At 39.1% G+C, this 72089-nt stretch overlaps 1 pseudogene; it reads right to left on the bottom strand.

The window, feature by feature from the left end:
• Positions 1-40849: 40849 nt before the first annotated feature.
• LOC143388663 (polypeptide N-acetylgalactosaminyltransferase 1-like) lies at positions 40850-42583 on the bottom strand (annotated as a pseudogene).
• Positions 42584-72089: the final 29506 nt, after the last annotated feature.

Below are 72089 nucleotides of genomic sequence, written 5' to 3'. Positions count from 1 at the left end.
CAAAGCTTCTCCTTATCAGGTTGAACAAACTTTCTGCTATTCCTAGTGTGCTAAGACTTTTTTCATAAATAAACATTGAATTTTGTAAAATACTTTCTATACACCTATCATGATTTTATCCTTTTTTCCTATTTATATGAATTATAATGATTGATTTTTTATTTGTCTCACTACCCTTGAATTCCTGGATTATAGCTCACTTCGTCATGAGGAGTTATTCTTTGAATATATTGATGGATACTATTTGCTGATGTTTTAAATTTCACTTTATTTTGTGATAATTGTGAATTCTAATGCAAGAAATAATACACAGAGATCCTATGTACCCTTTTCTCAGTTCCTCCCAAGGATTACATCTGGCAAAAATATGTCACAACCAGGATATTGACACTGATATAATCAAGTTAGAAAACAGTTCTGTCACCACTAGGACCCTTTCAGATGGCTTTCATAGCCACACATACTTCCTGCCTGGTCCTAAGTCCTTTTTAACCGTGGTTAAATCAAATCTGTTTTCCAGTTCCAAAAAAGCTCGTCATGTCAAGAATATTACATGATGGCATCATAACTGCATGTAACCAAAGTGTGATTGCTTCTTCACTCAGCAAAATTCTCTGGATATTCATGGAAGCTGTCACATAAGTTGCTTTTAATTGCTGGGTAATATTCTATGATGTAGGTGTGCCATTGTTTATTTAATCAGTCACTCTTGGAAGGACATATGGAGTGTTTCCAGTTTGGGGTTACAATAAAGAAAGCTGCTATGAACATTCATAAACAAATTGTTGTGTGAAGTTTTGCTTTAAAATTTTTGGTATAGCTTGGCATGGTGGTACACACCTGTAATCCCAGCAACTCAGGAGGTAGAGGCAGGAGGATTGCAAGTTTGAGGCCAGCCTCAGCAACTTGATGAGGTCTTAAGCAACTTAGTGAGGCCCTGTGTCTAAGTAAAAAAAAAAAAATACTGGGGATTTGGCTCAGTGGTAAAGTGCCCCTGGGTTAATTCCCTTGTACTGATAAATAAATAAGTAAATAAGCAAATTGGTATAAATGCCTAAGAGTACACATGCTGGGTCATATGGTAGTTGCATGTTCAATTTTATAAGAAACTTCGACAACTATTTTTTGCAGAGTGTACCATTTTATATCTCCAACAGAAAGCAATGTATGATTGTTCTAGTTTTTCTGCATTTGGTATTTTTTTTTTTATTTTAGCTATTGGATGGCTATGTAGTGATATGTCATTGTGGTTTGAATTTGCATTAATTTGCATTAATGATGTTGACTAACTTTTCATGTGCTTATTTGCTTATTTGCCATCTGAATATCCTCTTTGGTGAAATGTCTCATTGCGTCTTTTGCCCATTTTCTAATTGGCTTGTTTGTTTTGTTTTATCTTGTCTTGCTTTGTTTTGTTTTACTGTTGAGTCTTAAGAGTTCTTTGTATCTTCTAGATATGAGTCCTATGTCAATTCATTGTGTGTAAATATTTTTTCTCAGTCTGTAGTTTGTCTTTTCATCCATTTTTAATTGCAGAGTGTAACTATTTAATTTGATGAAGTCCAATTTATCCATCTCTTTACTTTCATGGACAATGCTTTTGAAAAAAGCTGTCATGTATTAATATTTTTAGTACTGAGGAATGAACTCAGCAGCTCTCCACCACTGAGCTACATCCCCAGAGCTTTTTATTTTTTATTTTTTTTTCTTTTGAGATAAGAGTCTCACTAAATCACCCAGGTTGGCCTTGAACTTGTGATCTTCCTGCCTCAGCCTCCCCAAGAGCTGGGCCTTTAAATCCCAGCTGTGTTCAGTTTATGTTTTATGTTTAATTCTGTTATTTGTTTTCAGTTAATTTCTTTGTAAGGTCTTGGTCAAGATTTTTTTTTTCCCTGATAAATGTCCAATTGCCTCAGCCTCATTTGTTGAATTCTCTTTCCTCCATTGAGTTCCTTCTGCATCTTTGTCAAAAATGTGTTAAGCAGTCAGGTGCAGTGGTGAACACCTGTAATCCCAGTGGCTTGAGAGGCTGAGGTAGGAGGAGCACAAGTTAGAGGCCAGCCTCAGCAATTTAGAAAAGCCCTAAGCAACTTAGCAAGAACATGTCTCAAAATTTAAAAGTGCTAGGATATAGCTCAATGGTTAAGTGTCCCTAGTTTCAATCCCTGTACACGCCCCCCCAAAATGAGTAGGGCATATTTATGTGTATCTGTTTGTGAGTTCTATATTCTGTTCCACTGACCTATCCATCACTCTCTCTGTCAGTAAAACAGACTTAATTACAGTAGCTCTATAATAAGACTTAAAATCAAGTAGAATGATTACTCCCACTGTGTTCTTCTTTTTCAAAATTGTCTTAGCTATTTTAATTCCCTTGCTTTTTCATATAAATTCTGGAATAATCTTGTCTATATCTATAAAAAAGCTTGTTGGAATTTTGGTAATGATAGTATTAAAACTGTATATCAATTTGAGAAAATTGACATATTTTTTATGTAGAGCCTTGCAACCCATGAGCACCTGCATGTGCCTCTCCATTTATTTCAATCTTCTTTGATTTCATTAGCATTTTGTGATTTTCAGTATACAAGTCCTGAATGTGTTTTGTTATATTGAAACCTAATATTTTTTGAGGGGGGTAGCAGGCATTGAACCCAGGGGCACTTGACCACTGAGCCACATTTCCAGCCCTTCTAATTTTTATTTAAAGTCAGGGTGTCACTAAGTTGCTTAGGGCATTGTTAAGTTGCTGAGGCTGGCATTGAACACAAGATTCTCTTGCCTCAGCCTCCTGAGCCACTGGGATTACAAGTGTGGTGACACCTGACTGAAACCTAATTTTTGTTATTGTTAGAGAGATTAGAAATGGCATCACATTTTTAATTTTTATGTTCACACATTCATTGGTAGCATATAGAAATATAATTGATTTTTATGTTTGTCTTGTATCCTGTGACTTTGCTGAACTTATTTTTCCGTCATTCTAGGAGAGTTTTTGTAAAGTCCTTCATATTTTCTATGTAAACAATTATGTCTTCTATAAATAAGAACCAATTTACAGCCAAATGAGGTGGTGCATGCCTATAACACCAGTGACTGGGAGGCTGATGCAGGAGGATGGCAAGTTTGAGTCCAGATTTGGCAATTTGGAGACACCATGTCTCAAAATAAAAAATAAAAAGGTCTGGGGATGTAGCTCCATGGTTAAGTGCCCCAAATTCAATCCCCAGTATCAAAAAAGGGAGGGGGGATTGACTGTTTCCTGTCCAGTGTCCAATGCTTGTGCCCTTTCTTTTCTGTCCCTTGCTTTGCTTTCTTTATTATATTAAATCTTCCAGGATTATTTCAAAGAAAAACAGTGACACCAGACATCCTTGTTTTGTTCCCCAATCTAAGGTGAAAAGTATCGAGTCTTTCATCAGTAAGTAGAAGTATAATATCAGCAATAGGAATTTGTAGATGGTCTTTCTCAAACTGAAGAAGTTTACCCACAAGCTAATTTTTTTTGTGTTGTTATTATAAAAGGACATTGCATTTTTTTGAATAATTTTTCTGTATCAATTGATTAGTTTGTGGGATTTTTCCTTGTTGGTCTGTTAATATGGAGGGTAACACTCACTCATTTCTGATCATTAAGCTAGCCTTGAAGTCCTAGAATAGGCCCCTCTTGGGGCTGAAGTTGTGGCTCAGTGGTAGAGCGCTTGCCTATCATGTGTGAGGCACTGGGTTTGATCCTCAGAACCACATAAAAATAAATAAAGATACTGTGTCCATATGCAACTAAAAATATTTTTAGAAAGAAATAGACCCCTCTTGGATGTGATATATAATTTTTTTTTCAAATAAATATTTTTTTATTTTATTATTTTTTTTAAATACACAACAACAGTGTAATGCATTACAATTCTTATTACACAGAGTGCAGTTTTTCATATCTCTGTATATAAAGTCTATTCACACCAATTTATGCCATTATGTATTGTCTTTTTTTGCATTACAATTCTTAATACACATATTTACCAGGATTTTTCATATCTCCGTTTGTATATAAGATATGTTGACACCCAATTCAAGTCTTCGTACATGTACTTTGTATAATGATGACCATCACATTCCACCATCCTTGCTAATACCTTTCCATCTCCCTTTCCCTCCCACCCCTCTTGAAAATAAATATTCTTTATTTTTAACAAATCAATATTGTTAAGCACCAAAACTGTATATGGTTACACTGCATGTAGTATATGATTTTTTAATATATTACTGAAGTTTAATTCTTGATAATTTTTCTATTTTCATTTATCTATAGTTTTTTGTTGTTGTTGTTGTTTTTTTGGAGATGAGGTCTTGCTAAGTTTTCCATGCTAACCTTGAACTTGCAATCCTCCTGACTCAGCCTCCTGAGTTGCTAGTGCTCCTGGTGTGTACTGCAACACCCAATTTGCAGTTTTCTTTTTGTGTACTGTCTTTAATTTGGTCTTCCATTTTCTGGAAGAGATAATATGGTATTTTTGTTAATTTTTTTTAAAGTCTTGGTAGAATTGTCCAGTGAAAACAACTGGGCCTAGAGATTTATTTTTCAGGTAGGTTTAAATTTCAAATTCGATTTGTTTGATAGATATAGGGCTATCCAAATTGTTTCATATTGGATGAGTTGTAATCTTTTGTGGTTTTCGAGGAATTGATCCATTTCTTCTGAATTGTGAATTTTATGTATGTAGAGTTATTCACAGTATTCCCTTATTTTTCTTTTGATGCCTTTAGGGTCTGTTATCAATATCCCCTTTTGTGTTCCTGATATTGGTAATTGTTGTCCTCTCTCTCTCCCTCTCTCTCTCTCTCTCTCTCTCTCTCTCTCTCTCTCTCTCTCTCTCTCTGTCTTGCTAGAGATTAGTCAATTTGATTGACTTTTCAAAGAACCAGCTCTTTCCTTTCATTGATTTTCTACCCATGAAGTCCTGGAATACACTTCACTTGGTCATGATGAATCATTCTTTTAATATGTTCTCCAATTCCATTTCCTAATGTTTTGTTCTTTGATTTTGCATTCATGTTTTTAAGACAGATTGGTCTGAAAGAGTTCCTTTCTTGAAATGCCCTGGTCTGGTTTTAGTATCGAGATTTGTCTGGTTATTTGATTGGCCTCTGAAAAAGAACTAAGAAATATTCTTTTTTTGTTGTTCTATTTCTGGAAGGTATGTGTAATATTAACGTTACAAACACACAGTTTTATGCACTTAGATGTGTTCAGAGGCAAATAGTTTCTTCTCTGTGTATGGATCTAGGTGGGGCAGGAAAACCTATTTTTTTTATTTGCTACCATCTGCCTGACACCATGCTAAGAATTTTACATTGATTATCTCATTGTTTCCTTATAAAAAATCTCATTGGATGATTATTTTGAATAACAATAATAATAATAAGACAGCTTTTATATTAGAAAATTGAGATCCATTGGCTTGCCCAAGACCACACCAATGTGAAAGTCAAAAGTAAACTCATTTATTGCCCTCCTACCATGTACCAAGCACCACACTCTGAGATCATCATCTGCCATAGCACTGACTCCTTCCAGCAGCTCACCGAGATCACAATCATGTCTTTTTCGTTGTTGAGATGAGGAAGCGGAGGTTCAGAGAGGCTGAGGAACTTGTCCAGAACTAAACAGCTAAGATGTGATTCAAGCTAGTCTCCAGAGTGCTATATTGCTATTCTTCAATTGAAAAGTATGTTCTTTGTGTGCTGTAGCCAGAGTGTTTCCTTCATAGCAGGCAGTTCATTCTTGTTCATTAATGACTGCTGCTGTTGTTAACCGCTCAGAAAAGAGAAGAGTGACATGATCAGAAAAGTGACTGGCCCCAGACTTGAAGAAAGCACAGATTCAAAGTGGAATGCCCAGCACAAGGACACATGCCTGTAATCCAGCAACCTGGGAGGCTGAGACAGGAGGATTCCAAGTTTGAGGTGAACTTCAGCCACTTAGTAAGACACTGTCTCAAAATTTAAAAAAAAAATGAAATAGGAGGACTGAGGGTGTGGCTCAGTGAAAAAAAACTCGCCAAGCCTGTGCAAGGCCCTCAGTTCAATTCCCAGCACCAAATTTTTTTTAAAAAAATTAAAGCTGAAAACAAACTTAGGAATAGATTGCTGAGCAGGTGGAAGAAAAGAGCTCAGGAAGAGGGCTCTAAGTGTTGAGGCTGGGAGACTGGCATGTGGCTCTCCAGATACCACACAGAGGCCACCAGATGAACTGAGGGCTCAAGTAGTTCAGTGGCAGGGATGGACTTTGGTTGGCCCTGGTGCCTGCTCCCTTGTCATGGGAAAGAGCTTACTGGGCTAGACCTGGCCAGACTGGATTTCCTCTGCCTCTGTGTAGACCAAACCTGAATCTCTAGTGATAAAAGTCATGGGAAAGGACAGATTGATAGGGTTAGGGAAGAGAGGTGTCCTGAGGCCCTAGCCTCTGACCAGAGGCACAGAGGGGGCCTTGACTGGGGCTAATATGGCAGAGCTTGGGAGATGTCCTTACAGATCAGCGGGTCCAATTATTCCATTGTGTAGGGGCAAACCAAGGCTCGGAGAAAGGTGGCTGAAGTGACGGGCTTGCCCAAGAATACAAAATCTTGAAGGGCCATGTGAGGGAGAGCACAAGCCTCAGTTGAGCTGTGTCGAGTGGAGGGCACCCAGGGGATGTTTGTGCCTGTGAGATGGCATCCTTCCTTCTTTAAGGCCTAACCCTTCTATAGAAATCCCTCTTATGCACTGTGCTGAGGATAAGTGTGGCCCTGAGGCCTGCCTTGTGTATTAGCTGATTTTTGTATGCCTTTAGGAGCAAGTGACTTGAGTACTCTGACCTTCAGATTATTCATTTGTACCTCATGATATAGCCACCTCATAGTACTGAGGTTCAGATTAAATGAGTTAATATACCCACAGGAAACACTTAGGACAGTGTCTTGCATGTAAAAAATACTGTGTCAATGTTATTGTTATTATTGGAAGCCTTTGGGTTGGATTGAACAGATAGATGCTCAGAAGTCATCTGCTCGGGCCAGGCATGGTGGTGCATTCCTGCAACCCCAGCAGTTTGGGAGGCTGAGGCAGGAGGATTGTGAGTTCAAAGTCAGCCTCAGCAACTTAGTGAAACCCTGTCTTTAAATAAAAAGGGCTGGGATGTTGCTCAGTGATTAAGTGTCCCTGGTGTAATCACTGGTACCAAAAAATAAGAAAGAAAGAAAGAAAGAAAGAAAGAAAGAAAGAAAGAAAGAAAGAAAGAAAGAAAGAAAGAAAGAAAGAAAGAAATAGGTGCCTTCCCTGATTGCACTCTAGATGGTGTGGCAGTGGCTGTGCGAGTTTTGGGCAACTCTCTTCCCTCTCTGAGTTCCAGCAGCTTCTTCTGCAATATGTGTAACATGAGACTAATAAGACTCCCTCCTTTTGCTCAGGGCTGTTGGAGGCATTCAACACAACCACAGGGACAAATCACCTGGCTCACAGAAGGTCAGTAGTAAAGGGTGGCAGACATTCTAAGTGCTGTTGAAACCCAAGGAGAGAAAGAGAAGCCCTCTCTATGGTTTCTATCTCCCAGGGCCTGTTCCTCACATACCTAAAGCTGGTTTTACCTTCTTCCTCACCAGAGCTGGGCAAGAGCTCTAGTCCTCCAAGTTTCAGGCCCTGCTGTCTCTGTTCCTGTCCCCAAGCCAGCTTGGGGACTTAACTTCTACTTTCAACGTAACAGTAGGGGCTATGAAAGAATTTTTTTTGGTACCAGCAATTGAACCCAGAAACACTGGACCACTGAGTCATATCCCCAGTCATATTGTGTATTTTATTTAGATACAGGGTCTCACTGAGTTCCTTACCGCCTTGCTATTGCTAAGGCTATTTTGGAGCTCACGATTCTCCTGCCTCAGCCTCCTAAACCACTGGGATTACAGGCAGCATACACCACGGCGCCTGGCTTGTGAAAGCAATTCTGAGGCGGCACTGAGGCAGGGAGGGAGCCAGATGCAGTCCCAGCTTCCCACAGATGGCCTTAAGTGGAGACACAGAGCCTGCCTGCAGCTCTCCCTCCAACCTTGCTGGATCCATGTGCCTCAAAGCCTCCCCTCCATCTGACCCTAGTCTTGGGCTCAGTGGTGGAGCAACAGTTGGAATGAGAATCAGAGACACCCAAGCTTCTGAGTAGAGTCACCTGAAGCCCCTCCACTCCATGTCCCCACACAGGTTAGTTTAGGGGAGGGAGAATATAGCTCTACGAGGAGCAAGGAAGGAAGCCAAGATTGTGTAGCAATGATTCCCATTCTACAGAACAGGAAGCTGAGGCTCAGACATGTTGAATGCAGAGTTGAGATCACAATTAATCTTAGTGAGGCCCTAAGCAACTCAATGAGACCCTATGTCTAAATAAAATATAAAAGAAAGGGGGTGGCTGAGGAAAAAAAAGGAGCTGATGTTGTGGCTTAGTGGTTAAGTGCCTTTGGGTTCATTCCCTGGTAACCCCCCTCCCCCCCAAAAAAAATCACAATCCCCATCTGTTTTTTTTTTTCCCTACCAGGGATTGAACCCAGGGGCACTTAAGCACTGGGCCATATGCCTAGCCCTTTTTATTTTTTTCTTTTGAGATATGGTCTCACTAAGTTGCTTAGGGTCTCACTAAGTTGCTGAGGCTGGCTTTGAACAGGCAATCCTCCTGCCCCCAGCCTCCTGAGCCACTGGGATGACAGGTGTGCACACCCATAATGCAGGTTATTTAAATGTTATCTTTTCTAGAACTGGAGTATGCTAGAACACGAAAAACAATCCTTGTTTAAGGGATATTTAAGTCTTCTTCCATTTTGTCAATGAGTAACAGTGGGGCCCAGGGTGGAAAAAGAACTCTTCCAAGATTCAAAAAGAGCTAGTGGCTGCTGTGAGACTTAAATCCAGACTCTTGATTCCTTGCCCCAGGCTCTTCCCAGCCCCCAGATTCAGGAGAGGCTCTAGGATCAAAGGCTGAAACTGGGGTGAGTGGTCTCCAGCACAGTATGGGATGCTCTTAGTTCCTGCCCAATCAGAATTCTTATCTTCACACTATTTTTTAGCTCTGAGAGGGATCACCTCTCTTGTTGGTACTCTGAGGAAGGCCTTTCCATGGGAATGAGCCCTAAACAGATTCATAAACCTGAGTTGAAGGGTGAGTGTCCTCAGCTGAGCCTCTTCTCTGTGGGCCTCTGCTTCTGTAACCTTAAACTGTCGTGTGTGGTGTGGAAAGTGAAGTAGGAGCAGTTGAGTGTGAGCATTCGACTTCCCTCGAGAGCTGGTAAAATTACTAATGCCCAGACCTTATCCAAAATTGCTGAAGTCAGAATCTGACCCACTCAGGGTGTCTTGGGATGGGGCAAGGAGGAGGCCTTGTCAGCTCCCCTCCCACAACCTCCACACAGAGCATGCCAGCCCAAACTCTAGGCCATTTTCCCAGGGTTAGGAAATTGCTGTGGGGTTTCTGGCACTGTCTGCTCCTGTGGGAGGAGTTCGCTTGTCCATGCCCCTCTGCTGCCTCTTTGCCTGACATCCCCCTCTTCTCTGGCTAACTCCATGTGGCAGGCTCTGGAATGAGAACAGACTCAGGGTGTGAGTTCTCCTCCCTCGGCCTCCGTTTTCTCACTGATAAAGTGGATTAGTAATGGCACTTGGAACTACTGTGAAGATGGGCTGAGCTGAGGCCTGGAGCATTCCTGTCACTGTGTGGGGCCCAAGGGAGCACGTAGCAAAGTAAGTCCCCTCCCCTGATGCCCACTGCTCAGCCCTGGGGACAGCCTGGTGTCTGCCTTCCTCAGAGAGACCTCACAGAAACTGATTGGCCCTCAGTCCTGCTCCATGCCCTGTTCTGAGAGAGAGCAGTGAAAATCTGCGGCCTGCTTTTCTCGCATCCTAGTTGTGGGACATGTTCATTTCCACTTGCTTTGTGCCACCTTCCAGGAAGCCCAGGGGAAGTGGGTGAAGTCGGAACTCAGAGAGCACGAGTCTGCTGCCCAAAGGTGCTCTGCGTAGAATGGGCAAGGCTGGGATGGAAACCCAGAGGCGTTTGGCTCTGGAGGCCCAGGTTAGGGAAGGCTCTGTTTCATGTGAGGACCACAGCTAACATCAGCACCCCTCATGGAAGGCACAGATGCTGTTGAAGGTGCTGGTGGGGCCACCAGGGCCAGATATTAGCTGCACATCTGTGTGAGTTCGCGATCACACCTGTATGCACACCTGCATAGCTGAGGTTGGGATGGACTATAACAAATACAAACAATACTTGGTGGGCTGTACATTTGTGTGTGTGTGTGGGCTCGGGGAGTGGTGGACACCCCTCTGCACCCAGCCTCCTGGTGGGCCCCGGGACACCCACCTGCCCAGCCGTCCCTACTGGCCTAGGGGGTCTGACCAGGGGTGGGGCAAAGGGAGCCGGCCTGTACCCTCTGGGCGGAAACGTGCCTTGCAGCAGGACGTCCTGGCCAGGTGGTGTCCTCACCAGTGTGAGATGGGTCCTCACTGATGTCCGAGTCTGGGGTTTGTGGGGGACGTGAGACTGAGATGGCCCGCTGTGTCTCGGTGACTGTCTGTCCACAGAGTCCTTCCTTTCACTTCTCCTGTGTCTCCAGGGAGACAGACGGGGGACCACACTGCTCCTGCCCCTGGTGGGAGTGAGGGGTGGGTGACCCACACCCGGGTAGGAGGTCCCCCAGGTGGAAGGCTTGGTCCCTGGAGAAGGGACGGGACATGAGGGTTCTGACCTTGATGGAGCTGGGTGAGTTAATGGCTGCTGGGCGCGTGCGTGCCCTGAAGGGGTCCGTCTCCCCCCCCACCCACCCACCAGGGGCCCTGGGCTGGCCGATGCCCCTCTCCACAGCCCTCTGTGTGACCTCCCTGGACTTTGGCTAAAGCAGAGGAGACAGCCTTCAACTGGGAGGCAGAGTAGATCTCCCCTTGCATGTCCTCGGCCTCAGCTCCCTGGTCTCTGTGGTTGGGGCGGTTCCCAGTGGTGCGTAGTAGGTTCTCAGTAAACCGCTTCCTTCCCCCCAGACCAGCCCAGCGGCTCAGTATGGGCTGCCGGCCCCTCTCCACGTTTCCCCCTCCTCGTCTGGAATAAGTTGAGCACAAAGCACACCCTGAGGCCTCTCGGTCAAGCTGAACTGGACTGAGGTCCCTGGGGAGGCTGCAAGTCCGTGGTGACTCCACAGTACCACCAAGCGGCCACCGCACATCACCATGAGGAAGGCTCGAGGTTTGGGGTCAGGGACAGGGGTGTGCCTGACCTCTCCAACCATGCTGGAGACCCCAGACCCTTTATGGCCATGTACCAAGGGCCACAAAGGAAGGAATCTTTTTGGGGACACATGGCCACCATGGGAAGACAAAGACCATAGCTCCAAGTCCTGTGCATGCCTACCTCAGAGTGCTGTGTGGCCTTGGGGCAGTGTATTACTCTCTTTGAGCCTTGCTTTCCTTACCTCAGACCACCCAGGAGACCTCTGGCCATCGTTGTCCCCTGTGTCCCTGTGGGTGTGTCAGGGCTGTGTCCACTTGGCAGTTCTTCTCGGTTGTGCAGAGCCTACTCTGCGGTCTACACAGGACAAGCAACAGGACAACTCACTAAGTAACTGTGAAAGTTCCTCTGGGTCAGGCCATGGGCTGGGCAAGTGGTCAGCGCCAGCTCATGTGACGGACATGAGACTGACTTTTCTACACACCTTATGGCCACTCACTCCTTTATCCACAGCACAGAGACCCAAGCGCTGACTCTGCCCATCAGCGAGTTCACCCAGCATTCGTTTTATTGAGCACCTACATGCTAGGTCTGTGGGCAGCACTGGAGCCCTGGGGAATAGTGTGAGTACCATCTTGGACCTTGCTGACTCCCTGTTGAGTGGGAGGACCTACAGTGAGCAAAGAAGACACCATGGAAGCCACATTGGGAGGTTCAATAAGTGACCCTGAGGGAGTGAAGAAGAACTATAGGGGTAGGGGAGGAGAGAAGCCCGATCGGAAAGGTGGCTGGAGGGTGAAGACCGCAGGCAGCATTAGAAGTCTCAACGTGAAGGCCAGGGAAGCAGCCTGTGCAAAGGCCCTGCAGCAGGAATGAGCTTACATCACTGAGGGTCTGAAAGGAGGCCCACAACACCCCCTCTGCACTTCCAGATTCCAGGGGGTGCTTATGACACTGGAGCTTGATGAGGTCCCCCAGGAGACTATCAGAAGAGCCTGGGCCTTCTCTAGGGCCACCTAACAGGCCCTGTGGACATAAAGCTGGCTTGGCTGTTTCTGAAAACTCCTGGGTGACAACAGTGGGTAGATTGGGGTCCCTCAGACCCCAGATCTGAGTTTTGCTATACTCTCTTGACCTGATGACTGACTGTCATGTGGTTGGGAAGTTTTATTTATCTATTTATTTTGGGATAATTATCAGTATTTTTCTCCCTGTTGGCCGCACTCTGGCCTTGGGTCCAGTCACACTAGGACACTTCTCTAAGTAACACATTGCAGGTAACAGTGTGGCTGGCGAGTTAGTCTTGGGGACCTCCTGGGCCAGTGTCTGCACAGGTAACCCCCAGGGAGGCTAAAGACCCCCTAAGCATGACTCAAACAGCCTTAGACAGGCCCTTCTGAGCTAAGCCCAGGGAAACCTGTCCCCTGTTGGCCCACCCAGAAGGTGCCCAGCTGGAGAACAAGGTGGGGCTGGTGGAGTGCTCTGGAAGGGACTGGCAATGTCTGCCTGGTTCTGAGGAACCACCTCAGGGTGACTTCCGCTGCACTCAGATCTCACAGTGGGGTCACCCCCAAGAGGTCGGAAGGATTCACCCCTGGCTGGGTGACAGACTGAGGGCCCACTGAGGCACGAACCTTCACACTTTGTCTTCCACCAGGAAATTGCCTCCTGGGACTGTATGAGTCTGCGAGCACTGCTGTAACAGAGCATCCCGGGCCGGGTGCCTGGAGCAAAGAGGATCTATGTCCTCCTGGTTCTGGGGGCTGCAAGCCCAGGGCCAAAAGCTGACAGGGTGGGCGTCTTGGGAGGCCTCTCTCCTTGACTTGTAGAAAGCCACATTCTCCCTCGCTGTGTCTCATTTTTAGATCTGCTCTACATAGAAGAACCTGTTATGTTGTCCTCCATGACCTCACATTACCTCAGTCACCTCTGAAAAATCCAAACGCAGTCGCATTCGGGGGTACTGGGGTCAGGACTTCAACACAGGGTTTGGTGGCAGTTGGGGGAACCTGATTCAGCCTATAAAGGATGGAGCATTCTCCTTGGGGGAGGGGGGAGGCCCTTTGAGAACTGCCCATCCACCCAGTTGTCTGTCATGAGGTTATAGACACATGTCCCCAAAGTCAGCAACTTAAAAATGTGATTCATGTTTAAATTAATTATCTTAAACATATTCAGTGATTTTTCATTATTTTATGTGTTAATTTTTCTCTGGGATCTGTGAGTTGCCTCTATCTCGGGAGGCACCTCTAGGGTGGCCCCATGGGTAGGAGTGGGAGGTTCTGGGGGCTGGTTCACTTGCAGCCCGGGAGTCAACCCTGACAGGGGCTGTGGGGTCAGACGCTCGTGGGTGGCCTCTGTGTGTGATCTGGGCTTCCTCACAACATGGCGGCTGTGTTCCCAGGACTGTCTCAGGGGAGGACACCAGGGGGAAGCCGTGCACTCTTGTGTGACCTCACCTCACAGCATCCCTTCTGCTGCAGTTATCCAACGAAGAAGTTGCCGAGAACACCCTTACTCCTGGGGAAGGGGGGATCTGTTGGCACTTCCTATTTTGCAGACTTCTGGAGATGTCTTTATACTCCTCTACAGGGCAGAGGGGACTTAGAGGAGGAGGTTCTGCCCAGGCCCAGAATGGGATGCCCTCGCTCACCGCAGACAGTCCCTAGGAACGTGGGGCTCCCCATGCAGGGCCAGGGAGGTGGCCTCCTTCTCCCAGAACCCACCCAAAGGCCTACAACTGGACCTCAGTCAGTCTGTGGGATGGATTGTCACCTGGGAGAACAACACTGATTTTCTGCTTTCTTTCCCTAACTCCTATTAACATGTTGGTTAGTTGGGAGTCCTCAGGAGTCAGAGGTCCTCCAGAACCCCTTCCTTTTCTTTTTCTCCTCTACTTTCTCTCTCCTTGTCTCCCTCCCCTACCTCTCTGATATTAGGGTCCTGATTAGACCTGCCCCCTGGAGGCAGCTCCTTCCTTGGAACCAAGCTTTATGGCCACTTAGCACCTGGTACAGCCACTCAGGACCATGTCCCGCCCAGCTTTCAGTCAGCCAGGCCACAGCTTCTCAGGAGGCTGAGGCAGAGGTCACACAGCTCATTTCTGGGAAGGTAAAGCAAGGGACAGCTAACAGGGGTCTCTTCTGGGGACAGGGCTGGGTCAGGGATGTGGTTCTGCTCGCCTCTGTAACTTTAGAGCCCAGTACATAGTAGGTGCTTAGTTTTGCCTGGCATATAGTAGTCACTCAGTAAATGACTGTCAGTTGTGTGGATTCATGTTTCCAGAGAGGGACCTGACCTTTATTTTCTGCCCTTCTCTGTGGTGGTGATTGGTTTTCATCATGGGTGAATATAAAACAAAGGTGATTCTCAGTTTTTGAGTGTGATCCTTCATCTTCTGACCTTTCTCACCCATCACTGTGCCCAGGAGAATTCCGGCTCCCGTTCACATGACGATGCGCAGCCATCAGTACATAAGTGTTGCTCTGAAAAACGGGGAGAGAACTGGCCAGCCAGCCGCAGGTCTGTTTATTAAAAGGGGAAACTCCCTGGAGGTGAGCGAGGGCCTCCCGGCCTCCCTGCCTCCCACTTCTGCTCTGGGTTCTGTGTGGGGATCTGGTGCTCAGGGCTCTCCCAGGCCCTGGGTCGCCTCACGGAATGAGCCTGGCAGGGGATGGGGAGCTCCTGGCAGGGATGGGTGGTCCCCACCGGCCAAGGCAGGACCTCCGTGACATGCGGGGGGAGGCTGCTGGGCCTCTGAGGAGACTTGAGGTCATGGCCGAAGGGCCAGCAAGCCAAGGGTGTGCTGGGGGGGAAGCTGCGCAGGGGACACTCCTCCTCCAGTAGCCCCTCATTTCTTCTCTCTCTCTCTTTTTCTCTTTTTGGTCCTGGGGATCGAGCCCAGGGGAGCTTAGCCACCTCCCCACCTCTCCATCCACTTGACTTTTATTTAGAGACAGAGTCTCACCAATTTGCTTAGGATCTCACTAAGGTGCTGAGGCTGGCCTCAAACTCACAGTCCTCCTGCATCAGCCTCCGCAGAGCAAAATATAGAATTATTCTCTCTTCAGGGGGGTTGATTACCTTAATTACTTTTATTACCTTTACCTTTGAAGATCCCAGATTGCTCATTTCTGCCTCTCCTGTGAGAGGCGACCACAGATCTTCTCTTGGTGCCTGTGGAGTGGGGACAATCAGAGGCACAGCTTTCTGGGGAATTGAAAGGAATTTTGAATTGCTTCTTGTGAATGTCCTGGTGCCAAGGAGCGGGAGCTAAATCCTGGGAGAGGCTAGAGGCCACAGAGCACACGGGGCAAAGCTCCAACTCTGACAGTCTTTCTTTTTTCTTCTCCCTCCTCATCCCCCTCTGCATTCTAATTTATTTACTTATTTATTTTTGGTGCCAGGGATTGAACCCGGGGCTGGGGGGGCTTGACCCCTGAGCCACGTCCCCAGCCCTTTCTATATTTTATTTAGAGACAGAGTGTCGCTGAGTTGCTTAGGGCCTTGCTAAGTGGCTGAGGCTGGCCTCCAATTTGCCATCCTCCTTTCTCAGCCTCCTGAGCCACTGGGATGGCAGGCGTGCACCTGGCTCCTCTGTGTTCTTAGTGTGATGTGGGAAAAAAAAAACTTTCTACCCAGCAAATTTTAACTTCGACTTGAGAGAGAAGAATTACAGGCCTGGACAACTGTCCCACTTAACCCAGAAAATGGAAAGGCGATTTGGTTTGACATAAATCCACCCAAGGGGAACATTCTGAAGTTAAGGGGGAGAAAATCACCAGGTGTCTGGATCTGGGGATATTTCAAGCCAGGGGATGTGAGGACAGTCCAGGCAGTGGAAGGTGCCCACAGGCTGAGTGGGGACATGGTGTGGGGAAGGCCTGGGTACCAGAGAGTGACCTCATGAGGGGAGGAGGCGGCCGCTGGGTGAGTGCCCAGCTGTGGCCAAGGTGCCTCGAGGTTGGCAGAGGAGGGAACCAGGCCACAGACCTCTCCTGGGGCTTCTTGGGCCAAGCACATGGTGGTGTTTGGAGACAATGTAGCACTTAGAAAGGGGACTGTCACCAAAGCAGCCACCAATGGAGCTCACCTGGAAGCCGAGGCACAAGTCCCAAGTCAACCAGGTTTCAAATGCTGGCTCTGCCAAGTTGGAACTGTGTGACTCAGGCACACACCCCAGTATCTCTGGGCCTCCTTTCTCTAAATTACATGGTGGACATGGTGGTCAGGGAACTCAGGACACTTCCCTCTCAGAGCCACTGTCAAGGATGAATAAAATGATAGCAGGTGTATGACGCTGAGCTCCCCAGTGTGGTGGGAAACTAAAGCTCAGAGAGGTCAACTGCCTACCTCAGGTCACACAGCTTCCTGCAGTGAGACGAAGTCTTTACCCCATTGTCCCCTTCTGATTCTCTTTGGGGACTGGTAATCGGCACCCCCGGGGTGGGCTGCTTGAGATTCCCCAGAAAGAAGAGTGAGGGAGACGAAGGGGGAGGTGGGTGTGGGGGACCCTCACACTCCCTGAAAGGCAAGGAAATTGTTTGCAATTTCCTTTGCTGAAAAGCACCTGGGGAGGTGACAGAAGGTGGCCTTAGGGCAGGACATTAGGGTGCAGAGAGGAAGGTCAGGCACAGTGGCGTTTGGGGGTGGCTCTTTGGGCTTACCTGGGCCAGAGAGACTGCAGCCCTGTCCCCACAGCAGCACTCACCTGCCTTGGCCCTCTCTGTCCCTGGACCCTGTCTGCCTGTCCCTTTCTCCCTCTACCAGAGCTCCCGCTGGTGCCTGCTCCTCCCTCTCCCTGCACCCCTCCCCCCACCTTGGAACCAAAAAAAACGGCACCTGGTGGGGGGCTGCCAGTCTGGAGATAAGGGGCAGGGCGAGGGGACGCCCGGATCTGGGAAGGGACAGGCAGGGGGCACCCTCGAGCCCCCAAGGGATCCACTGAGGCCTTGGAGGTTCAACTCCAAGACCTGCTTTCTGCACCCTGAGCCCTGGGTGACCTTAGAGTAGGCGTCTGGGTCTTGTTAAATTCTATTAAAATGATTTCATGGGCCGGGTGACGTGGGGCCTGTCTTCCCAGAGGCTCAGAGGCTGAGGCAGGGGAACCGCCAGCTCAAAGCCAGCCTCAGCTACAGTGAAGCCCTGAGCAGCTCAGTGAGACCCTGTCTCTACAGAAAACCCAACATAGGGCTGGGGACGGGGCTCAATGTTCCAGTGCTCCTGAATTCAATTCCTGGTACCCGCTCCTGACCCTTAAATAAGGAAATGCCACGGGTTTTTTGTTGTTGTTGTTTGTTTGTTTTTAATGTTGCTTCTAGAAAATTTAGAAAGTGCCTGTGTGTGGCTTTCACCCTTTCCTCCTGGACAGGGCGGCTTTTGAATTTGAAGATGTCCATCCTGGTCACCAAGGAAGTATCTGTCCAGCCTTTGCCTTTGGGTTGTGGCTGCTTTTGTCCTCTGGTCTGTTCTCTGACTTTAGAAAGGAGACAACCTTCTCCTCCCACTGAAGCGAACAATGTTGAAGTGGGGAGATCAAGGAATTCTTGCCACTAATGACGGTTTCAAGAACCCCTTTCTGGAACCCACCCCACTGTGTCCTCACGGCAGTCCAGGCAGTGAGGGTGATATCTTTCTGGAGTGGGGTCATTCTTAGACTCTGAGGTTGGACCCTAGATTCTTCCCTTGTTGGGGCTTGATGTTCACCATCAGAGTTGACCGGGTGAGACCCCAATGGAGCGAAGCCTGCTCTTGGCCCCCAAGGCTGGGGAGCCTTTGCAGGACTGCTGGAGTGGCCCACCGAGGCAGCAGGGGCTGGTCCAGGGCTCAGAGTGGGAGACCCGAGGCCAGGCAGGAAGCAGATAGGAAGGCCTACACATATGCCAGGCACCTTCTGTGTGCACCAGCCTGGACAGACACACTGACCCTGTGCTCCGGAGAGAGTGGCTGAGAAGTCCCAGGCCCCGACACCCCATGCTGGTGGGTCATAAGCACTGTCTCCCCTGGCTGCCATGTTGGTCCTGTGAAGCAAGGTTCACTGCACATCCCATGTCCCAGAAAAAGAGCCTGAGGTAGAGAGGGGCAAAATCCACATTAGCTCGGTTCCAGTCCTTCTTTGCTTGGCCCCAGGCCCTGAGCCTCCCTGGGGCCTGCCTTCCTGCATGGTTGTGTCTGAATTCATGGTCCCTGCTCTTAATGGAACCCTGGAGAACCAGGGCATCCTTTTAGCCTGGGCCACCCTGGGGATGGTGACACTCATGAGTTGACACCCCGCTGAGTAAAGGACTGAGCACTTTGATTTTCCCCAAAGGCCTTGAGTGTCCAGGGTGTTATTGGTGAGAGGAGAGAGTCCTGACTGGCTCTCACTCACCTGCCTCCTCTCAGAGCCTCTGCCTCCCTGGGGAATTGCAGGGGTGCCCAGGGCATGTGGTCACCCCACACTGGAGCATTGACCTGACTGCGCCCCTCCCTGTGTCCTGGGCGTGAGGTCTTGCCCAGGAGACATCAGCTGGCCAGGCCTCAACTTGCTCCCCCACATCTGGGAACGAGGACCCCAGTCATGCAGGACATGGGGACTCTACTGAGGGACCATGGGAGGGTCTGGAGGAGAGGGGGCTTCCCTGCCCACCTGGGCTTTGGTATGGCAGCACTTCACTGATACATGTAGGGGACAAAGATGGCTAGGGACATTATTAGTAGAGTTTGAGTTATAAGACATCAGCAATTCTTACTGAGACCCAGACACCATCCTGTCCTCACCTCTTTCACTTTCCTCCCCGCCCCGCCTCAGCTCCATCTTCTGGTGTCTCACCACCCAGGCAGCCCTCTGCCTCAGGGCCTTTGCATGGCTCTCTCCCATCACCTGAACCACTTTCTCCAGAAACAGTCATAATCACCCCCTTCTCATGAGGGTGCTGCCCAAATGTCACCTTCTCCAACAGGCACCTTGGGGCCCTGTTGAAACCCACAGCCCCTCGCCCCTCATTCTCCTAGTTCTTCTCTCTATAGCATCCTTCATTTCCTATCAAACCTTATTTTTAAAAAAGTCTCCTTTTAAGGGGCTGGGGTCATGGCTCAGTGGTAGAGTGCTCGTCTAGCACGTGCAAGACCCTGGGTTCAAGTCTCAGTACCACATAAAAATAAATAAATAGAATAAAGGTATTGTGTCTGACTACAACTAAAAATAGAATATTTTAGAAAGTCTCCTTTTAAGGTATTCACGCTGTTGATTCTTGTCCATTTTCTCCAAAGCTGGGACTCTCACCTGACAGTCTGGCTCCTGACTGTCCCCTCTGCCCCGGCACACAGCCTGGCCCACACAAGGTGCTCCGTGGATGGGGTGGGACCAACCCGATGTCCTCACTCCTGTACTTCTAAGGGTTGTGCAGGTGGGTCCTGATCATTGTCACACAGGAACAGCAAGTGACAGTGCCATTGGGTCCCCTCCAAGCTCAGAGATTGTTAGTCATGAACCGATTTATTTCAGGAGGGGTGGAATTGGGCTGGGGACACAGACGTGAATCAGGGCATCAGGCCTGGGAAGGCTGACCTGGACCCAGGTGCCCATTTTGCAGGTCAGGAAGCTGAGGGCATTTGTCTTGGCCTGGTGGTCCTGACCCCGAGGGCTTCCAGCTGCCCCTCCATACAACCTGGCCCCAGGCCCCAGGCCCGACTCCCCAGGCTTCTTCAGGACATGCTGCAGGAGAAGAGGGGTACTCTGGGAGCCCGTGGGGGGCCTGGAGAGGCGGGGAAGGGACAATAAGTACCAGGGAGGCTCCCCTACCAGTCTCTGGACACTTAAAAAACATTTGTTCTTATTATTTTTTAATATGCAAAATTGAATGAGTGCTGTGGTTGGGCTAAGGTCCCAAAAGGCCCATAATTACAGGCCTGATCCCAACCCAGTGGAGCTCTTGGGAGGTGGAACCTACTGGGAGGTCTCAGGTCACTGGGGCTGTGCCCTTCTGGGACCCTGATCTCTATTTTGTTTTTGTGGTTTTGGGGATTGAACCCAAGTCTTCCTACCATTGAGCATCATTCCACAGACTTTTTATATATTTATTTTATTTTGAGACACCATGTTGCTAAGGTGCTGAGGCTGGCCTCAAAGTTAGGATCCTCCCAAGCTGCTGTGATGACAGGTGTGTGGCCCATGGTCAGACTGCTGCCCTCTTTCCCATCCTAGCCACGAGGTGAGGTGACCAGTTTGCTCCACCACAGGCTCTTCACCATGATGTGTAACAGGGCCAACTGGGCATGCACTGCCACCTGAAAACCAAGAGGCCAAATCCACCTGTCTTTATAAGCTGGCTGTCTTGGGGATTGTTACAGTAACAGAAAGCCAAGGACAGGCGAGAATTGTCTGATTTTAGAAAATTATCATGAGTCTGTGGATCAGGTGTTATGTGCTGACCGAGACTCAGGCTGGTCCAAGACCTGACACCTTGATTCAGTCCTAATTTCCCTGGGGTGGCCTATAAGGAAGATTAGGTCCATTTTACAGATGAGGAAACTGAAGCTCAGAGAAGAAGGGGATTTGTCCAAAGTACAGGGTCAATGGACTGGAGGGACCAGGACCCCTCTCCACGCTGACCTCTGTGATGCAAGGGGCTTCATGTTGGGGGGGGGAATCATAATTTCTTACAAAGAACAGAAAATGGGGGTCGGTGGGGGAGAGGAGCCGCAGACCGAAGCCAAGGGAACCCTTCATTTCCATTTCCACCCGAGTCCCTGGAGGGTGTGTGTCCCGTTTCTGTTTTCTTTTGCACCTGACCTGGCCTATATAGGGCTGGGGATGTGGCTCAAGCGGTAGCACACTTGCCTGGCATGTGTGTGGCCCGGGTTCGATCCTCAGCACCACATACAAACAAAGATGTTGTGTCTGCCGAAAAATAAATAAATAAATATTAAAAATTACTCTGTCTCTCTCACTCTCTCTCTCTTTAAAAAAAAAAAAGAATTTGCCTACATTGCACATGTCCTTAGAATTCATGGGAGGCTTATTTAAAGGTAAGAGAAGGTCATACTTTAGATATGAGTTGTCTCTAGAAAGCTCAGGTATAAGACAATGCAGAAAAGTTTCGAGGTGAAATGATTGGGTTTTGAGAGCTTCATCCTAATGAGTGCATTAATCCACTGGTATGGATTAACTGTATGGTAACTGTAGCAAGTAGGGTAGACCTACAAGTAGTCAATCAGAAGGGGCATGCCTTTGGGGTTCCTAGTTTGACCCTGGTGAGCAGAGTTCCAAGTCTGCTTCCTCATTTCCATGTCCTGAGCTGCTTTCCCACTCCCTACACTTTCTCCACCATGTTCTGCCTCACCTTGGCCCCAGAGCTATGGAGTTGTTGGTCAGTGGAGGGAGACCTGAAACTATGAGCTACATAAGCTTGTCTTGCTCTAATTGTTGTTGTTAGATTTTTTTTTTTTTTTTGGTCACAGTGATATGAAAGGCAACTAAAACACAGACTAATTAATCCAGCAGGAAATATACAAGGCAGTACAGCATTTGAAATATGGCCTGGGTATTTCTAGCTGCTTTCAGCCTGACTTACCATGGGGCTCAGGAGCAAAAGCCAGGGGAGAAAGATCTAAAATACTTGCAGGTTTTCCAGAAAAGAAAACTTTGTAATGTTGGGGCCAAGGATGGAGTGGTGGTAAAGAGATTAGTTCCATTACACAGAAGCCATCTTTAGGCATCTCAGGAATGGGAAGGACACCACCCTTAGCAGGCTCAATGACTTGTGGAGAGAGTGTCAGGATGCCCTGCTTGCACAGGGTAGCCTCAGAATCCTTATGTCCAGATTCATTTTGCTGTGGAACTAACATCATATGGGCTCACAGGCCATGGTGCAGGCAGGCCTGGCTACTGTCCTCATGCCCAGCTGACCTTGGTATTGTCCATGTGATGCTGGATGTCAGGCTTACAGAATGAAGAGTTGTGGGGTTGTTAAGGTTTGCATTGATACTACAGAGGAAACACTGGTGGCCAGGAAGTACATGTCACATTCAGAGTGCAACCCAGTAGTCCCAGAAACAGTGATTTGTCAAACTGTGAGAGTGGAGCCAGTGTTGTGGTAGATAACTCAGTAGGTTAGCAGTGGCAGGCCTATGAAACACCTGCTCAGGAAAGTGAAAGTCAGTGAGCGCACCAGCTCTAGGGAGTGGTCCCACATCAGACCAGGCTGGAGGGGTGAGGAGGTTCCAGCTCTCGGGGACCCATATCACACCATCAGGTGCCCTAGTTTCACACCTGGAGCACTAGACTTAATGGAGCACAAGACTTAACATGTGCCCTGCTGTGCTTTCTCAGTTTCCTCCTTACTACTGTCCTCTTCTTCCCTTTGGGGCTAGTTGTGTTTCCCCTGTGTAGTTGTATCTTGGAAATGTGTTAACTTTTTTTGATTATTAATGAGGATTGCAGCCAATGCAGCTACAAAAAAGTTTGATTATGCTGCTTTGCCTCCACCCACGACAGTAACTGAAGAGGCAGAGAGGTGGGAGAGGAAAAGGCTTCATTGGCAACAATCCAGCATTTCAGAGCTGAATGGCTAGCTCCTGGTTTCATCTTGCTTAATGCTGCTGAGTGAAAGTGTGTACACTGTGTTATGTGGAATTGTTCTCTCAGTCTTGGGCAGGTGGACACAAGCAAAGTTCACTAGTGTTGACAGACTGTCTTTTAGAGTGGGTTGGGTTCATGGCTCAGTGGTAGAGAGCTTTTCTGGAATGTGTGAGGCAATTCTCAGAACCATATATAAATCAATAAAGATCCATGGACAACTAAAAATATATAAATTAAAAAATGTCATTTAGAGAAGATGGGATTGTGTGGGTTTTATCTGGGTCTAGTGGACTATGACCCATTCCATACCTGTGAATCTAAGATAATGTGATTGTTTATATGCTTGCAATTCTGAAGGTGTGTGTGTCTGGTTTCCCTCATAGTCAGTGTCTTCTGTACACTTCTGCCAATACCCTTTCATTTGGACATTTCCTGTGACCCAGTAAGAAGGAGTGCCCAGTGCAAGGGCCCTTTTAACTGACTTTAGTGCTTTTACTGACTCTATGGTTAGTCATTAAGATATGGTTCAGGGTGTAGGGGTAAAAGAAAGCTATACTCATAAAGAAAAAAGAAGAGAATGACAGAAAGAAACCTTTCAATTCAGGGTTCAGTATCACTGTGTTCCCTTGAGTCTCAGAAGAGAATTTGGACAAGAACTATTTAGAATGCACTGTTGATATTTATGGACTCTTAGAGTCCAAATGCTTATTTATTTATTTATTTATTTATTTATTTATTATTTATATATTTACTTATTTATTGCTGTGAGACAGACATGAGCTTTTGGGGACAAGGGGTAGGTGTTCTGGCATTAACATTTGGTGTTTCTCAAAGGCTCACCTGTTAAATGTCTAGTTCCCAGCTGAAGGCACAATTGGGAGGTGTTGGAAGCTTGTGGAAAGTGGGGCCAAGTTGATGAAAATTAGTTCATTGGGGATGTGCCCCTGATGGGGTACTGGGACCCTAATGCACTTCTGTCTCTGTCCCTCTCTGCTTCCTAGCAGCCATGAGCTGATCAGTTTTCATCTGCCACACACTCTTGGCCAGATGTTCTGCTTTGCTACAGGTCCAGAGGTAAGAGGGCCAAGTGACCATCTCTGAAACCATGAGCCAAAATAAATCTCTGCTCCTTTGAGTGTGGTGATCTCAGGTATATTATCACAGGCTTGGGAAGTGATTAGGACAGCTGCCGTCCAAAACACAAGTGGCCCCAAACCCTTCCTCTAACCAGATTCACTTCTTCTGTCTAAATGTAGCCTGGAAAAGCTGACAATTTACTCACTCATCTTTTGAGCAACAAACATGCCAGTAATATCTTCAGGTTAGAATTTGGGCCTGTAAGGATGCCAAAGGCCTCTTGTGTGAGAACACTGCAGACCCCATTCAGAAATTGGAGCTGACGTGACTGAGGGGGCACCCAGGTGAAGAAGTTAAGCCCTGGCATGGGAACACCAATTGCACAATGGTCTGGCCTTCCAGCTAGGAGACATCCATCTGGGCTGACAGTGGATACTCAAAAGAGTCTATGTGGGGTGATTCTCTCCTTTAGATACCCCTTAAGTGTCCCAGAGTACCTTCATCTGCAGAGGCATTATCTGAGAGGGCTCTCTTCCTATTTGAAGGGATTTTCTCCATATTGAGCAGCTATTGAATGGCTGGCAAGTACCTTTCAGTTTTATAGGAGGGAATGTGCTCTCTCCTTTGCACTTTTATATTTTCTTACATTTTCAACAACAAGGTATGTGCCTGAAATCTGCATCTTCACCCCTCCACCTCTCTGTGGAGTGCCGCAGTCTCTGGCTGGGCACAAATCATGAGTCTCCACACAGCTTGTAGATTCAAACAGCAATTCTTTTTTCCCCCGAACTCACACCGGCCGTCTACAAACACGCTCTGGGGGAATCCACATTCTCTGCCCAAATCCACACCGCATGGGCTTCTGTCTCCCAAAATATACTGTCTGACCCTAAGCACTCAAGAGGAACTCAGCAGCAGGATACGCCCTATTCTAAAGGGGGAACACCCTAATCTCCTATTATGCTAAACTGCCCTATTCTAAAGGGGGAACACCCTAATCTCCTATTATGCTAAACTGCCCTAGTCTAAAGGGGGAACACCCTAAACACGGGTCCTGCCCTGGTCCTTGAGCAAGGTCACCTTTCAGAAGTCCTTCCACTAGACAGCATGGGAGTAAGCTGGCAAGGAATTTGTCATACCTACTTGGCTGATGGCTCCCAGCAGTGGAGGGCCCACAAGATAATATCCTTGAACTGCATGTGTCAGTGTTCAGATTATGTATTGATGTCCTCTCTCTGTCTCTGTCTCTGTCTCTGTCTCTGTCTCTCTCTCTCTCTCTCTCTCTCTCTCTCTCTATATATATATATATATATATATATATATATATATATGTGTGTGTGTGTGTGTGTGTGTGTGTGTGTGTTTGTGTGTGTGTGTGTGTGTGTGTGTGTGTGTGTGAGAGAGAGAGAGAGAGAGAGAGAGAGAGAGAGAGAGAGAGACAGAACTCAAGAACTTGGTCCTCTAGCACCAGGACTTTGTACTTTCATGTGTTTCATGTGTATACATATGGAAAGGATATGAAACAAGACACCATAAATTATCTTGTGTGGAACTGTTTGATTGTTATGTGTAAATATTTTCTGAGTGATTTCTTTGGTCAGTGTTGGCTGAGTACCTTTTGGTGATACTGATTTCTGGAAGGACATGTGTTTAGGGTTTAGTGGTGCATCTGTAGGTGTTGTTGGCATTGTGGACTATTGTGAACGTGACGCTTGTGAATGCATTTGAGAAGTGCTAGAATGGTGTCTTACCATTATGTGTTGGATCTGTGCATTTTCAGATTTTAGAATGTATATGTATATTCATAGTGTCTAGGTGAGAATTTAGGGGCATAATCTTTGGTGTACAGATTTGGAGAGAATAAAATCATTGGGTATGTTGGGGTGTTTGGAGTTATGTATATGTGGCACATAGATGTGTACAGATTCTGTTGATAATGTCTCAAGTGGACTGCTGTGTACTTTCTTATTTAGGGCTTTGAGGTGATCATGTAATTCTTGGGAATGGAGGGTATGCTTTGTGAGTACGTAAGAAACTAGCAGTGTCTGTATGTATGAGATTTGTTGTTGAACTTTATATTCTGAGTCATTCTGTGTACATGCATGTTTAAAGCATACAGGTGACTGTATATGTTTTCATTTGAGAATACAAATTGTTGTCATATGTTAATAAGTAATTTGTTTTGTCTATTTAGTTACTGAGGGAATGTTTGTGTGATTGCATTTGGGTGATACTGATTGGTTTGTGTTTTTCTGGGGTCAAAGGTACGTGTATCTGAAGCACACCAGATGCTCCAAACCAAAAGACGCTTGCCATAATTAAGCTTCTTCTCTTGTCAGATCAGCAGCATGTATGCAGAGGTTACTGGGGTTGGTAGCTTCCTCTTTCTTGTAAATGCCAGGTTTTCTCTCTTTTTTTTCTTGGTAAAAACTTATGAAACCTGCGTCTGCCCTAGAGAATGGAATGAAAAGCACTTGTCAATGAATCTTCAAGCCCCCTTCCCCCCATGGAATACAAATTTCAAAATATTTTGAAATTATCTGTCTAGAGAATGTTTCAGGCATGAGCTGCACTCTAGATGGATTGGCTACAGCCAATAAACCTACTTTTTGAAAATTCCTCTGGTATCCAGGCTCTTTGGTGCTACTTTATGTCTATTTTGTTTCTTGGAAGTGACTGGAATATGTATGAGATTTTGTAAGGAAAATTATTGGTTGGAATTGTTTGGATTTTGCTGTGTATTTGTTTTAATTTGGGCATGAGGACTCTGGGTTTACAGTCAGGCATCTGGAAGATAGGAAGTTTATGCAATTGAGTATTTTCAGAGTTCCACAGTGTTGTGTGCTTTTGGCTGAGTATATCAGAAAGTATGGGCAGTTCTGTACATTAATAGTGAGTTCTGTGCCCTTCAAAAGTGAGATAGCATGTACTTTGGGTCTGTGGGACTACTGTGGATTTGTAGATTCAGACAGACACGTGTGTTCTCAGACTTATGTAATCTAGGACTATAATGTATTTAGGAAGTGTGATGGCTGAGTATTCATTCTCAAACTGTAGATGGGTGGTGTGTGTTTCCACTGAGAGAATATAGGAGTTATATTTATATGGGAATACAAGTTAGAAGGCTTGGGTACTAACAGTGTATATGGGTTATTTATGATGTGGTGGGACTTGTGAATAATTATTAAGAAGAGTGTTTGGAGTATTTTGATGAATACTTTTTGATATTCACAAAATATTTAATTTTTATTTTATTTTATTTTATTTTATTAGGTTAGGGAAGGGTGTGAGATTAGACAGTGCAGGGGTAAAATGTGTGTATTAGGGCCACACATATGTTATGTGTGTATTTGGGAAATAACAATGAGTAGATTGTAGTTGACATCATTGTTGTGTACTTTTGGAGAGGGTTGGGAAACTTTATGTGTGTTGGGAGTTGGTGTTTGCATATCAAGTGATTCTGGGGATATGGACTCATGTTTATGTGTGTATGTTGGTGGTTGTACCTGTGTCGTTTAGGGTTAAGGATGTCACATTTTTGTAATCAGGGTATTTCTGGTTGCACTCAATCTTGGAGAAATTCAAAGAGATTTTTCTGTATATTGTATTTCTGATGAGAGGTTCAAGTCTGTGAGATTTTCCAGAGTACTTAGGGTTTTGTTTATGTGACTTCTGGTAACAAGTAGGGGTTTTTTTGTGTGTAGGGTGGTTGTATGTTGTATTTCTGTGTGCGTGCATACTCAGTGTTTGGTGATATCATGTGCATGTATTCAGGAAGTGTAGAATATATAGGAATGTATAAGCATGTATTTGGAAAAGTATACATTATAGTTGCATGTCCGTCAGTACCTGGGTGATAACAGGCATGTGTATTTGTGGGTATGTATAGAGTATATTTTTTTTTAGAAAGGAAGTGGTGGTGTGTGTATTCAGGGAAATCAGGGATAAGGGTGATTTATGCATCTGTGTTTTTGGTGGGATGGCAGTGAGTTATGGGTCATGCACCTATTTCCATATGTGAGGTGTTTCAATGATATCTGTGGCAGAAGGGGTTGTAATGAGTGTGCATCTTCACATGTACATGCCTCAGCAAGGGGTGTTCACAGGTCTCTGTGGCTGGGTGGCATTTGTGTCCATCTGTGGCTGTAAGGGGTGGCAGGAACACATTGGTGATGACGAGCCTTTTCCATGTGCACTGATGCTTGTTTCTGTTGATCTGGAGCTCCAACAGTGATTTCTGCTTTCTCATTCTCATCTGACATCTGTCTACATTAGTTGTGGTGGTGGGTGGATGTGCCTCTTGGATCCTGGGCTGGTGGATGGAAGCTAATCAGGGGTGGCTCCTCAGGAGTGGTGGGGGGAGCTTTTCCTCCAAGATGTGAGGTATGGCCATTGTGGCTCAAAGGGACTGACTCTGGAAGGAAACTGCCAGGACTTTCACAGATCCAAAGACAATTGTTGAGAGATTTGTTTGTGGTCTACCTTTTGCCTCCTCGCTTGCATTTTTCTCTGCCAAGACAAAGACAGAGACCCTAAGCACAAGTCTCCCCAGGACCCTCCAAGCCTGGTGGTGTCCTTGGCCCATATGTGCACATGACTGGCCTCATGGTGTGCATGCTCTGGCAACATCAGAAGCTCTATAATTATTACACCACTGCACCTCAGTCAGATTAGGAGAGGAATTAAGAACTGATTGTATGATACTTGCTTTAAATTTTCCTGAGGAGCTACTCTTTGTATTCTTTATTTCTTGGCATGACCAAGTGAGTGATTCTTCCTTTCAATCTGAATGATCCCTTCACATTTCTACTCATGGAGAACTTCCTTCTGATCAGTTTCTACTAGTGGAGAATTTCCTTGGTTTTTATTTGTGTGGAAATAAGTAGAAGGAGTTTAATTTTATATACATTTTCAAATACACACAGCAAAGTTTTGCCATGTCCACTATTTGGGAAGGCACATCAGTGGTGTTTATTGCATTTATTTTTCTATTCTTCTGAAACCAGCATGCAACCACAGAACTTTTCTCATCTTGCAAAATTGAAGTTCATTTGTTAGACAGTAATCATCAATTTCCCTCATGCCCTAAGAAGCTACCATTCTCCTTTTTGTATTATTTTAATTACTCTGTGTACTGTACTTCATATAATTAGGATCATACAGTATGTGTTCTCAAGGTCCATCCCTGATCTACTATCAGCCATGATTTCCTTTGTTTTCTAGACAAATAATATTTCATCATGTGCTACATGTAAAACATTCTTCCTTGGGATAGGAAAAGGGCAAAATTGTAGATTGAAATTGACCAAACTATCCTATATACATATAAGAAGAGACCACAGTGAGTTTTATCTTTATGCATATCTGTAAAGTACAAGTTAAGAAAACTATAAATACATGGATGGAACACCAGTATAGAAGAAGAAAGGAAACAGGGTCAGGGAGGAGGGGAGGGAAAGGGCAAGTTCTGGAGACTGACTTGGAACAAACTATATCCCATGCTTTTGTATAACCATAATTCACAGCTAAAAATTAAAAAAAAAAATTCTTTCTCAATGGACCCTTTAGTATAATGAATAATTTTGGAGTAATTATTAACATATAAATATCTCTTCAAAAGAATTAGAATTGAAGGGTCATTTGAATGATCCTTTTGATAATTTGAGGAACAACCCATCACTTTCCCATGGAGCCTGAACTACTTTGCATTCTAACCAGGATTCCAGCTCCATCTCATTCTCAGAAGCACTGGAGTTTTCTGTTTTATTTGTGGTGGTGGGTGCTTGTGCCTCTTGGCTCCTGGGTTGGTGGATGGGAACCAATCAGGGATTTTTGTGTTTTTTGTTTCTTTCTCTTTCATCATGAGTGTGAAGCTGGATCTCATTGTGATTTTGATTTCTCCACTGATTATTGGTATTGAACATCTTCCCATGTGCTTCTCAGCCATTTGCATATCTTCTTTGGACAAACATCTGTGGAAGTCCTTTGCCCATTTTACTATTGGGTTGTTGTTTTCTTATTGTTGAGGTATAAGGGCTATTTATATCATAGATCTTAATTCTAATCAGAAATATAATTTTCACATGCTTTCTTGCATTTAGTGAGGCATCTTTTCACTAATGACTGTGTCCATTGATGAATCAAAGTTTTGGTGTTGATGTAGTTCAGTTTGTTTCTTCCTTTTGGTGCCTGTGCTTTTGATGTTCTGTTCAAAAAGTCACTGTCACATTCCCTTGTCATGGGCTTTTTCTCTTGTGTATTATGAGTTTTAAAGTTTCAGATCTTACATCTAGGTTCTCTATTTATGTTGAGTTACTTTTTATCCATGGTGTCAGATAAGGGCCCAGCTTCCTTGTTTGGTGTGTGGCTATCTATTCAGTTTTCTCAACAGTATTTGTTGAAAGATTGTCCATTTCCATGGAATGCTGTGGTCAGAAATCACTTGAGAATTTATGTGATTTTTTTTTTGTTCTTGTTCAAAATGTTTCTAAAGTTGGTTGCTTTCACATTCCCTATCATTTTAGGATGAAATTTTAAATTTTTGCAATGAATAATCTCTGCATCATGTACAACAAGACTGGGATCTTAATTAGAATAAGATGTATTCCATGTTTTATGAATAAATCAAAATATTCTCTACTTTGATGTAAAACGAATATGAGTAAATAAAAATATAAAATAAAAATGGCATTCATGAAAAAAAGAAATTAGGAATTTTTTAGGGATGGGACAGAAACTGTAGATTTCTTTGGGTAGTGTTGATATGTTAACAATTTTAAGTGTTCCTGCCCATGATCATTTGATATCTTTCACTTTTTGGTGTTATTCTAAGTTTCATTGCTTGTTTTAACGTCTTCATGTTTGATCTATTTTATTGGGTAGTACAACATTGGGTGTAGTATTACATTTAATTTTACTTGTCAGATGAAATTGTTTTCTTGATTTTCTTTCAATATTTTTCATTATTAGTGTATAGAAACACAGTTTTTGTGTGTGGGGTTTTGTAATGGCACCTTTGCTGAATTTATTCATTGTTGTGATTATTTTCTTGGAACCTTGAGATTCTCCAGATGTAACTTTATCTCGCTTATGAACAGAGGTTGTTATACTTCTATATTTCCATTTGGCATGCCCTTGCCTGTACGTCTTGCAGATTGATCTGGCCAGGATTTCTAATATGTTAAAAAGTACAAGTGAAAGCATGCAAATTTGTCTTGTTTCCATTTTGGGAAGAAAATATTTTATTTTCTGATTATTTAATGTATTAGAAAGTCATTTCTTATGTGTGATCTTTATTTTGTTGTTGTTTGCATTCTCCTTTTTTTTTGGTATGAAGAATTGCATTCATGGTCTGACACATGCTATGCGTGCATTCTCCCAACCACAGAACTAAATCCTGACCCTTTTAAAAATGTTAAGACAGAATCTGGTGAAGGGGTTCAGGGTGGTTTAGAACTTGTGTTTTTTTCTGCCTTGGACTTTGAATAGCTGGGATTAGAGGTATACACCTTATCATCCAGCTGTTTTTCTTTCTTCTTTTTCTAGTTGTTTTTCACCTTCTAATCATGAAAGGTGTTCTTGCCAGATGGATGCAATGACAAGGATTGTAGTTCCAGGTTCTTTTTGTGAACAGATAATTGAAGGAGGCACACACTAGACAGAGCACAAGGAGTTACTGAAGTGAAAGTACACTGCCTTAGACAAGGGGCAGTGGGCTCATCTATGGGAATGGGAGGCCTTGAGGCAGAGAAGGAACTGGGAAGCTGGCTTTGAGAAATAAAGAGACCAGATCTGGGATGCTAAAGTTAGTAAAAGGATATGACTATCACTCCATAGGATGTGACTACAACTGACTTTGGCAAATACAAATTTTTATCAACAGAGAATGTTGATAGAAATTTGGTTTCTGTAGCTTCATTGGGAACTTGACTAATTTTAGATGAGATTAAGTAGAAGACTTTGTTTAATACTGCCCTGCTTCTCAAATTCGAGGCCTATTGACTGCTGGGGGTAGATTCTTTATGTGTCTTGGAGTCATAAAAAAAACCCAACTACTTATATGCTAGCTACTGCAGGGTTTGGAACACCTCATTTGACCAAAGGATCCCTTTTCTCACTTCATGGAAGTCAGGAGCCTTACCAGAGAAAGGCAATAGACTTAATCCAAAATTACTGTTCTTTTTTGTCATTTTAGTTGTGCATGGACACATGAGATCTTTATTTAGTTTCATGGGGTGCTGAGAATCTAATACACAGCCTCACACAGTGCCAAGAGGTTGATTCAGACACATCCCTTCACAAAGCACTTTACCAAGGAGCCACAGGGGAGGCACCTTCATTTCCATTTTAAAACTGTTTTTTTGAGGCTTCACAAAGGTGTGGCCTGAGGCAAAGACCTTCCTGACCTGCTGGGGAAGTGAACAATAGGTAAGAAAAAAGCCCAGGGACAGACTTTTTCACAAGATGAACACTAGGGCACTGATAGCTCCTGTTCAGGCTACTTGGGTTGCTATCTAGCCAAGCAGGGTTTCTCCACTGAGAGCCTTAAAGGTCATACTAATTTCTGAATTTTCTGAGATGCTTGGCATTCCTTTCAGCAATACAGTACATGACCATGTCACAGAGCTTGGAGCTGGTACATATCTTCGAGACAAAATTACAAGCCAAAATTCAGGCCAAAATTCAGGAAGAATACAGAAATTTTGGAACATAGTAGGTGTTGCCCATCTGCAAAGCAAGCAGCAGTCTATTCATTATTCATTAGGTGGAGTGCTGGAAAGCTTTGCACTGATGCATACTGTTTCCTAATTCTTTGTTTCCAGAGACTCAGTAAAAACTTCCTGAGATCAGGTTTTGGAAGGGCACAGCCAAGAGTAGGAGAGATTAAAGGCTCAGTCACTGTAATCTCCTCTGCCACCTACAAAGTTGTGAACTGCTGAGCATTTTCCATTCCAGATATATATTCACAGATATTCTTCTTCTTCTCCCTCTATTTGTGTATAACTTGGAGTGATGTTAATGTCAAGGCATTGTTCTGGATGACAGTGGGAAGTGTTCTTGTGTAGCACGTGTTCATATAAATGTTGGATTGATTTTATTATTTTCCCTTTGAAGTATTGAATCTCTGACCCTAACCCTTACCCTACTAGACTCTGAGTACTAATCCTAACATTATGGATAAAAGCAAACCTAAAATAAAGAAATGCAGGCATTTCATAGGAGGAATTGTGTATACGTTGATTTTCCTTTTGCTTTATCAAGGGTATGTGTTATAAAACCAGTCACATTTTCATTCTAATACTTCTTCATAATCTTCAAATTTATCAAATTTATAACTTCTGGATTCCCTTTCTCTGTAGCCTGGGTCAGAACATGTATTGTTATATACATATACATTGCCCTTCCTGCTAACACAGGTACATTCTTTGTACATATCACATGTACAAATTCCATGAACAGATCACTCCCCTCAAACCCCAGGGGAACTGAAAATTCAAGCATTGGTGAGCTCCATAGTTGAACAAGTTTATATGTAACCCCATGTAGATTAAAATGAATATTTTTGTGATCTTTGAATGATATATGTTCCATTAAGAATTTGGATTTGCATATCTATTGCTACTTTTTCATGTATTTAATATATATATTTCTCTCTCTGTCTCTCTGTCTCTGTCTCTCTGTCTCTCTGTCTCTCTGTCTCTATCTGTCTTTCTCTCTCTCTCTCTCTCTCTCTCTCTATATATATATATATATATATATATATATATATATATATATATATATATTGAAAGGAGTTTCCTTACCCCTTAATGGTTCCTGAAAGCCACAGTGCCACCTACTTCATCCTTGAATGATGGCTAGGCCAATACAGTGAAATATTTGAAATTCTCATGACCAGGAAGCACTGGAGGACCTTCGGATCTCCTGTTGCTTTTCATGACTAAACCAGATAGTGACTTTATTGACTGGAATTCATGAAAATGGTGTAGAACAGAGATGCCATTGAGTGGAAGCCTGCTGGGAACTAGGCCTGGAGGAGTGGAGTGCAGGTGTCTGATAAAACATCTGTAGTGGAGCCATGTGGATCTGCCATTGGCTTCCAAATGACATGTGACTGACGTGGGGCAGTCAGGAGACCCTTATATGTAAAGGCCTCTTGTTGTGGGGAGAGGTTTCGGGGTGATAATCAGAATCAAGTTGCTACCCTAAGTGGGAAAGATGTATGGGATAGCAGCCCAGTTGGTGTTTTCTTCTGCAGACCCTGAATCACCACACGTGACAGAACTCCCTCCAGTGCTGTGTCCCAGTTTGTTGTAGGGACAAATGAACAAGGCACTGAAGATAGCTGCAGCCAGGTTCAGAGAGCACAGTTTTTGCTGTTGTCAATCAATCCCTTCAGGGAGTTTCAGAGTTTTATACCCAGCGTGTAAGTGGAAGGGCTCAGAAGTTCACAGTCTGCAGATGTTCACGTAAAAGCAGCTTTTTATTTCACTGTTCTGGGCAAGTTAACTCTTCAAGGACAACACCTGAGAAGGGGAGAGCTTATTCTTATCTTTCTTCCTCCCCCTGCCAGCTGTTACCATGGAGCCCATTTGTAACTTATCTCAATAATGTAGACATCTCTGTGAAGCCCAGCTCAAGGCCAGAGGCCTTGTTTGCACATTTCTTCAAAGTACTCTACTGGATACCTTTGTGAAAAGTAGTAAGGGGGTGTCCAGCACCTGGAGTGCTGGTATCTTCCTGGCCAGTGGCCAAGTAAACAGGGCAACACAAAAATAGAAAGTTTATCTACATTGAACTCTTTTGCAGAGACTCTTTGGCTGACATTCCCCAAATCAGCCATGGTGAAGAGGGCTTTTCTGTCGAGAAAGGGGGTACCACTTCATTGGGTCCCCCTCTTCCTCCAGGGAGTAGTCTTTTCTGCTATCCTTTAATAAAGCTCCAACTTTCCACTCTAAACTTGCCTCAGGGTGCTTCTCTGGTGTTATACTTCAGCACTGGGAAAGCAAGGCCTCATTACCAGGAAACAGCAGTAACTATAACAGTCAAAGGACAGAGATAATGCCAAAAATAAAGTCAACATTTAGAATTGAAGATAAAAATAATCTTTAGTGATAAGAATTCCTTAATTTGATACTTTAAAAATAATAACAACCTATTGCCTGGGGGTAAATTTGTGACATATGCAGTCAAGGGGAGAAATAAAGAATGTCCACATGCTTCTGTCCCTTTCAATTCTTTATTCATTCAAATTACTCAATACAATTTTACTCTATAGGTACTTAATGAAGAAAACAACAATCCTTAATGATAGGCACTGCAATGGAGATAATCAATTAACAATAAGCAATTCTAGATTAATTAATTCACAGAAAACAATTTTAGATTAATTCTGAGCATTGCAGAAAATATTTAATCATGACAGGCTAGTGACATTTTTTTTCTGAATACTAAGTTCAAAAGTCTCAAGTCTTAGACTTTATGTCCTGCAAATGCACACTCTCTCAGACAGCAGTGATCAGGTCCCAAACCAAAACAGGCTTTTTCTGGTTTAGGGTGGACCACCAGTTGAGGAGAGGGTCATAGGGAGAAGTTGCAGCTCCCACAAAGGTCCAGATAAGACGGTAGAGTTTGTTAGCAGTAAGGGTCACAAAGAGAATCAGGAGAATGATGGCAAGTGATGGGATGTCAGTACAGGTCCTCATCAGGCTCTCCAGCTTGAGTACATATTTGTTTATGCTGGCTGAATCCCTGTTTATTAGCTCTATTTTTATACTATATTTTGGGGTATTTGACCACCCCTTGCAATTCTTATCAGGTGCCACCAGATTTCTCCATGACATCATTTACTCTGAGGTCAGAAACATCTGGTCTGGTGGTCTCCATCCTCATAGTCTCACCTTTCACTCTTATCAGGAGAGGAAAGCCTGCCAGAGGCTTTACTCAGTTTATCAGGGTGAGGGGAAGTAATTTGTCTGAGGCCATATTAGTGGGCTCTGTGGATATGTCTGTTGATAAATGATCTCTAATAATGACCTCAGGTTTCAAACTGGAATTTTTTAAATGGAGTGACAAACTGATATGACTCCATTTTTGAGAAACCAGCCTCTACCTGAGAGCAAAGCCTGTCCAAAGAGGGGAGTTATCCTTGTCCTTGGAAAAACCCAGAGTGCTCCTAGGCACATATCCACCCTGCTGATTTGTTTGTCTGTAAATAACTGGGGAGATCTTCCATGCCAGGTGACACTGATTTAGTTACACTAGGTTAGGACCCATAGCAACCCCTTAGCAACCACAATCAGTGTGAGACAGGGAAAATACCTGAAATGCCAGGTAACCTTCCCAGTAGTTTTGTTGATTGATAACATGATTAGACAACCCTGCAAGTTTATCATATACACTCTTGCAACCCCTCATGGCCTAAACCAATCAGTTCAAATGTATCTACCACTTGAACTAACCAATCACACTTACCTGACTTGTTCCTGCCAATGAATGTGCTAATCAATGTTAAGAGTTGTTGTTTGACTTTCCTACTATGTGAAATGATTGGCTGTGTGATGTTGTGATACATAGAGTATCCCCAAAAATCTTATTAATCCTCACTGAACTAAGGGTTGGAACTCAGTCCTTGGGACCCCTGCATCTGAAATGGTTTGAGTCCAGACTTGAGCTTACAATAAATATTCTTGTGTGATTGCATTGAATTTGGCTCCTGGAGATCTACTGGGGTCCCATGAATCTGGTGTTATAGGAGTTGCTTAGGCTCAGGCCTATGGACATTCTCACACAACCCCTTTCACCTTGACAGCCCTTCTGCAGATAAACAAAAACCATAACACATAACTCCTGTCTTCATAAACATGATCTCTTGAGTCCAGTGTCATTTCAAGTTCTGGGTCTAAAAAGACATATTTATTTTCCCTGACATTTTCAATAAATCACAAGGAAGTCTTAGAAATAGCTTGGAAGAATAACAATGTTATACTGCAAAACTTCATGAACTTTCATATTGCTTGCTGTGTGTGACTGACTAGTAATGTTAAAGGCTTTGAGGATATGTGAAAAATATGAATATAATAGGGAGAACTCTTGAGATTTTTTTTTTTGCTTACTGTACACACATCCTGAGGCCAAATGGGGATCTTTATTAGAGGTCATTTCTCAAAGAAGAGAAAATGATCACAAAGCAATAATTTAAACTAGATATTATGAAATGAATCTAATATATATTTGATTAAAATTAAGGACATATATGAGCATCCCAAAAACAATTGCAGTTATTTAGTTATTTTAATGTTTTGCTTACTATCTGCTTTAGAGACATCATTGACCTGTAATTCAGGGAAACGTTCTTAATTCTAACACTGAATTTACCAGGTTTTGTCACTTTGATATATTACTTATTGCCATAGGATCTCTTGTTCTACAATGTATATATTTATAAATTTACACATTCTAGAAGGTTTTAGAAAGATAAAAGAAAATATGTATTAAAAGAGTAGTTAAAAATGCTCTTTAAAATTAATGTACTAGTGCTATGGTTATTACATAACATTTTCCTTTTAAGAATGAATTAACCAGCAATATGTATATAACAATAACATAATAACAAAATATGGTAAAAACAAATAAACAAAAATTAGTAAATCTTATGTGATTTATGTTATAATAATATTGGTAAAATATCCTCAGAGGTGAAAATAAACATTTAAATAATGATAAATGTACATGTCCATTTTTATTAAGGAATAGTGAAATACATCTATTTTTTAATATACTTTTGTTCATGAAAGCATCATAAATATTATTATTAAATATTATTGTAGCTGCACAAAAATTAAAAATCCAAATTGTACATATCTCAGTAAATAAATGGCTTTTAGTGACTGAAATTTTTGAGTCTGTTTATTGTGAAACACAAATACTCAGTAAAATATGCTCTGAAGAAAACCTCAATTTGAAAATGTAAAAACATAGAAAGGAGTATTTAGAGTTGTTTTACCATGAGATTAAATTAAAATACTTTTGATACCAGAATAAATACTCTGAAGTTTTTAACAATAAGAAATACATATGAAAGAGTACAACAATTCTTTCTCTGAGTAATGCAAGCATAAGAGAAAGATGATAATAATATTAAGAAAGGCTCAAAAATATGTGGATCATGAAATAAATAAATTTTTGGCAAGAAAATATCTAGAATCAACTTTGATGTAAAGTCAAAACTAATAAGCATTCTAATTTACCAAATCTTAATGATTTAATATATTAGAGAAAACAATGCAGAATTCCAAGCAAAGACTTGAGAAATGTGTATGCACAGCAAGGTTTAACCTCAGAAAATTTTTTACATCTCCTTTGTCTGTCCATGTGTCATCTCACATCTTTCCACTGTGACACCAAAAACAAAACAATGAAGAACAAGTTTTTGAGTAATTATATTTAAGTCTTAAAACAGTTAAAGAAAATGGTTAGCTCTCTTTGTCTATTTTCAATAGTAGTTTCTCTTAGTATTTCTTCAATAATTAAAAATGAGAGTTCATAATCCACTTGAATCTAATGTATAAAATATGATATGTCAAGAGCTTTGTAATGTTTTGAACAACCAATAAAAAAAATAATGATCATCCTGTACTTGTTGCTCACAATATAGAATGAGGTTCTGACGAGCACTATTAGAATAATGTCAGAACAAAAAGTGCTACAGAACACTAGGAACTGAAGAACAAGGCTGAAGCCAGTGCAGGACCACACAGCATACAGGGATATCTCAAGGAGGAATGGAGGTGGTCTATGAGGTCTGGCCTCCCTTAGCCAAGACAAAGGGTAGACTAGTTCACACTGTATTAGAAAATATTTTTCTTCAAATCTTATATTTTAATGGATGCATGGTAAGAATCCAGAAGTTAAATGTAAACTAGCATATTTACATTCATTTCTGGGACACTTTTACTTCTAGTTCACTAGATTAGCTAATTTTAATGTCTTTCACCATGTCCTCATTGATATTCTAGCTAAGGTGGATAACATTTTCTTATTCAATATTTATCAGGTAATTTACAAAGGACTCCATTACAGAATACCTTCATTTTTAAAAATTGTTAAAACAACAGATAAAATTGTTTAATACACATACACAGTAATATCACAGGATATGTAGTCTGTGTAGACACCATGGTCTTTATGTTTAGCTCCTAGTTAAAAAAAAAAGGCTGAATTGCTTGGAAGTTTAGTTTGAAACCTTATCTCAAAAAACTTGAAAGAACTTCTCCCCTGTCTTTAGACAGGGAAACTGGTGGTAACTTAGAGACAACTGTGGGTTTGGCACCTCTACTCATGACCACTTTTTCCTTTCTGGAAGACTAAACTCTTTGAAGATTCATATATCCACTCAGCAGTAGGAAATTTTCTTTTTTCATGTTTTATTTCCCCTCTTACATATTCTGATTATAGAATATGTTAGAAAAATTTATTCTTCTGTACCCATCTTCTGTTTTCTCTCTGAAGAATCTTTTCAACATTATCTTCCAGGTGTTATAATAGCCATGTGTTTTTAAGCTTTTTTTTTTAAGAGAGAGAGAGAGAGAGAGAGAGAGAGAGAGAGAGAGAGAAAGTTTTAATATTTACTTATTTTTTTTAACATTTTCAGTCAAATTTTATTAAAAAAAAGCAGCAGATCAACATTACAATTCAAGATTCTAATCTAAATAAGCACTTGACAATGAAGCACATCTGAGTACGGAGTGAAAAAGGTTTTCCAAAAAAAAAAAACATCAAATATATTATCTCCAAATACCCAAATTATAAACCACTCCTTGAAAGCCTTTTGTTAAATGGAATCATAAAGAACTGAAGATTTATTGCTGTGAAAACAAATCTGTAGTACAGTAGTATGAATCTTGGGTATTAAGCATAATCAGCTGAATCAAGTTAGGAAGGTGAAAATGTGGTAAGAATGTGTGTGTGTGTGTGTGTGTGTGTGTGTGTGTGTGTGTGTGTGTATGTGTGTGTGTGTGTGTGACAGAGAGAGAAAGAGAGGGAGAGAGAGAGAGAGAGAGAGAGAGAGAGAGAGAGGGAGAGAGAATGAATATGAGAGAGAAAAGGGAGGGAGGGAGGGAGAGAAACAGACAGAAGACTGAGACTGTAAGTCAGTTGACCCAAGAACAACTGAGATATCTAACTTGTTCAGTTGAGAACAGGCATCATGTTAATTCTCCATTTTTTAGAAGGCAATTAAAAGTCACAATTCCACAGCCCACAAATCAAATAAAAATATTGTAGAAAGAAATTAAAACTATGTTCAACTAGCTTTTTCTCCCAGCTCATTTTCAGCACCCCAAGGAAAATAAAAGCATCCATGACTATCACAGATGAAAATAAAATGAACGTCATTGGAATCAGTTATTTTTCCCCACTGAGGTATAAAATCTATATAGAAATTTGATACTATACTATAACAAATTGTACTTCTCATAGTTCTGTTTTAATTTTGTTTAAACCCTGTTTAGTATAGTTATTTTAATGTAAAAATGTTGTTTTCATGATTCTGTATCTGGTTTCAGTTCTTTTTCATTTGCTTTTATGTCAATGTTTAATATACTGGCTACCAGTTCTAATCAGGAAAAAAATCTTGGTAATCTCTTCATTGACAGCACACTCAGCAGAAATTACTGATGTGCAAGCAAACCATAAAAGGTGCAGCTCTCCAGAAAGCACATTTTGTTGACTGTTTCACTGTCTGAATATTCTTTTCCATGATTCTTGATGAAAGACTCTTTCAATCTTGTAAACATCAGTGTGCACAGTCTCACTACTATGCAGTTTCACGTCCTTGGACAGGAAGGCTGGTTCATAGCTAGTGAAAAGCTAGAGGAGTCTGAGTTTTAATGGCTGATAATCTTACATCCCGCAGAGGAGGAAAGCACTTTTCCTTTTTTGCTACTTAAGAATGTGGCAGAAACGTATGCTGAGGTAGCCCAGTCAATCCTTATTTTTTTTTCTTTTTTTAAAAATTTGGTCTCAGAATATTTCTGGAAGGGTGACATTTCGAAGAAGCCACTGCTGGGACTGGCTTCCACTGCAGTCTCTAATGCTGGGCACCTGGCTGTCCTCTTCCGTGGCTTTATCCAGGCACTGATTACTGGTCACATGCTGCAGGGTTAATTTCACTGGGTCATACTCCCAGAGCTGGTTGCCTTTTAGGTGATGGCACTTGAGCATGGTAACTGGGCCATTAAGTTTGGAAACATCTAAGCAAAGGTCATCTGTTCTAATTTCTTTATTGGCAGTATAAGAGAAAACCTGATTGCCTCCCATACCATGACAATTAAAAATTCCAACTTTTTCATTCTCTTTTCTAGCCATGTTATCTAGACACTGATTTGTTTCCACATTTCGTATCTCTCCCAGTGAAAAATAGTGATGTGGAATTTGAGAATCAGGGTAAATATTCTCTAGGTACCAAGAAAAAGGTTTGCATTGTAGTTTGTGTCTTAGACCAAGTCTTGATGATATATCCCCCTAATCTACCTTTGTAACACCTGGAGAAATTATATAGAAGAAATTCTTGAATTCATCCATCCATACTTCTGCAAGTCGTCTGTTATTTTTATTGATAATTTGCCCTGTGCCTCCTGGAAATGTGTATGGGGTAGCCTTCCGAAACACATGTCCAACATGTGAGCAAGTGACAATTTCCAAAGTTCCTCCACACTGCCAAATCCTAAAGGAAATTTCTAAGTTTTCTCCTCCCCAAATATCCATTCCAGCATCATATGTTCCAATTTCCTGAAAGTAATCTCTGTGTATTGAAAAAAGGCCTCCTGCCATTGTAGGTGTTCTGACAGGAAGAGTCCTATCACCTTTCCTTCTGTCCATTTCTCTCTGGGGAACAGGATACCAGCGAAAATTAAGCTTCCAGTTGAATCCACCATAAGTCATATCAGAGCCTGCCATGTACTCAAAAGTATCATCACTGATCACATCAGTGATAGGACATACCACTGTTCTCCTGTCATGTTTGATCCTTGCTAAGAGAGGCTCCAGCCATTCCACTGTGCACTCACAATGAGCATCTAAGAAGGTTATCACCTGGCCTTTGGACACTGCAGCTCCTTTCAATCTAGCTCTGATCAATCCAGAACGCTGTTCCATTCGAATTACATGAACTGGCACTTTGAGTTTCTTCACATAACTCTCTAGAGGTCTTTTCAAAAAGTCTCTTTCACTGGCATCATCTACTAGAACAATTTCTTCTATCATGTGTCTTGGTGAGCGATTAATGACACTATGGACAGTTCGCAGAAGTGTGCTCCAAGCCTCATTATGGAAAACAATCACGACACTTGTTGTAGGAAGATTATCTGGATACACCTTTGTTTTACACCCTTCTAACCTAACATCTGGTAAAGATCTGTTGAGTGCAATCATCTCGCTTGCCATTAAATTGAACTGATTGATTTTAAACATCTCTTTCATCTTTTCTTGATCCTCTTTAGGAATGACAACTGGTTTCCCCATTTCTCCAGGACCTTCATGAGGTTTTTGTACTGGCTCTAGAACATCCCCAGCAGGAAGTCCTCTTTCCTTTTTCTCATCACATTTGTTGCATTCACTGAAGTAAAGCAGCAAGAACATATCCAACAGTACCCAAATTAAGGAGGTGGCTAGGACCACCTTGCAATATGCAAATTTTCTCATGGCACTTTAAGTCAAATGCAAAATTAAAAAAAAAAAAAATATATATATATATATATATATATATATATATATATATATTATATATAAATATACAAAGATCATGAAAATTATTCCAATCCAGTTTCATCAGAAATCACGTTCACACCCCCAAAGCAGTTTTTCAAATGAATTAATATTCCAAATCCACATGTCCCACATTTCCTCGCTCTGCGCGCGGCGGCGGCGGCGGGCGCTCCTCCGGGCCAGCCGGGGCGGTCGCGGCGCTGTCCCGTGGGCCGCAGCGCCGGCGCTACTCAGGAGCGGCCGTATGCCGCGCCGCCTCCTTGGCCACAGCCGCCGGCTCCCCCGGCGGGCGGGCGGGCCTGGCGCGAGCCCCGCCTCCGCCGCGCCCGCCCCCGCCTCCGCCGCAGGCCTCCTGGGCTCGGCGGGCTAGTCCGGGCCGCCCTGCATGCCGCGGCCGCAGCCGCTCGCTCTGGGCCCCCTCAGCGCCGCCTGCCGGGGCCGCAGGGCCCCCCGCAGGCCGCTCAGGCGCGTTTACTTATTTTTTTAAGTTTTCAGGGAACACAACATATTTTATTTTGTATGTGGTTCTGAGGACCGAACCCAGTGCCACACACATGCCAGGCAAATGCGCTACCGCTTGAGCCACATTCCCAGCCCTAATCTTGTTTTTAATATACAAATTTTCTGCGTAATTTTTGAGTTTTGCACCTCATGAGTTGTGATTCATTGAGCTCAGGTGTGAAAAAATATAATCTTTAAGTTAATGAAGTTTCAATTATATGTGTTAAGATAAAGAAACTTTGTTTTAAATTTACCCAATTTGCTATAATATTTAAATTACAATAATTTTAAATGACAAATATTTAAAATACATTAATTTTCTTTCTCATTTGACAATATTAATGAAGGCATAATGACTCATTCTATTTATCTTGTTTATAATTTTATCTTATGAAATATGCTTTGTCATTTATTATTCATGTAAAATTATTAATAGAAATTCGTCACTGGTTAAGAGACATCAGTCAGCCAAGAGGCAAGTTAAATAAAAATTCAAATTTTTCTCCACAAACAAAATAACTTCCTCAGTATAATTTATGATGGGAACAAACCTTCAAGATGGCAAGTAGCACAAACAAGTTTGCTGAAGGCCAAAACTGACTCTGAATGTGCATGCCTCTCCCACAGCACACCACCATGGAATGAAGGTTTCTAAGGCCTGGGAGACTAACATGGGTATTTTTAATAGGGACATGTACTCTTGTGATACTAACAAACTGTAGAGGAAAAATGATCCATAAAACCCATGAAATGCAGGATCCCAGAGTTCTGAGAACTACCTCAGATGTAAGCCACCCAGGAGACCTGCCTGACCATTAGATTTTGTTTACTTTAGATTTTTTAGAGTGGGAAATAAACATTGATTAAATAAATCACTGAGATGTTGGGTTCTAAACAACATTTATTTTCTCAACTATACAGTCTAAAACATTACTCCAAATAGATTGAAGCACAAGTCTCTGGGACACATTTTTCAAGGCTTTTTAATTTTATTAAAATTTTCACTTAATGTGCCACATTCTTTTCCAAATTTCTTAAGGAACAATATCAACAATTTGACATTATGCTTGACCATTCTTACATAGTCACTTCAAGAACTTTAGAGTAATTTTCCCACTCTTGCCAAGATGATACCATATTTACATAGAGTGAGTTTTTAGGTTATTTGTGGTATAAGGCACAGATTCTATTCAAACATTAGCAAAAGAAAACACAATCATTGTCAGATGAAGTCCTGATATATAAAAATAAAAGCAGTTTAAAAAATTTTAAGCTGGATATGGTGGCAAACGCCTATAATATTTGTTGGATCTAGGGGCTAAGGCATGAGAATTGCAAGCTCAAAGCCAGTCTTAGAAATTCTGCAAGATTCAATCTCAAAAAAAAAAAAAAAGTAGGAATAGCTGTGGTTTTGCTTAGTAATTTAGCACCTGTGGGTTAAATTCCTGATTTTAATAATAATACTAATCATAATTCTAAATGACATCATGATAAACACAATAAAAGTTAGTAACTGAAGATCTTTTTTCCTTTTTTTTTTTTTTTGGTGGTACTGGAGATTAAACACAGGGCCTTGTGCATATGAGGCAACTCCTCTACCAACTGAGCTGTATCCCCAGCCCTATAACTGAACATCTTACTAGCTTCCTTCTGTGACTTTTGTGCTTTTGCTATTCCTTCTCTTATTTTATACTTTCTGCCCAAATTTTCTCCAGAAACGAAAAACTCACTCCTTCCACAAATTATGTTCATAAAGGAAAATTTCTGGCACATCTTCACCCCTTTGGTAAGGATTGTCAAGCCTTCTATTATGAGTGAAAACTCTATCCTGTTCTTTAATTCTGTCCTTCTGCCTGTTACTCTGTCCTTCTGTTCAAAATTGTGATTTATAACTACATAGTTAAAATTATGGTTTACATTGCTTCCTTGCCTTAGAACAATTAAGCTTTTTGCAGACTTATCTCTAAACCACAATACTCATGCTTTGATCTTTTGGGGGGTTCAGCTACATCACCAGGGTGGTTACAGGTCTTAATGCAAGCAGTTTCTCTTTGATCTGGTCCTGGCATCCCCCCTCCCATATATGGTGTTCAAAATTTTTTGTGCTTGATGAGACTCTTAGTGAGGTTACGTCTCATATACCAGTTTTGATATAATGAGATGCCTTTTTGCAAATGTAGTGGATGTGATAAGCGGATGTGATATTGGGACTTCATGGAGATAAGTGACTGCAGTTTCTACCTGTCCTGCTATGAGATCTTCTTAATAGTATGAAAATTTTGTCTTATTCCTTGTTAATAAAACTTGAATTGATGGAGTATACAAACCAAGCTTCATGTAGTTCTGATTTCAATAGTTATGACCACTACATGTCTACATTGTATAAAGCACTTGCTGTTTTTAAGGGCTACTTTACTTTAGGAACTCTGAATAATTATTTCATAACATATAAGTTAGGAAAATAATATTGGGCATTTTCAAGTTTTCCAGAAAATCTGAAAGCAATTATTAATGATTGATTGAAGATCAAATTGATGAGATTCCCAGATTTTAAGTGATATATCAAAGTTTATGAAGTTACTAAGTTAGAAAACCTAATATTAGGTTAAATTAAAATCTAGCTATGATTTTACAACTAAAAAATACTAAAATATTCACAAAGTCTTACACCTAATAAATTATGAGGCAAAGCTATTACTTTATTGGCTTCTCCATTTAGTATTTTCATTTTAGAAGCATTTTATTAGAAGAAATAATATTTCTGATAACAAATATATAAGAAAATATTCAACACCTTACACATCCACAATGTTCAGTAGAAACCATGTAAAGTAGAATTTTTATATCTTTATATCAGATTTTAGAAAATTCATTTATAATCTGATAGCTAAAATCATTTTTTGAAGTGTGCTTTTATAAACATTGATGTAGCTCCATCTTTGTACTATGCTGTGATGTCCTTCAGTAGATGAATTGATAAATAAAATTTCATTTTTATACAAAATGGAATGTTGCTCATTATTAAAGGAGCATGAAATTATAGCACATGCAGATAAATGGGTGGAGGTTTAAGAATATAATGTTAAGTGAAGTAAGCCCATCCCCAAAAAACCAAATGCTGAATATTTTTTCTGTTAGTAAAATTTCTGATTTGTAATGGAGAGGAGAGAGAAGCATGGGAGGAATAGACAAATACTAGATAAGGCAGTGGGGAGGAAGAGGGAGAATGTGGGCATGGGTATAGGAAAGCAGAGGAATGAGATGGATGTCATTACTCTAAGTACATGTATGAAGACATGAATGATGTGACTCTATCTTGTGTACAAGAGATATGAAAAATTGTACTCTATATGTGTAATATGAATTACAATGCATTCTACTATCATATATAACAAATTAGAATAAAATCTAAAAGTTAGTTTATAAAAGACTGTGAGCAAACGTAGAGGAAATAAAATATTTAAAAATAAAAAAAAAATTGAAAGCACATTTGTATATGTTGAAAATGTTTTATATATTACATTGTGGGGTTTGTAATAACCAGGAATAACTGTAACATATTATGAAATAAAGCAAGTAGTTTTGAAGCAAGTTAAATATATTCATTTGTTAAAAAAGTAAAATATTCTCTCATTTAAATCTATTTTTTTGTGTGTGAGAGAGAGACAAAAACAGAATACAAAGAGTGTTTAAGAAAGTAAATCAAAATAGGTAGAAGTGAAAAACTCAATTTACATATGAAGAAAATGTCTTAAGTACTAGAGACAATATCCAGGCTAGAAATAAGAAAAGTAGTGAATGCATGATAAGACTGTGAGGAATCACAGGTTATTTATGCTCTGAAAAACCTCTAAAAACTTATTTTCTTGGGATAAAGATAAAGATAAACACATGAAACTATTTCTAATAAGTTTAGATATAATTTTGTATTTTCTTTTCCATAAAAGTTCATTAAATAATATCAATACTAGATAATTTTTGGAATTTTTCTCCAAGTTGATGAAATCTTTTATATATATTTTAGAATGTGTGTGTACATTCCAGAACACTATGTATAAATGTATATATATATATGTATATATGTTTTATCTAAGGTTAACTTTTTATATTGATATGAAATAATTTGCTTCTTTTATATTTTTCTAAACAAAATGGTAAATAAAATTTTTTTGTAGAAAATATGATGTGAATTACCTGTCTACTTTTATTTTGAAGTGTCTGAATTTTTTACATAACTGACTTCAAAAAGCCAGCTATTTATATATTTTAAATAAAAGGTGTGTTTGAATAAAATCATTTTAAGGAAGCCTTTACTCAATAGTGTATAAAATTCCCTATTAAAGAGTATTTGCATTTTTAAATTTTTTTTATTAAAAAATATTTCCCATCAAAATAATCAATGGAGGTTAGCCCACCACAGTATTTTAAATCACCTTTCATATAAACCTATGGCAGGGATGCTAAGAGGATTACATTTCAAAGCACAGTGGATCTCAAATAAAACTCTAGCCTTCAGGAATCCAAAATAAAGGATATGACCAGTATTTTCTATTTACCACAGAGCCTTCTCTCAAAGAAGTAGGCAGTCCTATGCTAAGTATTTGATAGCATACCCTTGGCGTCAACATTTCCTATTCTTCCATAAAAATCACTGGAGGTCCAGATTTTCCCCCACAGTTAGAATTCTATTTTCTTTTATAGGGTATGTTCATAAAGCAAAACAAAGAGGAGTTCATGAAAAAAGGACTTTGAACTTATATTTTCTTTATTGTCTTTTTGCTGGAAGCAAACAGAAGGAATATGTCTTCAAAATTGCTGTCACCATAGTTCACTACACTTTACTAATCCCAATATTGAACTGCAGCAATCTCTTCTGTGGGAGCCAGTGTTGAGGGTCTTCTGCTGCTGAACCAAGGCCACACAAGCCATGTGGAATGCAGATGAGCCATGTCATGTCTTGTGAGCTCCATGGCTTACACATTCTCTTTCTAATGAAGTCAAACTGATGTGGTCTAGAAGGCCCTGTATTATATAAATTCTGACTGTCTTAGAAATTATTCAGCTCAGCTAGTGTGCTGCTCCTAATGGTATCTGCATTAATATTAGTGCAACACAAAAGAGAAGTGGGCCTCAACTATTATTTTCCACCTGTTTCAGTCAAAATATTTTTCAGGATTTTTTTTTGTATAAAAATCGCACCCCTCTTATATAGGTTAATATACAAGTGAATTAAAAGGCACTATTCTAATAGTTTTATGACTCTAATTAGCTTGAATGCTTAAAATGAACTTAAGTTATAAACCATGCTGTTATGCTGCAGTAAATGGTACTGTGTTTTTTGTGAATCAAATTACTGTATCAGTGTGAAGTAGATGTAGGAATACTTAGATCAAGACAGCAGAAGCATGGGTGAGAAATTCTACACATCAAGAAAGAGCTGAAAGACATGGGCTTTTGCCTGGACTTGGGATTGTGACTCAATGGTAGAACACTTGCTTAGCATTTTTGAGGCACAAGGTTCCACATAAGTACTGTATATAAATAATTGAACAAAATAAAGGCCCATCAACATCCAAAAATGTATATAAAAAAAGAAAGTGCATAAGTACTTTCTCAGAATTTGTCTATGCAGTTTAAAAAAAATGAAATATTTTCCCCTCTTAGAAAAACTATTACTTTCAATAAATTGCTTTTTATCAATTTATTTCTTCTTTGTTTTCCTGTGAGAAAATTGTAACATGTTAAAATTCAGTTGTATGTTCTCAGCCAAAAGGATGATTTAATGTCAGAATTTTTCTTCCTATGCACAAATCACCACCCTTACTGTTTTTATAGGAGAAATTAATAAACACAGAAAGCTTAGTTATTATCACAAAGTTTATGTAAATATGTCTCTAACTTCTATTTATATAATCAATTGGGGTTTGCCACCAATGCAGACATCTTGTTACCATTTGTAACACATGAAGTGGTGAAGAATTGATGGCTATTTCATTTTCAAGAGAAACATTTCCTATAAGGGTGTCTGTATTTTTTCAAGAGGATAAAACAAGAACAGTAAGGATTTATTATTTCTGATCCATGCAAAAATAACTGAGAAAGAAGGGTGATATCACTTAGAACAGGTGCACAAGTGTATAAACCACTTAAAAAAATCATATTAAAAATAGACACAAAGAAATACAGATCCAATTAAGACAAAATCAGCTACTGCAGTCAATAAAACTACAGGCGATATCACAATATCAATACTTGAGAAATACTGCCACTTGTTATCTGATCATATCACTCATTGAAACATTACCAAGGAGAGTGAGAGCCAATATAAATATTTCCATAACCATTTAGAGCACACTATTCTTTAAGACCTCAGAAATAAATGATATCTAGAGCCTACGAACATACTAAAGTTATTTATCATCACGAGGGTGAACTAATATATACTGCTTTACAACTCTCCTGGCAAGCCAGAGAAAAGACTGAATTTATTACCTACAACACATAATACTCACAAAGAGCTCTGTATTACTGATAAGAGTGCATTATTTTGTGGCATAATAATGCTGATAAATTACGAAAAAAACATATTTTTTCCAACTTATAACATTGTTTTATACATTATGTTGTGGCCAGCAAAGTACACATTATTACAGACAGCTGTTGACATGATTCAATAAAGCCCCATGGGCTTTCACTGATAATCCTAAATCACAACTACTTTTCCAAATAAAAAGCCACTTGTATCTATCACAATATTTAGAGGAGGTTTGCAGAAATGTCAGTGGTTCATAAGGAAGAAACTTGGGCAGAAGCCCCAAGAAACCAGTGTAATTTTCCTAGTAAGTTTAGTGGAGAGGAGAGGGAGTCTTGTATATTAAAGAGTAAACCCTCTGCAGAAAATGGAGTCTCTCATGTGAAGATTAGTAAGTCTAATTTTGGAAAGAGTTTCTGTCAGAGTTTGCTAGTATTTTATTTGGTTTCTTATCTTTCTCTTCTTGTGTCAGATGGTGAAGTACCTAATTTTAAAACCACATTTTGAGATGAACGTCCTTAAAAAACTTTAGATATTCTTCCATTGACTTAGAATTCCTCTGCAGTTTTCAATTTTGCAAGTCATAGTAACATTAAAATAGGCAGACTGCATAAACAAATGTTATTCGGATGTCTTCAAATAAATTTAATAATTTCTTTTTTTTAAATCCCATGTAAAAAGGAATAATTTAATTATAATGAATAAAAGATTAGTTGAGAGCAATTAGTGCTTTTCATAAAGAAACATTTTTTAGGCATCAAGAACTCCATAAATACAATTTTGAGCTAAAAAGATCTTAGAGTTCAGCAAAGTAACTACTTCATTTTACAAATTAAAAATCTGACTTCATGTGGTGCCTGTTCTAGTCTATGTCTCTAAGAGAATTACAAATACAGTGCAGGCCTGTCTCTTTGTAATTCAGTCTATTATTCCAAATGCCTTTTTTTTTAGTTTAAAGTGCTAATTTATATATACTATTTTAAATTAACTTAATACTCTTTGGATATAGATATCTCTTTGTTGCAGAGCACAAAAAGGCATTGCTGTTTCAAGTACCAGGCAGGAGCTAGCTGGGATGAGAAGGTTACAAAAGGTACCTTTGGCATGATTTTATGTGTAAATAAGAAAAAAAAATTACTGGCCAAAAAAAGAACATGAACTAGATGACATAAAGACTACAAAAAGTAGTTAAATATTATATTAGTGCAGAAAAATATCTCATATACTTTGAAATAATTTCTTGTGCAGGAGGCAAATTGACTGTGCCATGGGAGTCAGTCACCAAAGTGAGATTCTCAACTTCTGCTGTGAAATGAGTGTCTCTCCCTGCCCTCTGGGCCTTCTGCAAACAGCAGCAGTGCCCAGAGTAAAGACTTCAGTGAACGCCCAGACAGGTACTCCTCCTGGTGTGGACACTGTTCAAACCTCCACACAGCCACCCTTTCAAGAGCAGTGAGAGGAGCAGAAAGGCACAGCCCAGCCTTCATTTCACAGCAGGAGGCTGAAGAAAGGCCACTTGACACTAGATACCTCACAGGACTAAGCACTTGTGCCTAATTTATTTTGGAGAACAAGTGAGGGAGAAGCTAAAGAAATATGGATCAGCTCCTCTGGCCCCTGGCCAGCCCAGGCGCGCCTCCAGCACACATGCCCCCACCCAAAAAGTTAAGTCAGGTGAGAGCCTAGATCCGTGCCTCAGCGGCCTGGCTCCCAGCCCCCCACCTCGGGCTGCCCCCAGCTCCCCGCTCCCACCGCGGCCTACCCCCTGGCCCTGACGCTGCAACTCCTTCCCATCACCCAGTGCCAGGGTGCCCCTCGCCCCTGGCACTGATTCAGGCCGCTGCCTGCAGAGTCAAGGCTCCCTTCCTCCTCTTAAAGGCTCAGCCCGTGGGCTTGGACACTCCATTTCACCTCCACACATCCCAATCACTTCCCGAGTCCCTTCCCTCGACCATCTCCCACTTGCACTGCAGCCGCAAAGAGTTTCCCTCAAAGAATGCACCTTCTTGGGAGTCACCTTTTCAGCTCAGCGTGGCTATCTTTGTCAGAGCCAGAGCCTCGACTCTCTCCAACTCCAAAAGGGGGGCAGGCACTCGCTCTTCAAGTGAGGGCCAGCCTGCGCCCCAGCCTCTCAGCTGGGCCTTAGCGCTCACCTCTAGCCTGCGCATTGGGCTGCCGCCCCGCCCCCCTTGCGCTCTGGGACTTGTCTCCCGAGCTCTCTGGAGGCGCTGGAGCACCTCCTTTCTCTCCCAGGACTCAGCGTTTCCCCTGCCGCTTACCACCCTCCCCACCCCAAACCCTAACTCCCCAGCTCCACAGCGCCTCCAGGATGCAACACCCGTTTTGGCACACTAGGGGCAGCGGTGCCTGCAACCAAAAACAGCCCTCTTTTGGGCACATGGCTCCTCCAGGCTCTACCCAGGCAGTCATGGGGGGGGGATGGGGACAAGGTGCCCCTGCCGGCCTCCCACCCGCCTGCCCTCGCAGCCCCTGGGGAAGGCGCGGCCACCGGCTGAGGCTGGTCCATCAGGTGCCAGCTGTCCTGAAAGCATCTCCTGTTAATATTCTAACCTGAGAATATAGTGACTTAAAAAAAAGACTTTTGTAAAGAAACTCAAATAAAAACTATTTAATTTAATAATAGTTTGCATCTACCTATAGTTGGAAACTAATTTTTAACCAAGAAGTCAAATGAGAAACTGTATTATAGACTATCTAATTTAAGATCTTGGATCTGCTGACAATGGTGTCATAATACGAAAAGAAGCACACCTAAAACTGCTGAGTCCACCAATTAACAACATGAGAGGATAGTCAAAGAAAAAAGGGGTAAGAATCTTGTGAAACTAACAAGATGGGTGAGGCAGAAGGATTGTACATTGAAAGTCAGCCTCAGCAAAAGTGAGGCGCTAAGCAACTCAGTGAAAGCCTGTATCTAAATAAAATGCAAATAAAGCCTGGCAATGTTGCTCAGGGGTTGATAATAATAATAATAATAATAATAATTATTATTATTATTATTATTTTGGTATCGGGTATTTTCAATACCTGATATAATAATAATAATAATAATAATAATAATAATAATAATAATAATAAAACATTCAAAGTAAACTAATCTGCAATAATAGCCATTAATGTGTCAGTGGTGTCAAATTTTTGAGCTTTGATAGACAAATAAAATTGCATGTGTGCTCTGGTAAATCTGAGATATATAACATTCATACAAAAATTATATCACTTCTTGTAATGTATAGTATGTGCATAAAATGCATCATTAAATGACAGGCATATTTTTGTAAATATCATCCTGTTTACTGATATTTTTATTGTATACTACTACAATCCTTGGCTATATATTGTAGCTGTTGTATATAATGACCATCATTGACTAAAAGATCACTATGCATCACATTATTGTATGTTATAAACTTAGAGATATCAGTGTACCAAACACAAAGATGGACCAAAGTATGGACCAAACACAAAGATAAATTCATATCCATGTAATTTTTTGTATTGTTAAAAACAATAGAATGGTGTAACCCTATCCATAGTTGTTAGTGGACACAATATTTTTTATTATTATTATTTTATTTTAATATAGTGGTGAGGAACAAACCCAATGCCTCACATGTACTAAGTGAGCACCTACCTTTGAGCCATACTCCAATCCCTAAAAATAGAATCTTAAAAAATAAAATAAAATAAAATAATCTTTACAATTAGACAATGAAAAATGAATGTTTCCACTGACGAGGAGTAGAAAATTGCCATCCTTTCTAAACAAAGCTTCTCTAACTATGAGATATCTGTGTCTTACACACACACACACACACACACACACACACACAGTAATTATAATTTTGCTTAATACAACATAGGTCTTTCAAAGATAATCAATATGTAACTATAAAACATTCAATAGAGACTATATAAAGAAGGAAGTTTTATTGTTAATGTGTCGTACATGCTCATAATATCAACTGCTTGAGAAGTTATGACAAAACCAATCCCCCAAAACCAAATGCTGAATGTGTTCTTTAATGCAAGGAGACTGATTCATAGTGGGGTAGGGAGGGGGCATGAGAGGGATAGACAAACTTTAGATAGGGTAGTTTGGTGGGGGAGAAGAGAGGTGGCAGAGGGTTTGCAATTATGGTGGAATCTGATGAAAACCATTATCTAAAGTACATTTATGAAGAAATAAATTGGTGTGAATATACTTTGTATACAGCAAGAGACATAAAAAATGTGTCCTGTATGCATAATAAAGATTATAATGCATTCCCTCTCTCATATAAATAATAATAATAATAAAATAAATTTCACGAAGATGATGAACAACTTACTGAGACTGTCTCATATAATATTAAGACTAGGGTCTAGTTTTGAATAGAAAGGCACCCTTGATCTCAGTCATAAGAACCACACAGCAATGGGGAGTTTATTTCTTTTCAAAGTTGCACAAAACAAAATGTTACAAAATTAATAAATTGGCCGTTAAAATAATCAATAAATGAAGTCATACCAGTAAAGGGTAAAAAGTAACAGGTAAGATAAATTACCTGATTCATGAATAAATACATTCAGTAAGAAAAAGACAAGGACACCAAGAGAAGAACAAGCAGGCAACTTGAATATTCTCTTTATATGGGTGATATCTAAGGACTCATTACTTATAAAAATGTCAGCATCTTAAAAAATTTAAAGAAGAGAAAATAAAATGTATTCAAATACATAAGATTAAACAGTATTCATAAGATGTGGAGTGAAAAGTTCTCATGAACTACAGATCAAACAGTATTCATGAAGATGTGGAGTGAAAAGTTCTCATGAAAAGTTCTCATGCTATCTGTTTGTAAAAAATGTGTGCCTATTGAAGGACATGATCCTTCCCAACCAGTAGTATTAACTTATAAATATGACTGCTCTTAAAAATCATAATAATATATAAAAGTAGAGCTGAATTTTCCATACAGTTGAAACCTATAAGGTGAAAGAAAATATAATGTGCACTTGAGAAAGATAAAAAATAAAGTGTGAGTAAAGTGCTTTCTACTGTCAAGACACATTTTTGCCACACTACATTCAGTCTAACAAACAGTGAAAAACACCACATCATTATTATATATAGGTCACATTTGTATACTACTTCACATACTGCGTATATATTTTAAAGGGAAATATGTAGAATTTACTAGTAAAAAAAATTTAAGTAGGACATAAAAGACCCAATTACCCACATGTATTTAGATACTACCGATCATTACAAAGACAACAATTTTCCTTGAATGTAATCTGTAATATTTTTCAGCAATATTTTAGCATGTAGGGCTGGGGTTATGGTAGAGGGCTCACATAGTATATGTGAGGCACTGGGTTCAATCATCAGCGCCACCTAAAAATAAATAAATAAATAAATGTATTGTGTACACTTACAACTAAGAAAAAAACATTAACAAAGAAATTTCAGGATGCTTCTCTTTTAAAATAAAGTGCCTAAAGAAAAAAAAAATTACCTGGAACAAAAAGTATACATGAAATACCACCAAAACCTCTGCTTCAGAGAAACAAATGAACTTTTAGTATCATTAACTTCTAGTATATATTGATGTATATAATAATTATAATACAATATTAAAGACCAAGGAGTCATAGTATGGACCAAACACAAAGATGAATTCATATCCATGTAATTTTTTGTATTGTTAAAAACAATAGAATGGTGTAACCCTATCCATATCAAAAATAAAACTAAAAGTAAATGGATAATACAATACAATCTAAAGTTAGATGGGGTCACATTTCCCTGAGAAGTTTTGTGTAGAATATATAAGATACTGGGTTCAAACTCATCATTAAAAGCATATAGTAAGGTGAGATCAAGTTAGAAGTTTTTTTAATTGCCTTTTTCAACAATGTAACTAAAAAATTGACCAGAGAAATTGTAGAGAAATAAAAGTTTCTTTGCAGGCTTAGTGTTTCAAAAGTCTTAGTCTATAGAAGACTTCTCCATTTCTCAGGGCTCAAGATGAGGCAGAACATTATGGCCTAAGGGTGTGGTAGAGGGAATCAACTTACATAGTTATCATAGTAAAGAGACAGATTCTTTTTGGGGGGTGAATATACAAATTTAGATTCCAAAGCTATGTCCTCAATTCTCACTTTCTTCAGCCACACACCATCAATTCAGTTACCACACAGTTAATTCATTAAGGAATTAATTCAGTGATGATGTTAAGGCTATAATCCAATCATTTTTCCTCTAAACTTTCCTGCATTGTCTCACATATGAGCTTTTGGGGAACACCTCACAGCTGGACCATAACAGAAATATAGCAAAATAGAAGGCTTCTAACCCACCCTTTCTCTATTGATATATTGATACACATCTACTCATGTTATGTGTGTTACATTGACAAAGTCATAAATGAGTTCTGAGATGTAGATACATTGGACAAGTGAAAAAATACCTACAATCAAATGAGGAGAAAAAGCTAGGGTACACATGGGCATTTGAATTGTTTACTGAAGTGCCACATATTTGAGAAATATTCCTACAAATTTGAGGGCACCTTAAATAAGGGGAGATTGAGATAGTAAAATTAAAATTTTCTGTGATTTTTATCTTAATTTATCCATTGGTTAAAGAAGGAGTGAAATATAAGTAAGAAAATGACAAAGTGGTTTTCTTCTATGACCAAGTAAGTCTTTTGATTTGTTTCACAACATGAAGTCAGGGCAGAGAAATTACATCTCAAAGGTGTAAGTTTGTCCCAAAAAGAGATCTAACATAAGATGGAAAAAATAATAGCATGTAATTGTGCTTTTAGAACTTGGCTCATTCCAAAATCATTGTGCCAGGGTGTCCTAGTGCAGACACAATCTGAAAGGTTAGTCATCTTTTGAAGATGAATGAACACTTAAAGCCTCTTGAATACAGTTTAGAGCAGAGAAATACAAACTCCTTTCTTGGTTAGTTTGCCTCTCTAAAGGTACTTCTTGCTTCAACAAATTTTAAATATTTTCTTTCTAAAGTGAGTAATGTTCCTCTGTTCAGTGGAACATGACAAGCTATGAAATCGTAATGTGATTTTTGCAATGAATATGTAAAAAATGAGTTAAATTTTTTGTCATAAATATGTATGATTACATCAGATCAGAGTTTTTAGTTTGCCCTAATAATTTATTTATTTTTTAAAATTTTTATTTATTTTTTTAGTCATACATGACAGTAGAATGTATTTTGACATATAATACATACATGGAATGTATATACATCAATCATATTGTCTATTGTATTCTGCTGCCCTTCCTATCCTCCCTACTCCTCCCCTCCTCTCCCTCTATCCAATCTAATGTGACACACTTTTTTGCCTTAATAATTTATAAGTAATCATAAGCAAAGCCAAAGCATTAAGGCAATTATTTTATTATATTGAATATTGACATACATAGAAGAAATATACTCCAATCCAAATCCCTTTTAATTCCTTTTTGTTACCATGTCTCTCTTTAGGGAATTTCCAGCAAAGGTCTGGATTTGGCTAAAAAAATTGTTGAAGTGCTGATGGTTTTCTCTGTGCACAACATTTCTTTCTCCTAGGAAAAGAAGGTAGATAAATTCACAACACAGTTAAATAAATTTCTCAAGTGCTAATGACCTTTTTGCATTTGTAAGTAATTATAGGTTTTGTGATGTCATGTCTAATATGTGCTTAACACATGAAGATTCACAAGTAGTGGGTGCTGTGTGCCAGGGGTTTCTCAGTGGGCTTTGCACCTCTGACACACATCATGTGCATTGGCAACATATTACTAAGGACTGCCCCTACTGAGGAAGATCTCAGGCTTATGTGCAATTTTTAGTGCACTGTTTTTGGTTTACTATTTCCTCTGCTAAAAAACACAGGGGCTATGTGACAAGTATAATCTTAAATATAGTGTAAGTTCCAACTTATTTAGAATGTAAACCATTAACAAATTATAGTTTTTCAAGAAATTATAACAAAATCTTTGCTAAACATCCTAACTCAGGAACCATGGATCGAGGGTCCTAAATTCAATCCCAGAAACTCACTAAACATTGGAGCTTCTCAGATGTCTAGCAAGTTAATGAGCTCCAGTTGGAATTACACTGGATAAAAGATTTGCTTTTTTTTCTCATAAAGAAAAAAAAGTACATTCCTCTTTATTTTCATTTTCTATTACCCATTTTTCTGTAGAATTTTCTGATTAGTGTTTTTCATAGCTTTCCATTTTCTTGCCAAACATAACACTTTTGTAAATCACCATTCTGCTTTCTTTCTATATTTTTCTGTTTTCTATTAATAATTCTCTTATAAAATATTTTCTGTGAACTTTAGTGAATATCAATTATTTTAATAAACTCAGCTGTTAACATTTATATATAGTATTTCACTTCCTTAATTGTCCCAAATCTTTACAATAATCCTGTGATGACATTTATATTCCCATTTCAAAGAAAGAGTGTTTAAGGGTCAGATTAAATTATTTAACTTATAGAGAAGTGCATAGACATTTTTTGTTGGCTCAAATATCTTTAAAACAAAACAAAAACAAAAAGTAAAAACTGAGCTTCTTTCATTAATACTGCAACCCTTTATTAAAAAGATGCAAAATGGGTGTTTCTGATCATTCCCAGAGCAGTCATTTGCCTTAATTCTTCATGACAGCATTTGAAATATTGAACAACAAAAAAATCAAGTTACTCCCAAGAATTCTCTTCTTCAAGTAGGCTACCTCTAAAATTTACAAAATAGAACAAAGTTTTCATCTTACTTCTATTTTCATCTTCATTATGTATTTCAGTCCCTTTCTGAAATGCTTTGTTTGGATTGTCTGTAATCACACATATAAAACCTAACCATATATTGCTTTTAGAACCCTGAAATTGAACCATGTTACATTTCAGTGAACTCAAACTCCACAAAAGCAAACTAGGCCAAATTTCTCTTGACTGAAGTGCCTTATTAGGTAATATAATTCTATTTCTGAATACTAATTGTATTTATCTTACATGTCATATTTTTCTATCAATAGCTGAGAATGTTTTTAGTCTGAATTCTGCATCAAGAAGTCTATACTTTTAATAATGTTTTTTTCTAACATCCATCAAATTATTGATTAAATATGCTGAAGAAAACAGACAGATCAAACCAAATTGATGTAGACTCCTTTATTTTATGATATTAGAGTTTGTTTACTCAATGAGGCTGAATTTATCATGTTCTTGAAAAATCCCCTAATAAAGCCAAGTTTAGTAATGCCATGAACTTGAAAATTGCCAGAATAGACAACATCATTTTGTTTAAGGGGTCTAAATTTATTTTCACATAAATACCTATGGTTTAGGCTTTTTCTCCCTCTGGAGGTGGCCTGCATTCTCATTTTAATGTGTATTTCTTACTTTTCCCTAAACAAAGTCTCTTCCCTGAGATAGTCTGCATTCTCTCTTGAAAATCATCTGCTTTTCTAAATAACTGTGTCTCATAAAAAATAAAGACCTATCAGTTAGGCAATAGCATTGCCCTTAGTGATATGAAAAGTAAAATTTGGAGTTAAGCCCCATATCAGGAAGGACAGTTTCTACATGGTTGAGCTGAGAATGAGGCACCTGGTGTCCAAGGAAGTCTGCAGCATACAACTTTGCCTTCCTCTTTATTGCTCTAAATTGGAATTGCTATACTCATTATTTTTATAGAGAAAATAAACTCTACACAGACATTTTTACAATATGGTAAAATAAAATGCATATATATGTTAAACCATTTCAAATCTCATGTGTAAGTATGATATATTATGTGAGATCATTACTATTTATTCATTTTTATAATTATCTATACCATGCATGTTCTATGTATATGAAGACACACAGGGTTACACAATACAAATCTCAAGTCAGTAATGTAATGTCATCATTCTGTGTATAATCAGGGGTTTCACATTCAAGATTTTATTTGTTTTCCTCACTTGTTATATTATTTTATTATAACCATAATAATTAGTTTATAGTGCATAAGCGTATAACATGGTGAGGTGATTTGTAATTACATAACTATTAAGTAGCAGTGCAGAATTTAAATGAGTATCCCTTACCTTACTGTCAATGGTCTTATAAACTAACACTGTATTGATTGATGTGAATTAATCTTGTCCTGAATACTTACATGTAAAAACTGCAATCAGGGGCTGGGGATGTGGCTCAAGCGGTAGCGCGCTCTCCTGGCATGCGTGCGGTTCGATCCTCACCACCACATACAAAAAAAACAAAAGATGTTGTATCTGCCGATAACTAAAAAATAAATATTAAAAATTCTCTCTCTCTCTCTCTCTCTCTCTCTCTCTCTCTCTCTCTCTCTCTCTCTCCTCTCTCACTCTCTCTTTAAAAAAAACTGCAATCAGAATTTTTCCTAATAATGACATTGACACAGTCTTCAATATATAATGAATATCAGTGGCTCATTTGCAAACTGGAAATTTTAGCACCATTGTCTTCTAGAACTTTTCATTTTTCAAAAATTTCCAAATAATTGAAAAAATTTTCTCTGTGTTGTTCATGTCTGCAATTATCTTTTTAAAATAAACCTGGAATATAGCATTTGGAATGTTCAGATTCATTCAAAATGCCTATATGTTTTATTTGATATAATGCCCTGGCTTACTGTTTTTCTCTCTCATTTCTAACTTTAAGTTTATTCTTGTGGAAGATATAGAATGAAAATTGGATGTTAGTTTTGTAGTTTCTCTGTCATTCATTATCAAACATTCACCTAACTTTTTGTTGTTGTTGTTCCCTGCTACTATCCAGAGTTTGGATATGACAAGATTTTGTTTGTGTTGCTTTAAAATCTCACCATGGACTTTTGTATTCATTTTCTAGAATTATCTTTAGAGGTCCAAACCTGTGTTTTGAGTGCTATTCATTAACACACAAACCAAAAACTGATATTGAAGCTACATATTCAAGCTCCCATTGGTGCTCCTGTTGAGGCTCCCAGAGCAAATGTGCTTGATTATAGGGAAACACTGTTGATAGAACTTTTCCTCATCTTAACTGTGTTCCTGGCATAAGCCCTTGCCTTCTAAATACTTTATGCCATATAATGAACAAGATGCTACTCCCAAATGTTTATGCCACATGACAATGGTACTTCATAAACTAGACTCCATAGAGTCTAGCTCAACTAGATAATACAAATCCTTTACTTATTATAACTTCACCGAGAAAATGCTTTTTCCTTCATTGGAATATTATTCTTTTATGAATTTGTTTTCTGGCACTGTTTTTTTTTGTTTTTTTTTTTTTTGTTCTTCGTAACTCTTTCCCTAGATTATTCTTCTTTGGGCATCTTTGCTAGAACTATTCATTGTCTGTGATTAATTTTTAAGCAATTAATGTGTTTAAATCTAGATCTGTGCTACATCTATAAATTCAGAATTGCCCATGAATGTGCATATTGATGTTGAGCAAATCACAATTTCTCAAATATCTGAGAGACTGTAATTGGTCCAGGATATGACAAACACTGGATTTCTACATTCAACTTCATAGCTTCACAACCATGTTGTGATTGGTAATGCCATGTAAGATTCAATAAACACTTGGTTTTTGTTTACCACGCCATTTTAAAATGCTAATCTATGTTCTTCAATACCTTTCATTTTTGGTAAACCTAGTTATATTTTATTTATTTTGAAGCAGGACATCACAGCATTGTATAAACACTTTTTTTCTGTGAAAAAACAAGTGACATTTTTAACAACTAACTATGGGAAAAACATCTATGTATATTCTTCCCCAAGTTTATTGATGTGAAAATACATTGCATACAAATTTCTAATAATAATAAAAACATTATTTATTGTAAGTTCCATATAGCCAGATCATTCTTACAGAATGATTTGTTGATTTTGACACAATTCTTGTGTCCATTTATATATGAATATCAGTGACAACTGACAAAATTGTCTACCTCCAATAAATGTTGACTAATTTATTTATATTTATATTAATAATAATAAGACATAAATAAAATAAGGAAGTAATTATTGAAACTTCATTCATTACTCAGTAATTTATCATTGCTGAATCAGGCAATGTTTTCTTAATATTGTATGAATACATTCTCAATGATTTGTGTTGCTCATGACTTAAGAGCTAAAGACACTTTAAAACATTTTTTTTGTAAAGTTTTATTTTTTAGTGGTAGTTGGGAACATTACCTTTTATTTTATTTATTTATTTTCATGTGGTGCTGAGGATCAAACCCAGGGTCTTGCACATACTAGGCAAGCACTCCACCACTGAGCCACAACCTCAGACCAAGATACTTTAAAATTTAATCTTCATTATTAAATCTTTTTCATTCCTTTCTTAAATCTTGTATTTTGACTATCCTTAAAACAACAAATCCAACTCTCACTATTAATTGCCAGTTTTTGAGTCTGTAAATATTATTAGGATAGCTGATTTCAATCACTAAGGAGCTGTCACTGAATGGTAAAGATAAAAAATAACACACTAATGTGTAGTATTTCCGTGATAGGGCTATCATGGCCATAAACAACAAGATAGTGTATAAAATAATTAGAAAGTTATGTGTTTTGAATTGTGCATTACCTATCTTAAATAGCATTTCATATTAATGTGGAAAGTAATTAAATATTTAATAATTCCTGTGTTTGACATGAAATCAACCAAATTTCAGATATTTTAATACGTGGCTTTTGCAAGAATACACAAGCTATTTCCAGCATCCCACTGGAATAGTATGAATTCCAACTTTGTTAAGGCAAGTTATTTAATTCTCTGAGCCACGACTTTCTTAATCAGTCAAAATTAGATAAAAGAACACATTTGACACCCTCAGAACAACATTCAGAACATGTTAAGTGCTTGCTGCTACATATTGCTCCAGTGGCATTTGGAGAACTGTATCTATCTGGTTAATAGCAAGAAACTTCAGAATCCACATCGACTTTAAATGTGCATATTATAATTACAATGACAAAATTTCAGATTGTTTGCATTGTTTAAAATATTACAGTATAATAGTTATTTATTAATTTTAACTTATCTGAGTTGTTTACATTTCTCCAGTTATGAAGTACTATCAAGGAATATTTTTCCTTCCAAATACTATTTGTGGATTTTTTCCTATAGATGCATTTCAAATTATAATGTCTGAGAAGAAGATTCCAAATTACTGTGTACTATGTAGAACACTTTGAAACTTTAAATGGCAAGAATAATTCCTACTCATAGCTTTCAGTTTTGCCAAACTGCTTTCTTTGAATCATATAATAAATGTATGTTTTGCAAACCTCTTTTCTCTGCCCTCCAGTATTAAGTCTGAGAGATCTTATTATTTATTCACATGTTCGCAGGTATCTGTTTCTACCTTAGTAGAGCCAAAATTGTCAACTTTTCAAACAGTAACTTGTTTTCTATGCCCTAAGGTTTGAAAGAAAATAGTCTCATAATGGAAAATAGTAAGCTGACTTTCTGAATGCATACATTTCTCAATTCTTTCTCTAGCTGACTGCAGGTGGAGAGATGGTCTTCTAACAATAGGAAATGAAGTTTGTGGATAAACAGGCCATAAATAACCACATTTGCTACTTCCCATTGGGTTTTTGCAGCCTCAAAATGAGCTCTTCAAACTCAAAGACATTCCTCTCACCTAGAATTGTTTTAAATTGTAAATAAAAATAAATGAATTTACATATGATGCAAGGAAAAGATGATGTAATGACTATTTGAATTTCAATATTTTTTTTCCTTTCCAACCAAATATACGATTTATAGTACAGATAATAAAAAGATGCACATGATGAGAGAAGTCTGACAAGCAAATTTGTTTGTTTTTAACAATAAGGGGCTAGGGATGTGGCTCAAGCGATAGCCTGGAATGCATGTGGCCCGGGTTCGACCCTCAGCACCACATACAAACAAAGATGTTGTGTACGCCAAGAACTAAAAAATAAATAAATAAATAAATATTTAAAAAATTCTCTCTCTGTTTAAAAAAAAACAATTAGCCTTAAAATTTTAATTATAAAGAAATTCTACAAATAAAAAAACAACACTAGGAATAATTGATATTAAATAATTCTCCATTTTTCAATGATTTTTCTAAACAATTCTTCTGTCAGATAAAGACAAGGAGAGGTGTTAGAATGTTTTCTGTAAAGACTAAGCAGAATCAGGACTTAAGATTTTTACTGAGTTGGCAAATGTCTTAAAAATACCTGGATATCATTTTGTTAAGGTGGAAATATAGGAACAGATATCAGGTGTTTCATATTGAACTGCTTAATGATCTATTTTCATGCATTCATTTGGGTAATCAGCAGTTTTATTGCTTTAATATTGTAGAAGTGCTAGATTATTTTTGAAGGAGAAATAGAGGGGAAAACCAATATTGGATCAATGCCTTGACATTGCTAGTCAACTAAAAGCATGAAAACGTCCATTTAAAACTCTAACTAGTAGATCTTCATAAGTAATCAACAGCAGTACTCTAATTATGTTGAGAAATCTTCCAACCTATTAGAGAATTTTTCCTCATCAGGTAATATGCATGGAGATTTAACATTACAACCTAGACAAAGACCAAATTAGAATAATACATTAAAAGAAAGGTGTAAGCAGTTTTTCAAAGTGTTTTGAATAAGTAATAAATGCATCCCTTTACATTGAAAGTTCAGTCTAGGATACATTTGAAATATTGGCAATACATAATCTTTAGTAAAAACAAAATTTCCTACATAGTATGATTTTTAATTGTCTTCTCATCTCTCAGTACAACTTTCACAAGGAATGTCAGATATAATACAGAGACTATTTTTTTACTTTTACTTTTTGCAGTAGTGTCTGAAATGTGGTCTGGTCTGGTCACAATTGGAATGAGGGATCTCTCTTTACCACTACACCCCTTTGGTTGTTTTTAAGCATATGGCACAATCAGGCACAGTGTCACATGCCTATTGTCTAAGTTACACTGAAGACTGAGGCAGGAAGATCACAACTTGAGGCCAGTCTGTGTAACATAGCAAGATCCTCTCTCAAAATTAAATGTATGAATGAATGAATGAATAAACAAATAGGGTTTGGGATGTAACTCAATGGTAAAGTACCCTGGATTCAATCCCCAGTATTGAGGGAAAAATAAGAATTCAAATACATAATATACAGCCTTTCTTAGTTTATAATACTTGCTCTTTACCATGAGCATTCCTTCTCTGCTCTGTTTTACTTCCTCACATATTTTAGATCATTACTAAAATGTCTCAATCTTTGAGAAGGCATCCTTGACTGCCATTGTTAAAATGACCATGTTTATTCATTAGTTAATTTTGATCTGCTTATTTTCCCTCATGTTCTGCTTATTTCTTTTAGTAATTATATTCCTCCCCCCAAACCAACCAACAGAAAATAAATTCCATGAAAGAAGGAATCTTTACTGTCTCCCCAGGGCCGTAAGATGTATCTGGTAATAATACCTTAAAATATTAAATAAAATTATAATATGCAAGTTATAAACTGAGGAACTCAATACAGGGCATAGACAGTGAACCCCCCACATCTGTAGCCTCTGAATCAGCAGTTTCAACCCATTATACTTGGAAAATACTAAAAAACAAAAACAACAACGACAACACAAAAAAAACAAACAACAACAAAAACACAGCTATATTTACTTTTTGTCTTCTCATTATTCTATAAATAATAAAATATAACAATTTACATACCATCTATATTATATTAGAAGTTATAAATAACATAAATATGACACAGGAGTGTGTGTGTGAGTTCAGTGCGAATACTACAAGTATCTTATATAACAGACATAAACAAACATGGATCTTATTATCTGTGAAATTCCACAAATCAGTATCCAATGAATACCAAGGGACAACTGTACTGATAGAACTTGTTAGTCATAGCAATTACCAATTTGAATATTTTTAGATATCAAGAATCATGGTTTAAAGTATTTTCTTGGAAATATGCAAAACATTTTTCTCATAATTTAAGAGGTGTGACTCTTTTTTAATGCACTTTACTTGGATCATTTCATTTATTTGTAGATTTTATTTATTGAAATGATAATGTAAAATCCTACAATGCATTATTAGTCACCATTATTACTAGGCACAATCCAATGTCATAAATACCCTGAAGTACATGAGCAATAAGCCATGTAGGTTTCACATAATCTTATAAAAAATAGAACTTAGATGTTATTGATAAGTTTTTTAGAATCATGTTATAGGTGATGTGATTTAGTCTGCTGCAATATCAGGAAAGAGTTCCCTGAAGAAGTGATAGTTGATCTGATAACTGATGATGAATTGGTTACTAAATAAAGGAGATAGAGATAATTAGGGTTTAACAGAGGGAAAAACATTTGCAATGCCTGTGGCAGTTTGGAATAGTGTGATCTACTGCATCCAGTCCCATGAAGACATAATTTTGTTTAATTTAAAACTACATTTAAATTCAATCAATTTTCAATGGAATTTACTTACTGTAGCACAGATTGAATCCTTCTTTGGAAAATTAAAAGTTGGGATGCAAATAATTATTGGTAATGATTCATGATAACAAGAGAGAAATAGATTTTTTGCTAGTAAACTTTTTTTTCAGAAGTAAATTCTTCAATACAACTCTTTTTAAGGTTTTATCTACTTGAATAGATATCCTTTTGAATGTATACAGTGCAAACATCCTATAAACAATGAACCCTTCACACATATAAGGTAAAAATTTAAGACACATGTACATGTATACACCAATTTGAAACTCTAACAAATATGAGCAACTGAAATAAATTTCTTAGTAGTACTTATAAACCAGAACACTTCTAGTATCATACTTTCAAATTTTAGAGCTTAAATCCTAATGATTTATCTCTGCTATATTTCTAGGATTTCTTGTCATTGTAAATAAAATTAAAATTAAGGCAAATAAAATACTAAGAGTATTGTCATATTGATGGAATAAATGCAAAAGCACAAGAAAAAATTTAAAATAATATAATTAACAGTACAACTAAAAACATAATAATAAATAAATAAAATACTTATCTCTAAAATCTAGTAAGATGATCTGACATAACAGCAACTTTCACACAATTATTTATAATTATTTTATAGTATAACTTTGATATAAAAGTAAGATTGCTTGAGAATGTGCTTTTTTATTTTGAAGGAAAGAAAAGAATTAGGTAATATAAAAGTTTTGAAAATATCAACTTATACTAAAATACAGGTAATTAATGAATATTTGGGTGTTGAAGAATTAATGCCACAATGAAAATATTAACATAAATCTGGAGATATGTGAAAAATGTGTGTTTTAGAAATGATATGAAAATTCAAGCTCCTACCTTTAGGATCCCTTGGATAATTTTATATCCTACTTTTATAGCTACTTTATATTTCTCTATCTCTTGTGTACCATGTGAGCTATCATTCCATTCATAGCTAGAGACCTTCATCTCAGGATCACAATAAAAAGACATATGGTTCTAACAACCCTCCATTTCACATTCTTTTTCTTTTGAGGCAAAATCAATGTAACCATCTGTTTCAAGCAGGAAATGAACATTTTTAATTTCCTTCTTTCTGATGCTTCTTCAGTTTTTATTTCTGTTCTTTAAGTTTTATCCTTCTTTTTAGTTTTTAAAGTATCTGAAGTCATACAAAAATATGTTATTTGGGAACATGTCCTTCCATCTTGTAATAAGCAAAATTACCACTTACAGACAAAATAATGGTTTTTCATGAGGGACACTTAGGTTCCTCAGGGGAAGTGTGAAAGGGAAGTGGCATCATCTATACCTGGCATCATCTATAAATGATTTTGTCAAGTGCCATAAGGCTTGGGTTAATCAATTTACCTAATATGTTGCAGAATTGCACTTTCTTCTTAAAATTATGTTGAAAATTTAATTCCTAAATTATTCACTTTATTCCCGAGATACAATATTTTAAAATGTAATCAGACATATTGACACATTCTGTAATGAAACTGGTTACTAAATACTTTGTTAAAAGGACCATGTTAAGGTAATTTCCAGAATATTAAGAATTGAGGGAAATCTAGATTTTTTTTTAAAACTCCCTAACATCTGATTTGTCATATAAAATATATAACTCAATGTGAATTTATATGTAATGTTTTCCACATATATGTCATAAGTTCTAGATATTTGTATCTGAGGTGCAGAAAAAGAATAAGTATTTTTTTATAAAGCCCACACCAACCCTGTCTAAACTAGTATATTTAAGAAATGATAGTTACTAGTTTTTTTGTTTTTTTTTGTTTTTTTTTTTGATAGAAATGATACAATTTTTTAAGGTAAGTTGACTTTTTGGCTTCATGGTTAATATGGATGTGATCATTTTTTCTTGTTGTACATTGCATTTAGTCTTTAGCATCTATGTGGCAAATCTATGAGGTTAATAATCACATAATAAGAAGGCTGAGTGATTTCTGGTCCTCAACCAACCTTCATATAAACCCAGCAAATAGAAGAAACTTTAATATCTGGCTCTCACCCTTTGTCTAGGGGCACAAAGGCTCACTGTTAATCAGAACCATTTAATTAATCTTCTGATTCCAACTCATTGAATACATGGCTAAAGTGAGAGGTAAGAAAACCTCATATTTAAGCACTATGTCCTCTATGCTTCTTCCCCAAATATAAATTTTATAAAAACTTTAAATAAAGCATAAGTTCCTTCGATTAATATGCATATGAAAAAAATTAATGAAAATGATTATTGGCATGTCTGACCTATGGATTCAAATCTTGTTTATGTTTTTAAATTTTCCATTTCTAAACTGGGGAAGGTTAATTGCTGTTTCCCTTTCATGTTTCTTTTTACACAATCACTCTGATTAAAACACCATATGAAGCTTTAGAACCTAGCAGTGTTTAGTTAAAAGTCAATGTCATCTAAAGAGATGAATGATTAGCAGTTTGTCTTGAGCAAAATAGCTTTCTGAATGGAAAATAATTCAGACTGACTTCAAATGTCCAAATTTGAATATTGCTTGGTGGTAAAGCAATGTATGAGTTGTTTTGTTCTCTTATAGTCTTATATTTGCTTTTGTTTACTTAAAAGATTTATTTCCAGAAAATAATATGAGCTTTACTGTACTATTTAATGATAAAGTAAGAATTCATGAAAGCATTCATTATCCAACTGCTTAATAAATTTTTGAACACAGAAGTAGGACTCAATAATTTGTTGGAATTAGAAAACATCAAGTAGAAATTTATATTATGTGATTTAGTCATAAATTTTAACCAGAAACCACTTCCAAAGTATTCTAATCTGTTTTCTTTATGTCATAGAACAGAATTAGAGATATAGAGAACATAAGTGAGTTTCCCCAGGTCATAATCCCTTTTTAACGACAGAACCCAAATAATAACCATCTTTATTTCTACTTCTAACTTGTCAGGTCTAGGTATCAAAATTTAAGCCACAAATATATTAACTCAGTCATCCCAAGACCTTAACATATTTGTTAGATTAAAAATAAATAAGTGAATAAAAATCTTGCAAACTCACATATGGATTTTACAGTTGCATTTCACCAGAGATAAAATACACAAATAAAATCAAACAATCATAAATAAAAATGAAAGAAGAAAACAACCATGTTTTTTCTGATTATCCTATACCAGAAGATATTACTACTACTGAAAGTTATAGGCAGTACCTAACAGCAACTTGAAGAAAATCCTCTTGTATGGACTAAATTTTTTTCTAAAATCCTCTGGTGTATACTAAATATTATTATAAACTTTTTAAATTTTATCCTTATTTTTGTCATATCCTGAGCCCAAAAATATCCCAACACAGGCCAACATTGAACAAACCCTGTGTTAAATCATCTGGTCTCATAATGACCCAGTAAGTAAGTCTGGACAAGTGTCCACATTTTGAAGTGAAGAAGAAAAGTTCACTAGAATGAACTAAGATAAGTGGGCTAGAAAATAGCAGCCAGGAATATAAATGATGAATTCCAAAACAAAAACCCAGTGTTCCGTCCATTGTACAAATGGTCCCCCAAAAAGGAATAAAAGAAAATACACTTTTCACTTTAAAAGTAAAATGTTATAAATGAATAGAAAATATGAGAGAGCAAAAATGGATAAGTTAATCTTGGAAGCAAAGAGCTTATACAACTTGTGCACATTTTTCTTGATGAAAAAGAGTATGTTATTATATGCTATTTTAAATCACATTTACTTCTTTATGTCCAAAAAAGAAAAAAAATTAAAATCACATTATTGTTAAGAAAAAAAGGCAGCTGTTTATATGGTCCTATTGAAACAACTTTGTATAAAAATGCTTCTTTTGTCCAACTACAGAAAAGAATAGAAAGATGGTATTAAATACAGAAACTTAAGTTTATTTTGGATTTTTAACTATGTGGTGATACAAATGACATTTTCTCTCTTCAGGTTCTCAGCACTATAGTGAAGCAGCTGAAAAAAATTAATAATTTTCATTTATTTCTTTATGTATGTTAAGAATTGCAGATTTATATCACCTTACTAGTTGAAAAAAGTTTCCTACTGATTAATCCAAAATTTTTCTTTAGTTAAAAAACACTTATCAATCCCAAATTGCTCTGACAGTACATACAATCATGAGTAAACTGCAGAAAAATTCCTGCCTTACTTTCTTGTAAGGGAGATAGAATTTAAATAAAGTTAATTTTTTTCTTCTGGTAACTTGTATGACAAAAATAGTTAAAACAAGAAAAAAATCAGAAAGGTGTATCTGGGGTGCCATGATTGCAATAGGGTGGGAATGGAGTCAAAGTGAATTGGAAAATAAAAGTCAAAGAAGGCCTAATCTAATAAATTCTTCAGAGGCCATAGAATGGTTATTATAAATGAGGTAAGAAGACATGGAAAAAAATTTGAGAAGGGGAGAATAATCTCACTAATAATTTGACAAAATCCCTTGGACAGCTGTACTGAGTATAAATTGAAAGATGAGTTAGAGCAATGAAGAGGTCATTGGGATAATGTAATGTGTGGCTTTCTTGGGTATGGCTGAAATGCAGGTGGTGAAAACTCTCAGGATTCCAGACATAATTCCAAGAGGTTAAAAAGGAGTTTGCTGAATGGTTGAAAAAAAAAAGCTAAGGATAACCCCAATATTTTGATGTCACATCCACATATGTAATTGTCCTGGGTTGAGATGGGAAAACTGCAGGTGGAATTGTTTGGGAAAAAAGAATTTTGACTTCAGAAGACATATTGAGTTGGACATTGCTAGTCACCATTTCAAAGGACTTGTTGGATAAGCCCTCAGAGTGTGACCTCAGGAAAGGAACTCGTGTCATTCTCAAATAAATGATAGTCAAAGTCACAGTATCAGATGAAATCACCAAGAGGGAAATGTACATCAGAAGGGACTACGTAGAGCAGCTGCCCCAACCAAGGCAGGTTAACTCAAGATCGGCACATCCCAAAGAAGATAACTCAAAGCCTTAGGGAGACCTGACATTATTTATCTGATGGGCAGGCAATCTGCACAGCAGAAAATTCTGTTCAGTTTATGTACAAGATTACAACAAAGTTGGCCCTGTGCCAAGTATGATGTCCTGGGTTATATAAGACTATGAACGTGCTCTTATTTTTGACTTAAGACCTCTTACTCATGGCTTCCCAGACATCTGGGTAGGGTACTTTATGGACTCCATTTTCCTTATAGCTACCTTCAAAGTGTGGGCTCTGGGCTACTCTGATCTCCTCAGGAAAGAAAGAGAAACATGGAGCCTCAGGTCTGGGGGTGCAGCTTAAAAGTAGAGTGCTCGCTTAGCACAGGTAAAACCCTGCTTCTACCCTGTCACCACCCCTAGAGGGAGGGTGGAAGCATCAAAGGACAAAGAATAGGAGAGCAATCATTGAGGTAGGAAAAGAACTTTAAATACTGAGGTGTCACAAAAGCTGAGTAGAAAAAGTGTTTTCAGGAAGAGTGAGGAGCCCTCAGCTGGGTCAAATGGTGTTGATGAGTCAAATAAAATGAATACTGAGAATTGCAAATTGGAATTACCAATGCAAAGGCCATATAGGGAAGTTTGAGGAGAACAATTTCAGGGATGCTGTTATTCAAAGAGAAAATCGGAAGGGTTTAAGTAAAAATGGTGAGCACATTTCCTCTGAAGAATTTCAAAGTCAATAGGAATGGAGCCATGTTTGGAGAAGTAACTGGGAGAAATAAAAGCACAGGTGGTAGTTGCTTATGGTAGTTTCCTTCTGATTCATTTGACAGACTAAGGGTCTTATAAATAAGGCTTTCAGTTAAAAGTGAAGGTGGAGATGTTTTAAAGGAAGATAAAATATTTAACAATT

Source organism: Callospermophilus lateralis, unplaced genomic scaffold (genome assembly GCF_048772815.1).
Source record: "Callospermophilus lateralis isolate mCalLat2 unplaced genomic scaffold, mCalLat2.hap1 Scaffold_196, whole genome shotgun sequence".
NCBI classification, from domain to species: domain Eukaryota; kingdom Metazoa; phylum Chordata; class Mammalia; order Rodentia; family Sciuridae; genus Callospermophilus; species Callospermophilus lateralis.
The sequence above is the reverse complement of the archived record's forward strand: the minus strand, read 5'-3'. Positions and strand labels throughout refer to the sequence as shown.